This window comes from Suncus etruscus, chromosome 1 (assembly GCF_024139225.1).
Source record: "Suncus etruscus isolate mSunEtr1 chromosome 1, mSunEtr1.pri.cur, whole genome shotgun sequence".
Taxonomy (NCBI): Eukaryota; Metazoa; Chordata; class Mammalia; order Eulipotyphla; family Soricidae; genus Suncus; species Suncus etruscus.
Genome location: NC_064848.1, coordinates 163,256,922 through 163,317,869, shown reverse-complemented (window position 1 = coordinate 163,317,869; position 60,948 = coordinate 163,256,922). Strand labels below are relative to the sequence as shown.

At 44.7% G+C, this 60,948-nt stretch overlaps 1 protein-coding gene across 1 annotated transcript; it reads right to left on the bottom strand.

Annotated features, from left to right (window-relative positions):
* Nucleotides 1-635: 635 nt before the first annotated feature.
* CRLF3 (cytokine receptor like factor 3) lies at nucleotides 636-46,449 on the bottom strand. The gene is made up of 8 exons (XM_049772097.1): nucleotides 46,231-46,449; nucleotides 22,998-23,205; nucleotides 16,081-16,168; nucleotides 12,577-12,754; nucleotides 10,360-10,582; nucleotides 9,413-9,545; nucleotides 3,261-3,373; nucleotides 636-1,360 (listed from the first exon to the last, which is right to left on the bottom strand). Exons 1-8 carry the CDS (start codon nucleotides 46,345-46,347, stop codon nucleotides 1,104-1,106), a joined length of 1,317 nt encoding a protein of 438 aa, XP_049628054.1. The 5' UTR covers nucleotides 46,348-46,449; the 3' UTR covers nucleotides 636-1,103.
* Between the last annotated feature and the right edge of the window lie 14,499 nt (nucleotides 46,450-60,948).

The window sequence follows — 60,948 nt, the reverse complement described above, 5'->3', positions numbered from 1 at the left end:
GGGGAAAGGTCATGATTGTCTGACAGAGACTCTGAGTCTCCAAATAAATTATCTTACAAAAATATCAAACTTGCTTTTACACTTTTCTCAGTAAAAATGAAAAAAATAATTCACATTTAAAAAAAATCTGATGGCTGGAAGAGCAGTTAAAATAATTTTTTAATCTACTAAGCAAGTCTTTTCAATAAATATTTCAAACAAATTTGAACTTTCCACAAATAGGTCAAGTATTCATGCTTTATTTGCTTGGCCCACTAAAGACCATTGGAAAAAACTGACATTAAACTAGACTGCAGAGCTGCCCTATAAGAGTGTCCTGCACTGGGCTACCACTAACACTGAAAACACCAGGCTCTGCAGATAGATGTACCCTGTAGAGCCCCATTGGCTTGTCATGAATCGAACTTCAAGAAAAAATAATTTTGTCCACTTAGACATTTGTTCGGTGATTTTAAACAACTGTTGGCGCTGAGAGATAGTAAGACAGGTAGGGGGGCTTGTCTTACATGCAGCCAACCTGACGATGATTCCCAGCATCCCCAGTTCCACCAGGAGTGATCCCTGAGCACAGCAAGGAGTAAGCCCTGAGTGCCACCGATATGGCCTCCAAACAAAAAACATGAACAATGTCAACATATATTTGAGACTTCGGGATTACTGAACATGTGATAAAATCTAATACTGTTTAAAAATGCCTGGAGACAGCATATTTGAAACTCTGGCTTACTCACATGGCCCTGGCTCCTTAAAGATGGAGAATTTTTTTAAATACTAAGTCAAATGTTTCTATCCTGAACATCTACTTTAAAAAGAAGTGCAAAGAAGAGTACAGGTCTTTCTGCATCTCCTCACACTTTAAATGCTAAGTTAACTTAAAGTTTTCTTGTTAAATTTCAATGACCGCTATGAAAAAACCTGAGTGCATGATGATTCTGTTCACAATATTCAAGCCTCTTATTGACAGAACCAAAATCCACTAAACACTTTCCATTTCCATGTTGAAACAGAGACGAGTCTAACCATTTCAAAATCGGTTACCATAAAATTGGGCTGAGGGCAGATAACAATGAATCCCTGTAAATCAAAGCCATTCGTCCAAAAATCTAGAATACCAGCACCTTCCATCCAGGATAGAAAAACGAGCATCCAAAGTAAAGGGAACCACAAATTTGGTCGAGTAACCAATCAAAAACCACTTCTCTGTTGTTTGAGCTAATAGTTACTCGAAGTTTGAAGTTTCCGCCTTCGGTGTTATTGATGGATCCTAAAGTCACAGCTTCAATGTCAAATGTGACAGTGGATCCAGAAGTAACTGCAGGCAATTGATTGGTCATTTCTTTTCCATTTACAAACACTGCACCTACAATGTTAAGGTAAAGAGTCAATTACACATGCACAATAACTACACTGATCAAAGTAAACTGTTTTAATGTCTTTGGAGTGGGGCGGTGCCAACCTGGAGGTATTCAGGGCTCAGGTTCTGGCTCTGTGCTCTGAAATCACTTCTAGTGGGGCTTGAGGGACCATACGTGGTGCCAGGGGTTGAACTATGATTGCCTGCAAATAAGGCAGGCGCCATACCCATTGTGCTATATTTTAGCTCCCTTTGTGTTTTTGGTTTTGGATTTTGTTTATTTGTTTTGGTTTTGGGTTTTTGGGTCACACCCAGTGGTGCTCAGGAGTTACTCCTGGCTCTGTGCTCAGAAATCGCTCCTGGCAGGCACGGGGGACCATATGGGATGCCACGATTTGAACCACTGTCTGTTCAAATCAGCTTCATGCAAGGCAAATGCCCTACCGCTATGTTCACTATGCTATCTCTCCAGCCACTGGTTGTTTTTATTTTTTATTTGGGGGGGGGGTCATACCCAGCAGCGCTCAGGGATTACTCCTGGTTTTGTGCTCAGAACTCATTCCTGGGATGCCGGGATTCAAACCGGGGTCCATCTGTGTTGGCTGAGTGCAAGGCAAGCGCCTTACAGCTGTGCTATCACTCCAGGCCCTTTTAGCTCCCTTTTAAAATCTTTTTTTTTTTTTTTTTTTTTTTTTTGGTTTTTGGGCCACACCCGGCGTTACTCAGGGGTTACTCCTGGCTGTCTGCTCAGAAATAGCTCCTGGCAGGCACGGGGGACCATATGGGACACCAGGATTCGAACCAACCACCTTTGGTCCTGCTTGCAAGGCAAACGCCGCTGTGCTATCTCTCCGGGCCCCCTTTTAAAATCTTTTACCATTGAGTTACAATCCTGGTCCAAATAATAATCCCATTCTCAGGGCCAGAGAGATAGCACAGCGGTAAGGCGTTTGCTTTGTATGCAGCTGACCCACGATGGACCTGGGTTCAATTCCCGGCATCCCATATCATCCCCTGAATCTGCCAGGAGCTATTTCTGAGCACAGAGCCAAGAGTGACCCCTAAGCTCCACTGGGGGTACTCCCCCAAATCCCATTCTCAAGTGAGTAAAAAATTGGGGGGAGGGGGCAGGTAGTTCACTGACAATGCTAGGAGCTGCTCCTAGTAGTGCTCAGGGAACTCTGGAGTGTCAGGACCTAATCCAAATCTCGCAAAAACAAAGTAATCATTGTGCCACATCCTTGGTCACCAGTATCCTCTTTTCTGAAAACTGACTAGGTGGGTCCGGAGCTATAGCACAGCAGATAGAGTGTTTGACTTGCACATAACCAACCTGTTTCGATCCATGGCATCCCATCTGGTCCCTCGAGCCTACCAGAAGTGACTTCTGAGTGCAGAGCCAAGAATAATCCTTGAGCACAGCCAGCTGTGTCCCCCTCCCCCAAAAAAAGACTAGAGGTGCCAGAGAGATAGTAACAATGGGCAGAGTAGCTGCTTGCCTTGAGTTTGATTTCAAGCACCCATATGGTCCCCTAAGACCAACCAGGAGTAATCCTTTTAGCACAGAGCCAGGCATAAGCTCTGAGCACAGATGGGTGTGTCTCCAAAACAAAACAAAAACCATCTCAGGGGCCAGAGTGATAGATAGTAACAGTAGACAGAGTGCTTACCCTGCACACGACCAACCTGGGTTAAATACCCTGTACCCCATCTGGTTCCATGAGTACTGCCAGGAGTGATTTCTGAGTGCAGAAGCAGGAGTAAGCCCTGAGCACCACCAAGTATGGGTACCCCCACCCCGCAAAATAGCTCAGCTTCATTGCCTAATGTCAATGTGTCTTACTGGGACAGATTCAAGTCTTGCTAAAAAGTCCAGGTGCTTCAGAGACTGATAATGTTTTCTCACCATTTGTACTAATGCACACAGCTTGGTCCCGCTGCAGAGATTCATGCCCATTCTGTTTTTCTGCACAGACTCCTATACTATCTCTTCTGTCTGGCTGCCCCACAGTTTCCACTCTGTAAATCAAGGAGAAATACAAATTCATCTTGCTGTCATTATTAACATGATACCCAACAATCACTAATCTTAGAAAGAATACTCTATGGAGTTTGAAATCTGCCAGCAGTAACCTCTGAACATCTCTCAGTGTGGTCCAAAAAATAAACACAAAACAATGCTAACACAAAAGAACAATCTAATCAAAGTTACCTTTTCTAAACAATGTCAGCTCATAACAATCAAGTACTTTTGGTTTTGAGTCATCTGCAGTGTTTTTCAGCGCTTACTCCTGGCTGTGTTCAGGGATCACTACTGGTGGGCTCAGGGGACCCTATGGGATTCCAGGGATAGAATCCAGATTGCCTGAGTGCAAGGCAAAAAAATCTAATCACTGAACTATCGCTCTGGCCCCTTAAGCATTCTCTTTTCCTTCATTACAGGAACATTTCTCTGGAGGGGAAAAAAAATATATAGACTGCTTCTGGTGCTTCCACTGTTCATAGGACAGCTGGGCTGCTCAGGGACAGAATATGGCTCCCCTGAGGATATTTTAGATGCCTAGTAGTGACAGTGCAAAGGGTCAGTGGGCTCTGTAGGATCAAGAACATGCAGTGCCAGGAGAGGATACAAGAGGGAGCTAGAGAGCAACCTGAAAACCCCAGTCAGGCTTTCAAAATATTTTTTGGGTGGGGAAGGGGGATTTGGGTCACACCAAACCAAACCCATACCAGGGGTTCCTCCTGGCTCTACGCTCAGAAATAGCTCCTGGCAGGCTCGGGGAACCCTATGGGATGCTGGGATTTGAACCACCGTCCTTCTGCATGCAAGGCAAACGCCCTACCCTCTATGCTATCTCTCCAGCCCATGGCTTTCGAAATATTGAAAATTCACATCACACAAACATATGGAAGTCACAACCACTTTCAAAAGGTTCTTGAGGTCCCCAGAATCTAAAGCTGGGCTCATTTGTAAGGGCATTTCCCATATAAAGCCAGGTTCAAAAACTGAAGTGGAGGCTACTTTTTCAAATATGAAGATTCCAGAACAAGAAACAGAACATTCGGGGCTGGAGCAGTGGCGCAAGTGGTAAGGCATCTGCCCTGTGCTAGCCTAGGACGGACCGCGGTTCAATCCCCCGGCATCCCATAAGGTCTCCCAAGCCAGGAGCGATTTCTGAGCGCATAGCCAAGAGTAAACCCTGAGCATCACTGGGTGTGGCCCAAAATCCAAAAAAAAAAAAAAGAAAAGAAAAGAAAATAGAACGTGCCGCCAAACCCCAATAAAACGGATCTCCTGAAGTTATTCTTTTTTTTTTGTCCTGAAGTTATTCTAATGAAATAGTATTATGGGTTACCTTTATTAGTTTTTTAAAAAAAAAAAAAAAACAAAAACAAAAAAAAACTTCATCTATTGATTGATTGATTGGTTTCTGAGTCAGACCCAGCAGCACATAGGGGTTCCTCCTGGCTCTGCACTCACGGGTTGGCCTCATGCAAGGAAAACACCCCACCGCTGTGCTATCTCTCCAGCCCTACATAAACCTTTAAAATAAGGTCATGAGTCAAAATGTAGTTCAATGGACCACTTGCTTTGTAAATGAGACCCTCACACTGTCAGGAATGATCCCAAAGAGGAGTCCACCTCAAGTGCCACTGGTTGTGACCCCGAAACCCAAATAAAATTGTTTTTAAATATAGTGCCTGAGTAAAGCAGGGAAGACAAGCATCTTCCTTGCACTCGGCTGACCAGGGTTCAATTTTTGGCACCATAAATAGATCACCAAACACATCGAGGAGTGACTCCTCAGTGACTCCAGGTGAGGCCCCAAACCCAAAACCAACCAACCAAAATCAAGGAAGAAATAAAACTATAAAGATTGTATGAACTAAAAAATATTTTTGAGTTGTGAAGAAAACTGAATACTAACAGAGACAGAAATACAAATGTACCTAAACAAACCTTTGGAGATGAATACAACAAGTGAACTAAAAAAAAAGTATAAGTACACTTTAGTAGAAGAAAAAACCCCTGAGAACAGGTCATGTGAAATAATCCAATCAGAGACATAAAAGGAAAGAGTAGGGGGGGAATACGAAAAAGTATGAGAAGAGAGAGCATGTCTATTTAAAGAGTAGCAGCTGGCAGGAGGGGAAGGTGCTGCTGGAGTGATAGCAGGTAGGATGACTGCTTTGCACAAGGCCAAAACCTGGTTCAACCATCATCCCATATGGACACACACACACACACACACACACACACACACAAATAGCAAGGGGTGAGCCTTGTCCCCAAAATAAGTAAACTGTGGCCATAGATAACTATACTTATATCAGCAAAAAAAGGACTAAATAATATCCAGCACTTGTTCCTGTCAAAGAAGCTCAGGCATCAAACCCAGGCCTCCTGGATACAGAAATGTGTTTCAGCTCTTTGCACAATTGTCCTTGGCCTGTTTATTTATTTTTTTTATTTATTTTATTTTATTTTTTTGTGGTAGAGTGGAGGCCAAAGCAGGGCAGTGTTCAGGGCTTATTCTGTACAGGGAATAAGATCCCTGTTCTGGGACTACTTCTAGTGGTTCAAGGTGTACGGTAGTAGGGGTCAAAACCTGGTCAGCTGCATGCAAGTCAATCACCCTTCCACTGTACTATACCTCAGGCCCTGCCCAGCCTGTTTTGAATTTGGGGACCATGCCTAGCATTGCTGTGGGTTTACTCCCAGCTGTTGCTCAGGAGTTGCTTCCGGTGGTGCTCAGGGTAACATGTGGTTAACAAGATCATATCTGGGGCTCATCTGAGGTTCAATCATTCAAAGTATGTGCTCCAAGCTTTTGAGCAACCTCCAATTATTTTATTCAGTTTTTGTTTGGACCACAATTTATGATGCTGTAGGGCTGGGGAACCATATGTGGTGCTGGGTCAACCATATACAAGGCAAAAACTTTAATTCCTGTACTACCTGTCTGCCCTACCCCCATATTTTTAATTTTTCTCCCTAAAAATTAAAAGGGCATGCTAAAATTATTTTAAGTAGCAGAATTTTTGCTTTATTTTTTGTGGGGTCACATGTCAGTGCTCAGGGCTCACTCCTGCAGGGGGCTTAAGGACTATATGGACCAAACCCAGGTCAGTGGCATGCAAGGCAAATGCCCTACCCACTGCACTCTCTCTCCATCCCCCCTAAGTAACAGACATTATAGTACTGTACAATGAGGAATCTCTGGTTAGCTTTGTTTGATCCCAGAAATGAACCTTGATGCAGCTGGACTTCCCAAGGTAATCAGGGTATCTTAGTGATTTTCTTGGGCCTCTCAGGGGCCTCAATCTGACAGGTTATGCTAATAAAATGACTCAGGGAAGCTTGTCCCTATAAGGTTTATAATAACAAGGGCCAGATAGATAGCACAGTGGTAGGGCGTTTGCCTTACATGCAGCAACCAACCCAGCCAACCTAATGCAGCCAATCCAGACAGACCCGGGTTCCATTCCTGGCATCCCATGCAGTCTACTGAGTCTGCCAGAAGTGATTTCTGAGCCAAGAGTAATCCTTGAGAGCTGGTGGGTGTGGCCCAAACCTCCCCCCCCCCAAAAAAAAAGGTTTGTAATAATAAGATGATATAGAAAGGTGCTTGAAACCCCAGAAAGAGCAATCATGTCAGTAAAGGGTTGAGGTTTGGAGCCAAGTACTATCATGAGTAGACCCTTTCTGGGGAACAAGTAGGTTAAAGCCCTGAAGACTGGCCTTTAAGATCACTGCTTTTGCAGGATTGGCAATACCCTGAACACTTTAGGTTTTGCAGGTAGAAACCCTGTATCCCTGAGAACAAGGTTCACTTCCTGTCCGGGACCTTTCCCTGCTTTCTCCTCCTCTATCTCTCCTCCGAACATGTTCACATGTGTCCTAGGGTTGAAGAAAACCAAACCATTCAATGTGGCCAGCTTTCCTGGGTTCTGTGAGTTAATCTAACAGATTTCAAAAGCTAAGACTGGTAGAGAACTCCCAGTGGCCAGGTACTGCAAAAAATAGTAGAAGGGACATCCAGGTCTCGGGAGGTAGCATTGGATGCAGAGGCACTCTGAGAGAAGGGGTTCTTCCTCTTGACCTGGAAACTGCCTACCTGGCAATTATAAACTCTCAATTTGCACAATTAACCCAAGTGTGGGAGGAGGAGGGTAGGTCCCAAGCAGTATTCAGAGGGCCCAAAGGTCACTGACCCCTGGCAGGCCTGAAGCTGGCTGGGCGAGGGACTGGAGAGACCAATGTAATACCAGTAATTGAATCTAAAAACTGGTACATGCAAAGTACTGAGTTGCATCCTCAGCACCTGGGGTCCCAAAATAAGCACTATCTCCACCTTGTACACATTAAATAAACTTTCTCTTAAAATGCTGTTTTAATTAATAGAGCATCCTGAGAAGGGCTCAGAAGGGTGAGGAATTTGTCCAGGGCACAGGAGCAAAAGGGCAACACTGAGGCTAACAGTGATCTCGGCAGTCGCTGCCAGGATCTGAACACTAACAAGTCACTTTGTTTCTCTAAGCTTTTGTTTCCACATCTGAAAAGAAAAAGAGTAACTACAGCGGAAACTATAGGTATTAAGAAAGGCTACTGAAAGGAAGCTCTTCAATAGAAAGGAAGTACTACAGAAAAAGACAGAGCTAAAAAAAAAAAAAAAAAAAAAAAAAAACACACAAGGAAAGGAAGAGTCAGGAGCAAAAACAGGGAAAGAAGGAAAGCTTAGACAGGAAATCAGGGAGGGCTAGGGAGATGAGGCTTGCAGGCAGACCTGGGCACTCGAGACAGAAAAGCCAGCCAGGAAAAGTCTTCTTTGGCTCCAGTAGCCCTAAACTGAGACTTCAGCAGGCACAGACAGGGTTAGTGTAAAATCCTCCTACCTGCAGAGCACAGGCCCTTACAACTGAATCTCCCTTCACCCAGATAGACCCATCGCCTGACAGTCCCTGCCATTCGTATCTCCATCTCTGGACCTCACTCTGATTCCTGAAATTCCTCTACACAAGAAGAGAAAACATTTCATTCCACAGTCAATAGAAAGAAACGACAAAAATGCAAACCTTCACTTAGGACGTTTAGTTTAGGGGCAGGGCAATGGGTCAAAGAGATAAAAGCCATGCTTTCTATGAGGGAGCCCAGGGTTCAAAACCCACACCTTATGGTCTATGGCTAGGGTCTCAAACTCGTGGCCTGCGGGCCTTTTGCAGCCCTCCGTACAACATTTTGTGACCCGCGACCGGCCTTCAAATATCGCAGTATTCACGATTATTCGCTTATTGTATAATCGCAATAAAAATTGCATTAAACATTCGCATACCACGAGCAGTTCCGTTCGGGGTATGCAAATGTTTAATGCGATTTTTTGCAATTTTTTTCTTTCTTTTTTTTTTTTTTTGGTTTTTGGGCCACACCCTGTGACGCTCAGGGGTTACTCCTGGCTATGCACTCAGAAGTTGCTCCTGGCTTCTTGGGGGACCATATGGGAGCCGGGGGATCGAACCGCGGTCCGTCCTAGGCTAGCGCAGGCAAGGCAGGCACCTTACCTCTAGCGCCACCGCCCGGCCTCCCCTCCTACTATATTTTTAATTCAGAGCTATACATTTCACTGTAAAACACAAGAGACTTTTTTTTTTTTGGTGTTTTTTTTTGGGTCACACCTGGCAGTGCTCAGGGGGTACTCCTGGCTCCATGCTCAGAAATTGCTCCTGGCAGGCACGGGGGACCATATGGGACGCCGGGATTCGAACCGATGACCTTCTGCATGAAAGGCAAATGCCTTACCTCCATGCTATCTCTCCGGCCCCCGCAAGAGACTTTTTTTTTTTTTTTTTTTTTTTTTTTTGGTTTTTGGGTCACACCCGGCGGTGCTCAGGGGTTACTCCTGGCTGTCTGCTCAGAAATAGCTCCTGGCAGGCACGGGGGACCATATGGGACACCAGGATTCGAACCAACCACCTTTGGTCCTGGATTGGCTGTTTGCAAGGCAAACGCCGCTGTGCTATCTCTCCGGGCCCAGAGAGACTTTTTAATATAAGATTTACCTGAAAGTTAATGTCTGCCCACAGAAGTAAGTTGGAGCATTTGAATAGAGGACGCCAGTTGACTCAGAGTCATTCCGGAGTGCGATGTTTCTTCTACTGCTCAGACTGTAACCCTCAAAACCAACTGTCCACTCTTTAATAAAGCAAACACACAAAGTTATTACAATCTTCAACACAAATTATGTTATATATGAGCTGGGAGTCAGTGGTCAGGGACACATCCCTTGTATGTGCAGGGACCCAAATTTAAATGCAGAGGCACCATGTCCCCTCCCCCACCCAGCCTCACAACAAGCCCTGCTGTACAGGTATAGTTCTGAAGGCCCCCCAAGTGCTCTCTGGACTACACATGTGGCCCTGGAGTCCAGGCTGGAGTAATACTGCATCCCCGCTACCCCAGTAGTAATACTGCTAAGAGTGGTCCTACACGCTCCAACACACTTACTTAAAAAGCTTCCCCAAAAAGACAAAACAATGAAAAGTCAAGTAGAAGAGACAGACTCTGAAGAGTCGTAGTTCAGAATAGGGTGTCATGTGTAATCCTACAAAGAAAATAGATTTGTGTATTTCTGCATAATTTTGTTCTGATTTGGGGCAGAAGCAGGGTCAGTGCTAGCTTCTCTGTACAATTTTGAATGGGTGTCCATGTGCTACCTGCTCTTTGTCAAAAATCACAGTAAAAGCGTAACTAGTATTCCAACCTGTTTAAGAAGTTGGGGGCTGGTGGGAGCCAGAGAGGTAGCATAGCAGTAGGGTGTTTGCCTTGCATGCTGACAACCATCCTGGAACCGATAGTCTGATTCCCAGCATCCCATTTGGTCCCCAGAGACTGCCAGGAGCAATTTTTGAATACAGACAAATGAGGCTATAGGGACATTGTTGGGGACAAAGCGTGCAAGTGCTAGGACACGCTGGGAGACTTCCGGGCTGAGGGGGCATCTGCATACCATGAGGCACCAAAGTGGAGTGACCCGTTTGGGGGACACTCCAAGGACTCCACTCCTGCCGGCCATCTCCCCGGGCACACACCCGGAACTGATAGTCCACGTTGGGGTCTATCTGCAATACTATGAACTCCGTCTCAGAGCCTACATACACGTCCTCGAAGTGATTGGACGTGCATTTACGGAACTGGAGCCTGTAGTCTTGGGCTGTAAAGTCGTCATCCACCTAAGGAGAGAGATTCTTCATTATGCAAAAGTCAAAAGTTAAAAAAAAAAAAAAATTATATATATATATATATATATATAAATAAAATGCTGGGGATTAAACCGGAGTCGGCCACATGAGATAAATGCCCTATCTTCTATACTACCACTCCAGCTCCCAAGGCTTTATTTTTTTTTTTTTTTTTTAGTTTTTAGTTTTTTGTTTTTTTTTACTTTTTTTTCTCATTATTTTTTTTTTTTTTTAACATTTAAGAAAATAGTTCCCAGGGGACAAAAGACAGCTTGAAGGGCTAAAATGCATTCCTTGCATGTAGGAGCCCCAGGTTTGATCTTAAACCCCAATATTGCATGGTCCCCAAGCACTAATAAAGGCACACCTAAGAACTAAGGCAGGGGTAGGCCCCATGCATTAATGAGTGAGGTGAAAAGACAAAGTACAGAAAATTTCTGGAACTATGAAAACAGTCTGAACTGATATATTTGTGAACCATAGCTAATATACTATGATCCAGTTTAAACTGATGTTTTGTGAACCAAAGCCAAGACCTATGATTCATCTAGATTTAGTGTCTACTAAAATATGGCAACTCAGATACCAAACAGAATCTAATATATAAGATTTTTGGCAATGTTTGAAGAAACATTGAAGAAACCATACTTTAGTAGTTTATTTCAAAGTGAGTTATTATTTCAACATGAAACGGAAGGAAAGAAAACACATAATATTCATTACATCTTTTGATTTTTCTAATAAGAAATAAAACTCTTTCATAAAGAGTTAAGTTTGTGGATCTGGAGTGATAGTACAGTGAGTAGGGCAGGCATCCCAAATGGCCCCCAAAGCTCACCAAAAGAGATCCCAGTGTGCAGAGCTGGGAATAAGTCCTGTGAATCACCATATGTGACCCGGAAACAAAATAACCTAAGAGGTAAGTTTAAAAAAATAACATTGTAGGGGTCGAGAGATAGCATGGAGGTAGGGTGTTTGCCTTGCATGCAGAAGGATGATAGTTAGAATCCCGACATCAAGCCTGCCAGGAGTGATTTCTGAGCATAGAGCCAGGGTAACCCCTGAGTGCTGCCGGGTGTGGACCCCCCCCAAAAAAAAAAAAACAGAAACAAAAAAGAAATAACATTGTAATAGACTTTTTTGTTTGTTTGTTTGTTTTGAGATCACACCCGGCGGCACTCAGGGGTAACTCCTGCCTCTATGCTCAGAAATCACTCCTGGTAGGCTTGGGGACCATATAGGATGCCAGGATTTGAACCGATGACCTTTTGCATGCTATCTCTCCAGCCCCTATAATAGAGATTTTTAAAAGGATATTTGAAACTGAGAATATAGATAAGTAGTAGAGCATTTGCTTTGCAATGCAGTGGGTTCGATTCTTGACATTTGTTTTATTGATAAATAATTTTGGAGGGTTGTTTGTTTTGTTTTTTGATTTTGGTTTTTGTTTTGTTTAATTTTGTTTTTTGGACCATACCTGATGATGGTCAGGAATTATTCCCAGCTCTGCTTTTAGGAAACACTTCTAGCAGTGCTCAGGGAACCATATGGGATGCCTGGGATAGGACTTTGCTTGATCAGTTGCATATAAGGCAAGTGTCCTACTGGCTGTACTATCTCTCTATACCCTGATTAAATAATTTAAAAAATAATGAAAAGGAATATTCAAGGGGACTGCAGAAACAGTATAGCATTTGCCTTACACAAGGCTGACCCAGGTTCAATCCACAGTGCCCCAAATGGTTCCCAAAATCCTGCCAGAAGGGATCTCTGAGCACAGAGCCAGGTAAGCTCTGAGCACTGCTGGATGTGGCACGCACACACACACATACACACACAAAAGTAAATCACACACACACACACACATACACACAAAAGTAAATCACACACACATACACACACACACACACACACACATACACAAAAGTAAATCATCCCCAAACCTCAAATCCCAAATTTCAAATCTCAAATTCTGAATCACGTACCTTACACCATCGTACTATGATACCTCCAGGTTTCTCTATCAGTTCTTCTATCTGTACTGGTGGGCGAGACGCTACAGTTCCATGCTTAAAAATGTGGTCTTTTACTATGTTAAGAATCGAGTCGTCCAACTGAGCTGATAAACAAGGCACATCAACCAGTAAAGGCACCTCTGGTAAGCTAAGGAAACAAAGCTTAGATGTTTATGTGGCTTTTAAATGAGTAAAAAATATAAGGTATATTTTATATCACATACTCTAAGAATACTGAAGACTCCAATAAATAGAGCTAAATAAATAGGGCTAGAGTGATAGCACAGTGGCAGGGTATTTACCTTGCATATGGCCAACCTGGGAAAGACCCAGGTTCAATCCCCAGCATCTCCTATGGTCTCTGGAACATGCCAGGAGTGATTTCTGAGCACAGCCAGAAATAAACCTCATGAGTGCTGCCAGATGTGGCCAATAAACAAACAAACAAACAAATAAAGCTAACTGCAGAGAAAGCTTGCAAGATATTGTAAGAATTTTCTGGGCCAGAGAGACAGCACAGCAGTAGGGTGTTTGCCTTGCACACAGTTGATCCAGGACTGACAGTGGTTTGAAACCTGGCATCCCATATGGATCCCCGTGCCTGCCAGGAGCAATTTCTGAGCTTAGAGCCAGGAGTAACCCCTGAGCGTGGCTCAGTGTGACCCCAAACAAAAAACAATAACAACAAAAAAAGAATTTTCTTTTTTTTTTTTTTTTGTGGTTTTTGGGTCATACCCGGCAGTGCTCAGGGATTATTCCTGGCTCCAGGCTCAGAAATTGTTCCTGGCAGGCACGGGGGACCATATGGGACGCCGGGATTCGAACCGATGACCTCCTGCATGAAAGGCAAACGCCTTACCTCCCATGCTATCTCTCCGGCCCCTTCTTTTTTTTTTTTCTTTCTAAGTAACAGGGTCTCCGCTATGTGCCCAGGCTGGAGTGCAAGTGGCTATTAACAGGCTCGATCCCACTACTGATAAGCACAGGAGCTTTGACCTGGGCCGGTTCGCCCCTCCTTAGTCAACCTGATGGTCCCCCACTCCCGGGGGGCGGGGGTCTGGATCACCATACTGATGCCGAACTTAGTACGGACACCCGATCGGCATAGCGCACTGCAGCCCAGAACTCCTGGACTCAAGTGATCATCCGGCCTCAGCCTCCCGAGTAGCTGGGACTACAGGTGCGTGCCACCACACCCGGCAAATTTCCTTTCCCAATAAATAAAAGACAGAAACTGGGGAAGCCCACACTGGGTGTGTGTCTGTGTGTGTGTCTGTGTCTGTGTGTGTGTCTGTGTGTGTGTGTGCATGTCTGTGTCTGTGTGTCTGTGTCTGTGTGTGTGTCTATGTGTGTGTTTTGTGTGTGTGTGCATGTCTGTGTCTGTGTGGTGTGTGTGTGTGTGTGTGCGCATGTCTGTGTCTGTGTCTATCTGTGTGTCTGTGTGTTTTGTGTCCCTGGGTGGGCATGAACACAAATAGTATGTTTTTTATCAAAATACCTGGTTTATGGGCGTATAGCTCAGTGATAGAGCATTTGACTGCAAAATACCTGGTTTACTGAGATAAGACTCAGTTCATGGGCCAGAGAGATAGTACAGTGAATAGAGAGTTTGCCTTGCATGTGACCAACCCAGGCTTGATCCCTAGCATCCCACATGATTCCCCAAGCACCACTAGCAGTGATTCCTGAGTACCAGGGGTCTCAAACTCAATTTACCTGGGGGCCGCAGGAGGCAAAGTCGGGGTGATCCTTGAGTGCAAAGTCAGTAGTAAGCCTTGAACATTGGGAGGTGTGACCCAAACAACTAAAACAAAACAAAACAAAAAAAGATTCCCCTAGGGCAGGGCTGCAAACGGCCCATGGGCCACGAGTTTGAGACCCCTGCTACAGAGTTAGGAATAAGAACCAGAGCAGTGGGCCGGGCGGTGGCGCTGAAGGTAAGGGTGCCTGCCTTGCCTGCGCTAGCCTTGGACGGACCACGGTTCGATACCCCGGTGTCCCATATGGTCCCCCAAGCCAGGAGCAACTTCTGAGCACATAGCCAGGAGTAACCCCTGAGCATTACCAGGTGTGGCCCAAACCCCCCCCCCAAAAAAAAAGGAAAAAAAATAATAAAAAATAAAAAATAAAAAAATAAATAAAAAAGAACCAGAGCAGTGGCGCAGCAATAAGGCGTATCGCTTGCACGCGTCTTGACCTAGGACGGACCACGGTTTGATCCCCCCAGCGTCTCATAGGTCCCCCAAGCCAAGAGTGATTTCTGAGCGCATAGCCAAGAGTAACCCCTGAACGTCACAGGGTGGGGTGTGCCCCCCAAATAAAAACAGAGTTAGGAATGAGCCTTGAGCATTGCCAGGTGTGGCCCCAAAAACAAAAACAAAACATAAATCCAAAAATCTCTGGGTGGGGGCCGGGCGGTGGCGCTAATGGTAAGGTGCCTGCCTTGCCTGCGCTAGCCTTGGACGGACCGCGGTTCGATCCCCCGGTGTTCCATATGGTCCCCCAAGCCAGGAGCAACTTCTGAGCGCATAGCCAGGAGTAACCCCTGAGCATTACCGGGTGTGGCCCAAAAACAAAAAAAAAAACAAAAAACAACAACAACAAAAAAAAAAATCTCTGGGTGAATGTGGGGAAGAGGGATAGAGAAAGAGTAGAGTACTTGTCTTCCATGCAGCCAACTCAGGTTGTATCACAGATACTACAAATGGTCCCCTGAGTCCTGCCAGGAGAGAGAACTGCCACTTATGACCACAAAACAAAAGACTCAGTCTGCATGAAACATTCAACTCATAAATTAGGGGCTGGAGAGATAGCACGGAGGTAGGGCATTTGCCTTGTATGCAGAAGGTCAGTGGTTCAAATCCCAGCATCCCATATGGTCCCCTGAGCCTGCCACAAGCTATTTCTGAGCATAGAGCCAGGAGTAACCCCTGAGCGCTGCTGTATATGACCCAAAATCAACAACAACAACAAAAAATACTGGTAATGGACAATGAAAAGAAAAACCTCTCCCATAATCAGAATCTTTAGTGGGGGGTTTGGAGGGGGTTATCAGAGAAGTCAGTAGCTCAGTTATTAAAGTAAACTCAGGGCTGAAGAGAAACAGAGGTTCAAGCAATTAGTCTGTGTTTAGTCAATTCTAGTTTAATCCCTGACAACTGCAATGGTCCCCCAACCACCATCAGGAGTAACACTTAAGTACAGAGCCAGGAATAAGCTATGAGCACTATCACATATGGCCCCACACCAATAATTAAATAAAACCCATCCAAAGTGGCCAAGGGGATTACACAATGGGCTAAGTGCATGTTTTGTATGCAGTATGCCCAGATTTAATCACTAATACTGCATTGTTCCCAAAGTACTACCAGGATTGCAACCCCAGTGAACCAGGAATAGCTCCCAAACATTCCAGGTGTAGCTCCAAACCCAAAATAAATAAAGTCAGCCAGGTCAAATGCAACACCTTCTTACCTGTCCAACTGAATGTGTGAAGCCTTTTTGGTAAAGCTCCAGAGTTTTTCATTTTGTTCCCCAGCACCATCAAGAAGGGCAATCTCACCTATGAACAGGAAGGAAAGAATAATCACACCATGGTCAATAGTCATATCACCTAAGAGTTAACATAAGCCATGGATAAGTGGGTATGTGAGTCTTCAGTAATGCCACACATTCCCCAAAAGTAGAAACTCTAGTAGAAATTACCCTGACGGCAAGTCCAAGAGGAAAAAGGGTGGATACACGATGGCATCATTTGATCAGAGTTGGAAGTTTCTGTAGTATTCAAGGGAATATGGGTTAGCCACCAAATTTATGCAAAGTAGAGGTTCAGGGACAGGGTCTTGAGAAAACTAAGAGTAAATAATATATCTAATACATCTTTAAAAATGTATCTGATTAGAAAATGAAAACGCAGAACAATAAAAATTATCATCCCTTTGTTCCATCTGAATGTACCTACTCAAGTGTTTTGAGATCACATGACTTTCAGAAAAACAGAGATCCCAAACATCACCTCAAAATTCTCAAATTCCAGGGGCTGGAGAGATAACATGGAAGTAAGGTGTTTGCCTTGCATGCAGAAGGATAGTGGTTCGAATCCCGACATCCCATATGGTCCCCCAAGCTTGCCGGGGGCGATTTCTGAGCGTAGAGCCAGGAGTACCCCCTGATTGCTGCTGGGTGTGACCCAAAAACCCAAAAAATAAAATAAATTCTCAAATTCCAGAAAATACATTTGATCCCTTGAGAGGCGAAGGAAAGAGGCGAAGAAAATATTTAATAATATTTAAAATATAAGTAAAACACAGGGGCCAGAGAGATAGTATAGTGGATGAGGCACTTGCTGTTAATGAAGCAAAACTAGATTTGACCCCAGCATCCCATCTGATCCCCAAATCACTGCCAAGAGTAGTTCCTGAGTGCAGAGCCAGAAGTAACCCCTGAACATCGCTGGGTGTGGCTCAAATACATGTATGTGTATTTGTGTGTGTATACATGCATATTTACTAATGGAACATTAAAAATAAAGTATCAGATGCAGTAGTATATATCTCAATAGCAAAATAAAACAAAAGAAAGGATTGGTTTCTGAGGTCTAATGTGTCTTAATCCTCAGGATGATGGGTGCATCATTCTGCCTCTATTGACCTGCTGCTGTTCTGGCTTTGTTGCCAGATACAAAGAAAGACATTCTATTTTTTTTGTGAAAAATAATGGTTTTTTTTTTTGTTTGTTTGTTTGTTTTTTTGTGGTTTTTGGGTCACACCCGGCAGTGCTCAGGGGTTTTTCCTGGCTCCGTGCTCAGAAATTGCTCCTGGCAGGCACGGGGGACCATATGGGACGCCGGGATTCGAACCGATGACCTTCTGCATGAAAGGTAAACACCTTACCTCCATGCTATCTCTCCGGCCCCGAAAAATAATGTTTTTAGAGGCCTATGCACTATATTCTTGTGGCAATCTCAGTAAACAGTTCTTTTTCAGAGATCATGTCAAGTGGCAAATAAACACTGTGTACTGCTGGTAAGACAAAGGTATTGTCAGTAAAAAGGACATATTGTAATCAGGGACCAAAAACCAGAATGAGCTTCCAGTTGGAATGACAGACTTTAAAGAGATGAGTTATTGCCCCACTTTATTTTTTTGGTATGGTGAATAGGACACACCTGGCGATACACAGGGCCAGAGAACTAGTACAACGGGTAGAGCATTTGCTCTACAGTCAATCAAGGTACAATTTTCAACACCCCACATGATCCCTCAGCCAGAAGTAATTCCTAAATGCAGAGCTAGGAGTAACACCTGAATGTGGGGGTTGGGGGGAACCATCTGGTGATTCTCGTGGCTTATACCTGACTCTATGTTCAGGGATCGCTCCTGATAGTGCTTGGGAATTATATATAGCACCACGAATTGTGTGGAACCAGGGTTAGCCACATGCAAAGTGATACCCATTTGCCTTACCTCATCTTTATAGCCAGTTTATCTGTTTTCCTTCCATCATATAGTCAAGTAATCACTAACAGTCAACACTTAATGATCATCAATTCTGTGGAAATCTTAAAAGCAGCTAGCTAGTACCAGAGAGATAGTACAACAGGTTCAACCCCTGGCACCACACCAAAAGCCAGCTAGGTGTGATCCCTAGAACTTAGAAGTAAGCCCTGAGCCTACCAGATGTGGCTCCCCAAAAAAAGCAGCTTTGCGGGCCGGGAAGGTGGCGCTAGAGGTAAGGTGTCTGCCTTACAAGCGCTAGCCAAGGAACGGACCGCGGTTCGATCCCCCGGTGTCCCATATGGTCCCCCCAAGCCAGGGGCGATTTCTGAGCACATAGCCAGGAGTAACCCCTGAGCGTCAAACGGGTGTGGCCCAAAAACCAAAAAAAAAAGCAGCTTTGCTCCTCACCTGTTCTAGTGACTTAATTTCCTGTCTATATTACTGTTGTAACTTTCTATTTTGAAAGGGAGGTTGACCACACCTAGCAATGCTCAGGAGACCATGTGGTACAAAATATGGTCAAGTCCTTTAAGATGGGGCCAGAGCGGTGGTGCAAGAGGTAGAGCATCTGCCTTGCACACGTTAACCTAGGAAAGACTGCAGCTCGATTCCCCAAAGTCACATATGGTCCCCCAAGCCAGGAGTGATTTCTGAGTGCATAGCCAGGAGTAACCCCTGAGCCAGGTGTGACCCAAAAAAACAAAAAATAAAATAAAATAAAATAAAATAAAATAATCCTTTAAGATATCTCCCTGGACTCTACTATTCCAACTTTTTCTTTCTTCTTTCTTCCATTCTTGGGCCACATCCAACTTTTCTTTCCCTCCTTCCCTCTTTCCCTCCCAAACTCCCAAACATTCAATAGTCATATCACCTAAGAGTTAACATAAGCCATGGATAAGTGGGTATGTGAGTCTTCAGTAATGCCACACATTCCCCATTTGGGTGTGGCCCAAAAACCAAAAAAAAAAAAAAAAGGGCTTGCTCCAGAGTGGGTTCATATGACAACATGAAAACAGCAACAACTTGCTTTCAGGGCAGGTTTCCCTATACAGCCACCTGACGGTAAGATGAAACCAGAAATTCTGTGACACCCTGACTTCGACATAGGATCTGAGCAAAACCAAGATCTCTAATTACAGAAGCCTGACTGCAACAACTGTGATTGAGAAGAACTTTTACTGGGACCATGAAGAAAGATCTTGTAGTTAGACAACTTAGGAAGCCTGGAGCCTGTAGTTGGTCTTATGGCAGGATGCTTCATGAGTAGGGTCTCCATGTTTTGAGGCCAAAGATTTTTCCTTCCTATATTCCCCAACTATTACTGCCCCTATGCAAAAATCTTCCACTCACTTTCTTTTCTTTTTTATCTTTTAGATATGAACTCCTGCTTTTTTCATAGGATCTTGGGACACAAATTACTTTGTTTTACCTCATATTTCTGCATATTTCTATAAAAATAGGAAGAAAAGAAAAAAGAAAGGATGGGGCCCAAGGGTCAAGTGGTTTCAGGTGCATTGTTGAAGAAAATAAAAAGGACAGAACTAAATATCCAACCCAGGGCCGAAGAGATAGCATGGAGACAGGGCAAGGTCATTGCCTTGCATGCAGAAGGACGGTAGTTCAAATCCCGGCATCCCATATAGTCCCCCAAGTCTGCCAGGAGCGATTTCTGAGTGTAGAGCCAGTAAGCCCTGAGCACTGCTGGGTATGACCCCCCCCAAAAAAAAGAAATCCAACCTAAAACCAACAACAACAGAATCAAGAGAGCTAAACTTTAACAATCTAAACTTACATGGACCTGTTATACTGGCCAGGGGGCAAAGAGTGGTGGTTGCACTCTGGGGGGCTGGAGGAATAGCATGGAGGTAGGGTGTTTGCCTTGCATGCAGAAGGACAGTGGTTTGAATCCCAGCATCCCATATGGTACCCCAAGCCTGCCAGGAGCAATTTCTGAGTGTAGAGCCAGGAGTAACCCCAGAGCGCTGGCAGGTGTGACCCCCCCCAAAAAAAGATGCACTCTGGGGTGCCGGAGAGATAGCACAGTGGTCGGGCATTTGTCTTGCATGCAGCCAATTCAGGAGGGGACAGTGATTCAAATCCCGACATCCCATATGGTCCCCGGAGCCCGCAAGGGGTGATTTCTGAGCACAGAACCAGGATCACCACCGGGTATGACCCAAAACAAAACAAAAAAAACAAAAAACCCTCCCCCCCCCCAAAAAAAAAAGAAAGAAAGAAAGAAGAAAGAAAGAAAGAAAGAAAGAAAGAAGAAAGAAAGAAAGAAAGAAAGAAGAAAGAAAGAAAGAAAGAAAAGAAAGAAAGAAGAAAGAAAGAAAGAAAGAAAGAAAGAAAGAAAGAAGAAAGAAAGAAAGAAAGAAAGAAAGAAAGAAAGAAAAAGAAAGAAGAAAGAAGAAAGAAAGAAAGAAAGAAAGAAAAAAAGCACTCTGGAGGAAGGTCAACACTGGTGTTGGGAATGGTCCTAACTCACTGTATAACTGAAATTCAACCATGAAGGACTTTGTAGATCACAATAAAATAAAATTAAAAACAAAAACCTCGGGGCTGGAGAGATAGCATGGAGGTAAGGCGTTTACCTTTCATGCAGAAGGTCATCGGTTCGAATCCCGGCATCCCATATGGTCCCCCGTGCATGCCAGGAGCAATTTCTGAGCCTGGAGCCAGGAAAAACCCCTGAGCACTGCCGGGTGTGACCCAAAAACCACACACACACAAAAAAAAAAAAAAAACACAATTTTATCTAAAGTAGATCATGTTTTATTCTGATTATCTTTAATAACATCTTAATCAGTTTTTGTATTATGTCTATCCATTTACAGAAGTAGTCTTCTGTATAGTACAGTGGAAGAGCATTTCCCTTGCACACAGCAATCTAGGATGGACTGTGGTTTGAATCCTGGCATACCATATGTTCCTCCGAGCTTGCCAGGAGCTATTTCTTAGTGCAGAGCCAGGAGTGGTCCCTGAGCACCACTGTGTATGACCCAAATACCAAAATAAAAAAAAATTTTAAATAAAAAGGGGTATGTGGGGCCGGAGAGATAGCACAGAGGTAGGGCGTTTGCCTTTCATGCAGAAAGTCATTGGTTCGAATCCCAGCATCCCATATGGTCCCCCGAGCTTGCCAGGAGCGATTTCTGAGCATAGAGCCAAGAGTAACCCCTGAGCACCGCCGGATGTGAGCCTCCAAAAAAAAAACAAAAAAAAAAAAGGGGGGGTATAGAAGGAAAAATAAAACATAGTTGTCTGTTTTCATAAATAGAAAATATCATTTATAATTCATGATCTATTAATGTTAACACATTTATTCTTGGAACATATGTATGCTTTAACTCCAGTATAGTCCAGACCAAATAAATAAATAAATATACCTTTCAAATGATAAAGCACTGTTATTTTTTAAATGGAAATATTGTGTAATTCTGCTCCCTAAAATACTTCAATAGGCTCCTAATACACCATTTACTGTACTTAAGATGTTACTTCTGCCTTTAATCACATTGTTCCTTCCTTTCATTTGTCTGCTTGATAAATTTCTTTGAGCCCTATGGAACTCCTTCCACAAAAAGTTCTCCTATATGTTTCCAGACTGAACTAAGCACTATCCCAACCAGTTCTCCAAGGCCTTGGGTCTCTTACCATGTATGTCTTCTCATGGGGCTAAGCAAGAGAAAAACTATTACCTTGCAGGCTGGAGGGACAGTGTGTGACTAACCCAGGTTCAATCCCTGGCATCCCATATGGTCCTCTGAGCACCGTGAATCCTGGCAGAGCTAGGGATAAGTCCTGAGCATCACTGGAGGTGGCCCAGAAAACCACCCAAACTATTACCTTTTTATTTAATATACCCAAGAAGACTGTGAAGAAAGGAAAATGTAACGTAGAAGGAAGGAAGTTAAGAGTGGCAACATTCCCATGGCAATGTTGCATTGGTGAAAGGGGGTGTTCTTTATATGACTGAAATCCAACTACAATCATATGTGTAATCAAGGTGCTTAAATATATTATTTAAAAATAAATAAGTAAAAATTAAAAAAAAATTGGGGCCGGAGAAATAGCACAGCAGTGGGGCGTTTGCCTTGCATGCGAAAGGACAGTGGTTCGAATCCCGGCATCCCATTTGGTCCCCCGAGCCTGCTGAGGGCGATTTCTGAGCGTAGAGCCAGGAGGAACCCCTGAGCGCTGCTGGGTGTAACCCAAAAACAAAAAACAAACAAACAAACAAAAACAATTAGTAGAAAAAACAAGGGAAAAAAAAAAGAGTGGCGGCAAAGCAAGTTATTAACAAAGTTTAACCAAAGAGTGATCCCTGCACACACAGAAATAGGCCCTGAACACTGCTGAGTGTGACCAAATACTGCCCACCTTCACCCCCTGCCAATTAAAAAAAAATAAAATAAAATTACTCTTGCTTTGTAGTTGCTTACAATTGACATTTAACTGCACTTGCCATGGGATATCTCACTGTTTAGTTCTCACCTCCTGTTATTAACTATCATACCAAGATAGTAACTCCCACAAATTATAAGGAGATTATTAATAACCTGAAAAATTGACAAATGTTAATAAGAAAGTTCCACTTTCTTATTTTTCCATTTTTGGAGAATCCATTTCAATGGATCTTGGTATATTGCAATTACTAGTATCAAACTGAAGGCTACCACATGCAAAGCATTCCCTCCAGTCCCTTAGCCATCTCCTAGGTCCCAAAAGTAACCACACTGAAGCTAGAAGGACTGTTCAGTGGGTAAGGTGCTTGCCTTGCATTCGGTCGACCTGGATACACACAGCTGGGTATAGTACCAAAACAAACAACAACAAAAAAAAAACAACACAAAAGTGCCACACTGAATCGACTTCCGGGACTCCCACCTTCATGTACTAAGTCCTCTGCAGTATTAACTCCATGTTCTATAAGCTTCTGGCAGTCATCAAGTGGTTTAATAGTCTCCTGTTCAATAGTGTCCACCTCCTGCAGAAGTCTCACCAATCTCTCATCCAGAAGCTTTCCAAGGGTCCCCTTTAAGTCATTAAAATGCTGTTTGAGGACATCTCTTGTCTGCGATGCACTCTCTTTGATCTGAAAAGAAAGAGCATAGAAACTGAGAATCAGAATCTCCAGGAAAATGCTAATCCACAAGCATCACCCATAAAAGTCTCAAGGTTTGACACGTTCACTGACACATTCAATCAAATGAGTCAGAGGAATTTCCTAAGATTGACTTCAGATGAAACAAAATGGATTCAAATTCCAATTCAATCATTCACAACTCCCATTTGGTCTCTTTACAGCAGTGATTCCCAGAGTGAGGGTGCTACACCCTCTGAGGGACAATGAAACAACCAGTCTCTGTACAACTGAGGGGCACTTTCTGTTTGTTTAAAGAAGGTAAACTTGTGGAGCCAGAATGATAGCACAATGTGTATAGCATTTGCCTGCATGTGGCCAGCATCCCATATGGTCATCCAAGCTTGCCAGGAGTAATTTCTTTTTTTTTTTTGGTTTTTGGGCCACACCCGGTGTTGCTCAGAGGTTACTCCTGGCTATCTGTTCAGAAATAGCTCCTGGCAGGCACGGGGGACCATATGGGACACCGGGATTCGAACCAACCACCTTAGGTCCTGGATCGGCTGCTTGCAAGGCAAATGCCACTGTGCTATCTCTCCAGGCCCGCCAGGAGTAATTTCTAAACTCAGAGACAGGAGTTGTCTGAGTGCCGCCAAGTGTGGCACCCCTGCCACCCCCCAAAAAAAGAAGGCAAACTCCAAGTGGGCAATGATCTATTTTCTGGAAAAGGAGAGTTAGACCTATAATAATAAGTTGTGGAGCCTGGAATTAAAGTGCCAAACACCTCAATTTCCAAAAGGCTTGCCTCATATAGGAGCTATAAGCATTAAATTTTGAGGGGCCGGAGAGATAGCATGAAGGTAGGGCATTTGTCTTGCATGCCGGTGGTTTGAATCCCAGCATCCCATATGGTCCTCCAAGCCTGCCAGGAGCAATTTCTGAGCATAGAGTCAGGAGTAACCACTAAGCGCTGCTGGGTGTGACACCCCCCCAACAACAAAAAAAAAGAATTAAATTTTGGAAAAAATATCTGAGTTGGTCCAAATGATGAGAATTATTGTTAAGCTATTTAATAAAAATAATTTGTGGACAAAAGAGCAGTGGAACAGGCTGAAGCCCTGGCCCAATCCCCAGCCCTGACAGTCCCCTAAAACTGAAAAAATAAAGAAAATAAAAATAAATAACCATGAGGCTGGAGAGATGGGATGAAGGTAGGGCATTTGCCTTGCATGCATAAGTATGGTGGTTCAAGTTCCGTTATCCCATATGGTCCCCCAAGCCTGCCAGGAGCGATTTCTGAGCTTAGAGCCAAGAATATCCCCTGAGCACTGCCGGGTGTGACCCAAAAACCAAAACAAACAAACAAACAAAAAAAATTACCTATGTATTATACTCACTACAATAATTAGCCAGATTTTTCTTTTTTTTTTTTTCTTTATAGTGTTTGCTTGCTTGTTTGGGGACCACACCTAGCAGTGTTCAGGGATCATTCCTAGCACTGAGCTCTAAGATAACTCCTGGAGAAGCTCAGGAACCATATGGAGTGTTGGGGATCAAGCCCAAGACTGCCACATGCAAGGCAAGCACCCTGCCTGCTGTACTCTCAGGTCTCTTTTCTTGTTTTGTGCCAGGAATGAAAACCAGGTTTTGGGCCTGGAGATATAGCACAGTGGTGTTTGCCTTGCAAGCAGCCAATCCAGGACCAAAGGTGGTTGGTTCGAATCCCGGTGTCCCATATGGTCCCCCGTGCCTGCCAGGAGTATTTCTGAGCAGACAGCCAGGAGTAACCCCTGAGCACCACCGGGTGTAGCCCAAAAACCAAAAAAAAAAAAAAAAAAGAAAGAAAACCAGGTTTCTCACACATATATCAGAGGCATATGTTCTACCATAGGCATACCCAACCTCTCACTGTTATTTATGATTATAAAAAAGAGAATATTGTGGGCCCGGAGAGAGCACAGCGGCGTTTGCCTTGCAAGCAGCCAATCCAGGACCAAAGGTGGTTGGTTCGAATCCCGGTGTCCCATATGGTCCCCCGTGCCTGCCAGGAGCTATTTCTGAGCAGACAGCCAGGAGTAACCCCTGAGCACCGCCGGGTGTGGCCCAAAAACAAACAAACAAACAAAAAGAGAATATTGTTATTATCTGCAGAGTAGTTTTTAGAAATTGTATGTTTCAGTAAAAAATGTTAGTGTTTCTAGTTTGTTTTGTTTGCCAAGTAATCAAACTCAGAGCCTCACAGATATAGCAGCACCACTGTATGGGGGTGAGGTGGAAAGGAGACACCAAAACCCCAGAAAAACAAAAATCCAGTACTAGGCTACTGGTACAGTGTTTAGGGTGCTTGAGCTCAAAAGGGAGAAAGAACTGGTGAAAATGCTTTGAACATAGGAGGTCCTGGAATTAATCCTTGATGCTGTATGTTCCCCCAAACAACCCAGTAAAACTTCCAATGATCTGCCAAGTATGGCCTCAAAGCAATGAATTCAGAGAGCGTACGATTCACTTTTTTTTTGTTTTGTTTTGATTTTTGGGTCACACTTGGCAGCACTCAGGGGTTACTCCTGGCTCTACACTCAGAAATCGCTCCTGGCAGGCTTGGGGGACATATGTGATGCTGGGATTCGAACCACCGTCAGTCCTGGATCGGCCCAATTATCTCTCCGGCCCCAATTTTATCTTTTTTTGGAGGGGTGGTTGGGCCACACCCTGTGACGCTCAGGGATACTCCTGGCTCTGCACTCAGAAATCACTCCTGGCTTGGGAGAACCATACAGGACTCCAGGGGATCGAACCATGGTCCATCCTAGGTCAGATGTGTGCAAGACAAACACCTTACCGCCACTGCTCCAGCCCCTGCTAATTTTATCTTTATTGCAGACATGTAAATAATTGCAAGGCATGTGCCTTACATTGCTGCCCTCAATTAATACAAAAATTTAACATTTAGAACATTAAAAATTGTTTTCTAATGGGTCAGAGATATAGCATGGAGGTAAAACATTTGCCTTGCATGCAGAAGGTCGGTGGTTCAAATCCCAGCATCTGAGCGCTGCCAGGTGTGAACCAAAAAACAAAACAAAAATAAAATCTGTTTTCTAATGTTTACAACCATGTAAAAACAAAATTTGCAGGGCCAGAACAATAGTACAGTGGATGAGGAGCTTGCCTTGCATGAGGCCAAACCAGATTCAATCGGTGGCATCTCATTTGGTCCCCAAAGCACAGCCAGGAAGGATTCCTGAGTGCAGAGCCAGAAGTAACCCGAGAGCATCACCAGGTGTGGCCCAAAAAACAATCCAACAAAAATTGCCCTGTCCAAAGATAACGAAGACCCAGGCAAAGAACATCATGATTTTTATGTAGCACATAAAATACTGTTATATATATAGATTCCTAGGGGCTAGAGAGCTAGTACAGTGGGTAGGGAGCTTGCCTTGCACATGACCAACCAGGTTTAGTCCCAGGCATCCTCTATGGTCCCCTGAGCACCTCCAAGAGTAAATTCTTGAGTTCAAGCCATGAACAGCCCCTGTACATCAAAGGGTGTGGCTCAAAAAATCACTATGCATAATGAATTAGAATATGCATATATAACAGGATCCTCAGGTAGATGACAGACCAGAACAAATGGAGGCAGTATGTATGATAAACCAAGAGGAAATTCTGCAGTTGAACACTACATGAGGTCCCCTCTCACTCTTAAACGGATACAGGAAGTACATTGGTTAGGTAAAGACTATTTCCTCTTTAGAAAGAATTCAAAATCCCCTTCAGCTAGCTCTTAAGGAGCCTGATGACCGTTTTTGTTTTTGTTTCAGAACCCCAACAAAAAGGAAGTATGTGAGCATAGAGCAGAGAGGTTCCAGAAAGAAAGAGCCCGTGTCCAAATATACTTTCACTGTGAATTTGGTGTCTTCTGTCCCTAACGATTGCTAAATTTAAAACAGCAACAGCTCAGTTTTCTTTCCCTGAAGGCATGTATCAAGTAACAAACCAAGTTCATCTGCTTGGCTCTATGAAACTAATTTTAAAATGCTGACTTCACGTTGAGTGAATATCTCCATATTAGATGCGGCATTATAGTCAATGTATCAGCTTATTAACACTATAACTCTGAAGTGTAGGTCTCAAAAAGAAAGTGGACTTTTGAAGAAATCAAATAACTTCCCAAGATTTTATAGCATCTGAACCCATCTGACTCCAAGAACTTAGATTTCCTTGTATCATCCATCACTCATTGGTTCAGGACATTAAGAGCTCTTTTTTTTTTTTTTTGGGGGGGGGGGTGGAGGGCTAAACCATAGCTTTAAAAAGCTGCTCCTGGCCCGGAGAGATAGCACAGCGGCGTTTGCCTTGCAAGCAGCCGATCCAGGACCAAAGGTGGTTGGTTCGAATCCCGGTGTCCCATATGGTCCCCCGTGCCTGCCAGGAGCTATTTCTGAGCAGACAGCCAGGAGTAACCCCTGAGCACTGCCGGGTGTGGCCCAAAAAAACAAAAAAAAAGAGAATCATATCGAACTTGACTCTTAACTCCTGTACTATTCCCCTGGCAAGTTTTTATTGTTTCAGTTTTTGGGTCACACCCAGCAAAGAGGTGATGATGTTGAGTGGTTACTCCTGGCTCTGAACTCAGGAATTATTTCTGGTGCTGCTCAAGGGACTGAACTCAGATCAGAAGCATAAAAGGCAAGCACTTTACAAGACATGTACTATATATCTCTAGCCTCTCAGGCAAGTCTTAATCCTTGTACTACTTCTCTCATCCTCCAAGTCTCATTTTATTTTGGGAGGGGCTCTGGGGGGCATACTCAGCTGAGCTCAGAATTTATTCCTCATTCTACACTCAGAAATCACTCCTGGAGGGCTTGAGGGGAATGTATGAGGTGGTGGGGATCAAACGTGGTCAGCCACAAGCAAGGCAAGTGCCTTTTCCACTGTATTCTCTCTCTCTCTCTCTCTCTCTCTCTCTCTCTCTCTCTCTCTCTCTCTCTGTCTCTCTCTGTCTCTCTCTGTCTCTCTCTCTCTCTCTCTCTCTCTCTCTCTCTGGCTTTACAGATCTCTTTTTTTTTTTTGTTTTTGTTTTTCGGCCACACCCATTTGATGCTCAGGGGTTACTCCTGGCTAAGCGCTTATTATTGCCCCTGGCTTGGGGGGACCATATGGGACACCGGGGGATCGAACCGCAGTCCTGATCCTTGGCTAGCGCTTGCAAGGCAGACACCTTACCTCTAGTGCCACCTCCCCGGCCCCTACAGATCTTTTTTTTTTTTTTTTTTTTTTTTGGTTTTTCGGGCCACACCCATTTGATGCTCAGGGGTTACTCCTGGCTAAGCGCTCAGAAATTGCCCCTGGCTTGTGGGGACCATATGGGACGCCAGGGGAATCGAACCTCGGTCGCCATCTTTCCTTGGCTAGTGTTTGCAAGGCAGACACCTTACCTTTAGCGCCACCTCGCCGGCCCCCAGATCTCATTTTATATTGTTCCCAGGTATGGACCATAGAGATAGCTCAATTGGCAGAGCATATACCATACTCTGCATGTGGAACGAGGTCAAGGTTCAACTCTTGTACTATATATAGCCACACCAGCCCAGAGCTGGGAGTGGCTCCTGGGCATTATCAGATATAGTCTCAAAATTAATCACTAAAGAGTTCCCAGGTAAACCAATGAATTAAGTACTAACTAAAGACATTAAAATATTCTCCTTAGGACCAGAGCAATAGTATAGCAGGTATGGCACTTGCCTTGTACATGGCAGTTCAGGATTTGATCTCAGATTCCCATAAGCTCCCTCAAGGCCACTCGAAGAGATCTGAGTATTTTTGGGTGTGGCTCAAAAGCAAAAACTAAATAAATACTCTCCTTGCATTAAGAATTATGTGGGGCCGGCGAGGTGGCGCTAGGGGGGCCGGCAAGGTGGCACTAGAGGTAAGGTGTCTGCCTTGCAAGCGTTAGCCAAGGAAAGGACCACGGTTTGATCCCCCTGCGTCCCATATGGTCCCCCCAAGCCAGGGGCAATTTCTGAGTGCATAGCCAGGAGTAACCCCTGAGCATCTAACGGGTGTGGCCCGAAAAACCAAAAAAAAAAAAAAAAATTATGTAATAAAGGGGCCAGAGAGATAGCATGGAGGTAAGGCGTTCGCCTTTCATGCAGAAGGTCAGTGGTTCGAATCCCGGCATCCCATATGGTTCCCCGAGCCTGCCAGGAGCAATTTCTGAGCATAGAGCCAGGAGTAACCCCTGAGCGCTGCCAGGTGTAACCCAGAAACCAAAAAAAGAAAAAAAAATATGTAATAGTGGCTAGAATGATAGCACAACAGGTAGGGCATTTGCCTTATATGTGGCTGACCCAGGTTTGATTCCCAGCATTCAATATGGTTCCCAGAGATTGCCAGGAGTATTTCGTTTTGTTTCATTTTGTGAAACAAACTTTTAATTGCTGTTGCAAAAACATCTGTTTGAATTAGAAATTGATTACAATAATATTAGTAGAGAATATGTTTTAGAAAGTGGAGGTAACTGGACATAAAAATCCTGGCATCGGGCCCGGAGAGATAGCACAGCGGCTTTTGCCTTGCAAGCAGCCGATTCAGGACCTAAGGTGGTTGGTTCGAATCCCGGTGTCCCATATGGTCCCCCGTGCCTGCCAGGAGCTATTTCTGAGCAGACAGCCAGGAGTAACCCCTGAGCACTGCCGGGTGTGGCCCAAAATCCAAAAAAAAAAAAAAATCCTGGCATCATACTAAAACATTCCCAAATGTTGGGTGAGAACGATGCCTAATGAGGATGAAAGCCTTATCTGTGGGGGGTTTGGGATGATTCCTGGAGAACTATCACACTGCATCAACCAAATTAATTTTTTTTTTTTTTTTGGTTTTTAGGTCACACCTGGTGATGCTCAGGGGTTACTCCTGGCTATCTGCTCAGAAATAGCTCCTGGCAGGCAAGGGGACCATATGGGACGCCAGGATTCGAACCAACCACCTTAGGTCCTGAATCGGCTGCTTGCAAGGCAAACGCCGCTGTGCTAACTCTCTGGTCCCAAATTGAATTTTTTCCTGAGCAAAGAGTCAGCAGTAACCCCTGAGCACCACTGGGTGTGGCAAAAAAAAAAAAAAAAAAAAAAAAGAATTGTGTAAGGAACTGGAGCAATAGTACAGCAAGTAGGGTGCTTGCCTTGTATGAGGTCCTGCGCCTGCCAGAAGTGATCCCTAAGCAAAGAACCATGAGTAATCAATCCCTAAGAACCACTAGGTGTGGTCACAGAACAAAAGAAAAAAAACAAAACCAAAACACAGAATTGTAAGAAAGAAGAAATCAAAATAAAAAAAGAAAGAAAGAAGAAATCATGGGGCCAGAGAGATAGCTTGGAGGTAAGGCGTTTGCCTTGCATGCAGAAGGTCGATGGTTCAAATCCCGGCATCCCATATGGTCCCCTGAGTCTGCCAGGAGGGATTTCTGAGCATAGAGTCAGAAGTAACCCCTGAGCACTGCCAGGTTTTACCCAAAAACCAAAGGAAAAAAAAAAGAAAAAAGAAAAAAGAAAAGGAATCAAAAAAAGAAAGAAAAAAGAAATCAAAAAACTTCCAATGGAGGGGGCTGGAGAGATAGCATGGAAGTAGGGTGTTTGCCTTGCAGCTAGCTGATCTGGATGAATGGTAGGTGGTTCAAGTCCCGGCATCCCATAAGGTCCCCCGATCCTGCTAGAAGGAATTTCTGAGAGCAGAGCCAGGAGTAACCGCTGGGTGTGACCCAAAAACCAAAAACCAAGAAACAAAACAAAACAAAAAAAAAAACAACCCCAAACTTCCAATGGAAACAAATGCTGAGAAGCGATCAAGAGTGGAAACTGAGTAGAGAGGAAGGAAAGGGACTGTGGAATAATGGTCAAGGGATCTTGGTAGCACTGGTAGCAGCTATAGAAGCTCTACACCTGGGGCCAGAGTAATAGTGAATAGTAGAGCATTTGCCTTGCACACAGCAGGCCCATCCCAGGCCTGGGTTTGATTCCCGGCATCCCATATGGTCCCAGGAGTAATTTCTGAGCACAGAGCCAGGAGTAACCCCTGGTGTGGCCCAAACACCAAAAGAAAAGAAAAGAAAGCACTAAGTGTAGGGCTACAGAGAGGGAGATAACTTAATGGTCTAGACTAGACCCTTGAGTGTGCCAGTGTCAAGGGGGCTGGAGAGATAGCATGAAGGTAAGGCGTTTGCCTGGCATGCAGAAAGACATTGGTTCGAATCCCGGCATCCCATATGGTCCCCCGAGCCTGCTAAGAGCGATTTCTGAGCACAGAGCCAGGAGTAACCCCTGTGTGTGACCCAAAAACCAAAAAATAAATAAATAGTAACAACGAGAATGGTAATGTGGCTGGAGTGATACAACAGCAGGTAATGTGTTTGCCTTGCACATAGCAGACCCATATATGCTTCCATATATGGGACCATATATGGTTCCCCAAGTTCACCAGGAATGATCTCTGAGTATAGTCAGGAATAAGCCCTGAGCACTACTGTGTGGCCCAAAAACAAAAAATGGTAATAATCAGGGGCCTGAGCAGTGGTGCTAGAGGTAAGGAGTCTGTCTTGCAAGCGATAGCCTAGGACAGACCTAGGACAGACCGCGGTTCGATCCCCTGGCGTCCCATATGGTCCCCCCCACCCAAGCCAAGAGCAATTTCTGAACTCATAGCCAGGAGTAACCCCTGAGCGTCAACAGGTGTGGCCCCCCAAAAATGGTAATAATCAGAATACTATAACAGCTATTATCTCCTGAATAGCTACTGTGTCCGGCTCTTACATCCATATTCCAGCACAGTCCTATGAAGAAAATATTTGTAGAGGAACCAGGAAGAACTCAAAAGGCAGATAATAACGTGCCTTTCTCCAGCACCACTGGGGTATGGTCCAAGCACTCTGATTGTCAGGAGGAACCACCAAAAGTGGTTCATGGGGGGAGAGGTCCCTGAATTACACTGAGAGTGGTCCTACATTATTTCTATATTTGACAAACCTACAAATCTGGTTTGGGCAAGTAACTCAATAGTAGAACTTCGGCCTTTTATGTGTGAGTTCCTAGGTTCAATCCTCAGTACAGCAAAATAAAAAATAAATGGCATCTGTAGGTAACATGCAAGTGTTAACAGAGATGAACTTTAGCCACATCACAAATATAGTGAAGTGGCTGAGAATCTGAATTCAGTCTGACTCATACAGATTAGTCAGGACTCATCAATGCTATTCTATTTCCTTCTCTCTCAGAGGGTGCTTTTTAAATAGATGTTTATTTGAAACCTTTTATTCATTATTATACGCACTTGTTTGTTTGGAGGTCACACCTGGCAGTGCTTAGGGCCTACGCTTGGCTCTGTGCTCAGGAATTACTCCTGGTGAGACTCAAGAGAACATATAGACTGCCAGGGACTGAATCCCAGTTGGCTGCCTGCAATCAAGTGCCTTACACATTGTACTATCTCTCTGGTCAGATTTGAAATATTTAAAAATATTATTTGTTATATGATTTGGTAGACTGTTACATGAGTATCCCCTATAAATTACCTTTGTCCTTATATCCTTGAGACTGTGATGTGATCTAAGAGGTCTGCTCCACTAGAATATAAGCAAAGAAGCAGAGCCTGTGCTAGAATTCAGTAATATATTCATAGCAACAGAATTCCAGGCCTCTGCCTTGAGAAGACCTAACAACCGCTATTGCAGCTTTGGGGATCTAGCGCCACCACAGAAGTATGTCTGGCTATCTAGATAGAACAAGTGGAAGGGGGATAAAAGTGGAAGGTTCAGCCAAGTCAGCATTCCAAATAAGTCCTGCTAACGCTAAGGCCCCACACAGGTAAGGGCACATTCTATCTTGAACATTCCAGCCACAGCAGCCATGTGACTGCAATTATAATGAATGCCAAAATCAGAATTGCCAACTAAGTTCCAACCAATGCCCAACTAGAACAATTGCTCTTTTAAGCTGTTCTATTCTGTCACAGTTTATTATGCAGCAACAAATAACCAAATCACATAATAAAACAAATGCTTAATTCTCTAATTATCTGCATAAATGAACAGGATGCATGTAATCCAAGACCACATTCTATAAAGAATGTCTGCAAAATTACACCCACATTTTTATAAAGGCATTCATTCAAAGTTTTTGAGGCTTACTGGGTTTGTAAAGATGAGTAAGACATGATCCTAGCCTCAAAGACACTGTCATTTTTGAGGGGGCTAGAGAGATAGTAGAAGCAGGTAGGACACTTGATTTACACAAGCCAACCTGGGTTCAATCCCCAACATCCCCTATGGTCCCCCAAGCAATGCCAAGAGTGATTCCTGAGTGCAAAGCCAGGAGTAATTCCTGAGGACTACCCAATGTGGCCACAAAAAAAAAAGTCATTCTGGAAAAAGATAAAATCACTATGTATATAACTATAATAAAATGAATTAAACTCTAAAATCTGGCATCAAAACTAAAAATAAGTGCTTTTTTCGAGGCAAAATTATAAGTGCCAGGTGGACAAATAGAGGTTGTCACCTTGACTAACAACATTTAGTGGGTATTATTATTATGGCTAATATTTCCTCAGCACTTATGTCATATGTCTCGCAGTGAGCTCTGCTTTTATCTTTGTGATGTCAGAGATCAAATCCAGGGCTACATACATGCAAGCCAAGTACTCAGCTATATCCCTGGCTGTCAAGCTAAGAAGATTCTCTTTTTGCCTCTGTCTGTCTCTGTCTCTCTCGCTTCTCTACTTCCCCTTCCTTCCTCCCTCTCTCCCTCCTTCCCTCCCTCCCATTCCTGTCTTGGTGCTTGCAAGTCACAACTAGTAGTGCTAAAAGACCATGTGTTGCCAGGAATCAAATCTGGGCCTCCTGCACGAGTAGCGCACATTCTAGTCCATTGAGCTATCTCTGGCATACATTTCTCATTTCAATTCCCACAAAGGCAACAGGGAAGTAGTAAATATTCCTATCCCAATTATACAAATAAATACAAGAAAGAATTAAAAAATTTTGTTTTTTAAAGATCTCATAACTAATAGTTCATGGCAAATGCTAACAATGTAAAATAATTGCAAATCAAAAGATCCACTGGTACCTCTCAATAATCAAAGCCTATCCTAGGAACCAGAGCAATAACACAGCAGTAGGGTGTTCGCCTTGAACAAGCAGACCTGGGATGAACCTGAGTTCGATTTCCAGCATCCCATATGGTCCCCAGCCTACCAGGAGCGATTTCTTATTTGTTTGTTTGCTTTGGTCACACTGGCAGGGCTCAGGGATTGCTCCTGGCAGGCTCAAGGGATGTATGGGATGCCAAGAATCGAACCACCCATCATTCATCCAGGATCGGTTGAGTGCAAGGCAAATGCCCTACCACTGTGCTATCTCTCTGGGCCCACCAGAAGCGATTTCTGAGCGAAAAGCCGGGAGTAATCCCTGAGCACCATTGGGTATGGCCCCCAAAAAAAGGGGAAAAAAATTAAGCCTATCCCTACATGTGTTGAATTTTTCTGGTGGGTAGAGTGCTTGTCTTGCACATGACTGACTTGGGTTTGATATCTGGAACTCCATATGGTCCCTGATCCAAGAGTGATTCCTGAGTACAAAGCGAGGAGTAAACCCTGGGGATGCTAAGTGTGGTCCAAAAACAAAACAAAACAAAAAGTAAAAGTAGGAGCTGGAGTGATAGTACAGTGGTAGGTTCTTTGCCTTGCATGTGGCTGACCTGGGACAGACCCAGGTTTGATCCCCAGCATCTCATATAGTTCCCCAAGCCTGACAGGAGTGATTTCTGAGCACAGAGCCAGGAGTATCCGAGTGCTGCCAGGTTTGGCAAAAAAAATGAAAAGTAAATGAAAGAAACTTGTGAAAATATAACTTTTCCCCTTGTTTGTGAATTTTTGAGTATTTTTTGGGTTTTTTTTTTTTTTTTTTTGGTTTTTCGGGCCACACCCGTTAGATGCTCAGGGGTTACTCCTGGCTATGCACTCAGAAATTGCCCCTGGCTTGGGGGGACCATATGGGACGCTGGGGGATCGAACCGCGGTCCTTCCTTGGCTAGCGCTTGCAAGACAGACACCTTACCTCTAGCGCCACCTCGCCGGCCCCTGTTTGTGAATTTTTTACTTGTGTTTCCATTATTTTTTTTTGGGGGGGGGTCACACCTGGCAGCACTCAGGGGTTACTCCTGGCTCTGTGCTCAGAAATCACTTCTGGCAGGCAAAGGGGACAATATGGGATGCCGGGATCCAAACCACCATGCGTCCAGGATTGGCTGCATGCAAGACATATGCCCTACCACTGTGCTAATCTCTTCAGCCCGTTTCCAGTATTTTTTTTTTCTTTTTTTTTTTTTTTTTTTGGTTTTTGGGCCACACCCGGTGACGCTCAGGGGTTACTCCTGGCTATGCGCTCAGAAGTCGCTCCTGGCTTGGGGGACCATATGGGACACCGGGGGATCGAACCTCGGTCCGTCCTAGGCTAGCGCAGGCAAGGCAGGCACCTTACCTTTAGCGCCACCACCCGGCCCCCCCGTTTCCAGTATTTTGACATATCTAAATCTATACATCTCAGCCCACCACCACATGGTATTATGTTCATACCTATGTAATATATTCTTATTAACCTGTCTTAAATTAGGCAGCTCATGAGAACATATTCATAACAAATGATAATGATGTAGCAAAATAATTACAAAAATAAATGTGCTTAGTCTCTCGATGTATGAAAAATAACATGACAGAAAGGATGAACTAAAATGCTAACAGTTGATATTCATAAGTATCCATAAGTTGGTATCTATTTGGGGGGGCACACCTGGTAACACGCAGGGGTTACTCCCGGCTATGCGTTCAGAAATCACTCCTGGCTTGGGGACCATAGGGGACACCGAGGACTGAACTAAGGTTCATCCTGGATAAGCGCATGAAAGGCAAACGCTCTACTGCTGTGCTATTGCTCCAGCCCCATAAGTAGTAAATCTGTGTTTATAAATTATTTTATCTGTTCCAGTTAAATCTAGTTTTAGATTTAACTTTTTTTTAGGCCACTAAAAAGTAGTATTTTAAGTACTACTGCTGTGACAAATTACATACAAACAGATTTCTGTACTGTTTTGAAAATGGGTAACAGAAGGGGAAGTGGGAGATAAAAGCAGCAATAACAGCCTTCTTTGCTTTGCTGCGCTACTAAGACTTCCTGCCCTGGTTTTCTAAAATAACCTAACTTTTTTTTCCTCTGCTGACTTCTGTCCCAGTGTTTAGCTCTATGTTTACAAACTCTGTGGCATAATGATACATCAGGGGATTTTGCATTACACACTAGGAATAGTAAGATTACTAGTTAAGGATTCAAAAAATTCAAAAGCAATCAGTCAAGGGGCCGGAGTGATAGTACAGCTGGTAGGGCGCTTGCCTTGCACGTGGCTAATCCAGGTTCAATCCCTGGCATCCCATATAAAGTTCCTGGAGCCCACCAGGAGTGATTCCTGAGCAAAACACACACACACACACACACACACACACACACGAAAGAAAAAAAGAAAGAAAGAAAGAGAGAGAGAGAGAGAGGGAGGGAGGGAGGGAGGGAGGGAAGGGGAGCGGGCGAGGGAGCGGAGCGAGAGAGAGAGAGAGAGAGAGAGAGAGAGAGAGAAAGACAGAAAGAAAGAAAGAAAGAAAGAAAGAAAGAAAGAGAAAGAAAGAAAGAAAGAAAGAAAGAAAGAAAGAAAGAAAGAAAGAAAGAAAGAAAGAAAGAAAGAAAGAAAGAAAGAAAGAAAGAAAGAAAGAAAGAAAGAAAGAAAGAAAGAAAGAAGAAAGAAAGAAGAAAGAAAGAAAGAAAGAAAGAAAGAAAGAAAGAAAGAAAGAAAGAAAGAAAGAAAGAAAGAAGAAAGAAAGAAAGAAAGAAAGAAGAAAGAAAGAAAGAAAGAAAGAAAGAAAGAAAGAAAGAAAAAGAAAACTCTGAAAGACAGATTCATATTATAGATGTTAAAACATGCTAGAACAAGCACATGCTTTATAATGACCAGTTGTTTACCTGTATATCATTGTTTAGCTACAAATGTTTAATAGGTCAAACAACATTTTAATCTTGTGAAGGAGCCACAGGAATTCATTATAATACGCCCTACAGTTTACAAGAACAGTTCTTCCCTCGGGCCAGAGATGTGGCTCAGTAGTAAACACTAGCTTTATATCTGAGACCCTAGGTTCAATTATTGGCATGGCTGGAGAAAAATAAATACATAAATAAATAACCTGACAAGTTGGGACCAGATAATAAAGGGTAATGTGCTTACTTTGCATATGGTTTACCTGGGTCCTAGCCCTAGCATTTCATTTGGTCCCCCCAAGCACTGCCAGAAATAATGTCTGAATACAGAGCCAGAAATAACCCCTAAACTTCTCCAGGTGTAACCCAAAAACTAAAGCCAAACAAACAAAAAAATCCTGACAAATAATACTAGTCCTTACTAGAGAGCAGCTGGAGCAGTAGTAGAGGGTGTTTGCGTTAAACACAGCTGACCCAAGTTTGATCCCCAGGTATCCCATTTGGTGCCCAAGCCATCAGGAGTGATACCTGAGCACAGAACCAGAAGTTAAATTCTGAACACAAAAATAAATAAATAGGGCCCGGAGAGATAGCACAGCGGTGTTTGCCTTGCAAGCAGCCAATCCAGGACCAAAGGTGGTTGGTTCGAATCCCGGTGTCCCATATGGTCCCCCGTGCCTGCCAGGAGCTATTTCTGAGCAGACAGCCAGGAGTAACCCCTGAGCACCGCCGGGTGTGGCCCAAAAACCAATAAATAAATAAATAAATAAATAAATAAATAAATAAATAAATAAATAAATAAATAAATAAACCATGAACACAACACACAAAAAAATCAAATACTACAAAGCAAAACTAAGCAAAATATGACTTCTTACAAGTACACAGGGCAGACATAAGAAATAGAACAATAGGGCCGGAGAGATAGCATGGAGGTAAGGCATTTGCCTTTCATGCAGGAGGTCATCGGTTCGAATCCCGGCGTCCCATATGGTCCTCCGTGCCTGCCAGGAGCAATTTCTGAGCCTGGAGCCAGGAATAACCCCTGAGCACTGCCGGGTGTGACCCAAAAACCACAAAAAAAAAAAAAAAAAAAAAAAAAAGAAATAGAACAATAGGTGCCAGAGAAATAGCATAGGGGTAGGGCGTTTGCCTTGCAAGCAGCTGACCCAGTACCAATGATGGTTCAAATCCCGGCATCCCATATGGTCCCCCATGCCTGCCAGGAGTGATTTCTGAGCAGAGAGCCAGGAGTAATCCCTGAGCACCACTGAGTGTAGCCCAAAAAACAAAAAACAAAAAACAAAAAACAAACAGAAAAAAAAAGAAATAGAACAATTTCCCACAGTGGCCAATACCAGTCCTGGAGCAAAGATGCTGCCTAGAACCTCCCCGCCCCAACCCAACAATTAAGAGGGTCTGAGTAGCCCAGGGAGCAATTAGAGAAGCTTTCTATTAGTTCAAAGGAGAGAAGGCAGATTTCCTGGAGGCACAGAATGATTTTTTGTTTGTTTCTGGGTCACACCCGGCAGCGCTCAGAAATCACCCCTGGCAGGCTCCGGGGACCATATGGGATGCTGGGATTCGAACCACCTCCTTCTGCATGCAAGGCAAATGTCTTACCTCAATGCTATCTCTCTGGCCCCACAGAATGATTTTGTTGTTGTTGTTGTTGTTTCTCAAAAAGGGGCAGAAGTCCAAGTAAGTTTGAGAAGTTGTGGCTTAGATAAACTATAGAAAGATCCACTCCAACAACTTCTGCTTCTGAAGCACTATAGAGAGGATGAATTAGCAACAATATATGCTAAGGTAATGGGCTTCCACTGCAAATATGTTTTTTAATACTGAGAATTAAACCCAGGGCATCATGTACAACACATACCAATGAGACCATAGCCCTAGTCTCCATGTGCCTCAGTTTTTAAGAGGTACACACAATGTTACACCACACGATTATATTAAAGAACAAACTGGAATTCAGCAGTTCTGAGACCCAACTCCTGTCACAACCCCCTCCAGCTCCTGATAATGTCTCTGATGTGTTCAAGGATTACACCTGCATTAGCAAAGATCAAAAGGGGCATCACTGACCAGAGCTGGGCCAGGTCCTCACCAAACAGCATCGCACCCAGGAATTGACCCTACATTGAGAGAGCAGAAGCATGCTTTGGATGATGCCCCAGAGACAGTGACAACATTCAACTAAAAGGCACACAAAAGCCACATATTCATTTGATTTTACTAGATTAATGGTTCCTATAAAATCAGGTGATTTGGGGACACTCCTGGCAATGCTCAACCTGATGGTGTGGGCTTGCTCATGCTGTCTTTTTTTTTTTTTTTTTTTTTTTTTTTTTTTTTTTTTTGGGCCACACCCGGCGACGCTCAGGGGTTACTTCCTGGCTATGCGCTCAGAAGTCACTCCTGGCTTGGGGGACCATATGGGACGCCGGGGGATCGAACCGCGGTCCGTCCTAGGCTAGCGCAGGCAAGGCAGGCACCTTACCTCTAGCGCCACCGCCCGGCCCCACTCATGCTGTCTTTGAGGGTCACCAGTGTTATGCCCTGCAGTGGTTGTTTGCAAAGGGCAACCAAACTCAGGGCTTCCCACATGCTAGGCATGTGTTCTACCAGCTGAACTCCCTAACCTCCAAACATAGTCATTTCAGAGACTGAGCATACAGACTAGAATAACAGTTTCTCACTGTGGGTACCTTTTGACCCTCAAACTAATTCACCCTTGAATAAGTACAAAGTTGGAGTTTCTGGACTGCGAGGCCAAAGAAAAGGTCCAAAAGAAAAACGGTCCCAGATTAAACAAGCCATCAAGGTTTGTTTGGTTTTTCAGCCATGCTCAATGGTGCTCGGGAGTTACGCTTGGCTCTGCACTCAGGGATCGCTCCTAGCGGTGCACAAGGGACCACATGTGGTACTGGAGATCAAACTGAAATCTGCCGTGTATAAGGTAAACAGCCTAATTCACTGTATTAATTCTCTAGCTCCCTCTCGCCCCCCCCCCCCATCAACTTATCAAGGTAATGCCCACTCTGGGTAATGTCTGACAAGCCAGTTAACATCAAGTTGTGTCTTAGTCAGTTCTACTTTATAGGCAAGCCAACACTGATAGAAAGCATCACAGAAAGGAATTCTAAATCGAACACAAAGCTCTTAAGTTTTTCCAATTTGTTATGTTTTTTGTTTGTTTGTTTTATTTTTTGTGCCACACCCGGCAGTGCTCAGGGGTTATGCCTGTCTCTGGGCTCAGAAATCGCTCCTGGCAGGCTCAGGGGACCATATGGGATGCTGGGAATCAAACCGGGGTCCATACTGTGTTGGCCGAGTACAAGGCAAATGCCCTACCATTGTGCTAATATTCTTGCCCCCAATTTGTTGTTTTTAAGGGTGACCAGACACCCAAAAAATAGAGTAAGCCCCTATTATAGAGTGGCCAGTGTCTCTGACCACTGTATTTCTAGGGCACAGAAGTACCTCTCACCCACAGCAGACAGACAGTAAATGTTTAATGAGTGAATGACAAAATAAGTATTTAAAGAGACTGGAAGTTAATTTCTTTGGTATTTACATCTTAGTACCAAGGATTCCAGAGAGCTATAGAGAACTGTAATTCTTTATAACTTCAACACCAGTTAAGCCAGGCTGGCTATAACTATTATCTGATTTTCTGAAAACAACAAACAGCTCTCTAGCCTTTAAATTATTTAAACAGTAAGAGTTATAGACTACCCTTGCATTCCTACACAGAACTTCCTTTTCTCTGAGGACAGAGGGTAGGGCCTAAAGTTAACCACAAGAGAAGAAACTGCTACAAGCTAGAAGTTGTTTTGAACAAAATGGTTTGAAAGATGTTTGTTCTTCTTCCTTCTAGATTTTCATATACATAATTTATTAACATGAGACAAATTCCCCAGGTGATGTTTAAACAGTTAGACAAAGCATTTGCTTTGCACATGGCCAAACCCAGTTCAATCCCCAGCACTTCCATTGAGTTCTGAGTCCTCCTTGAGTGCAGAGCTAGGAAAAAAAACCTGAGCATCACCCAGAAAACAAAGTAGTTTAAAAGTAGCTAAGGGTTGGAGAGCTAAAAGTAGCCAAGTGAACAACTAAAAGAAATGAGATTTGGGGGTGAGGTGACATTTATAAAACAATGTTTTGAATTTAGATAGTGGTATGTATTGCATAACTTTGTGACTATACTAAAAACTGTTAAATTGCACACTGCTAGGCATGAATTTTAAAGTATTCAAATATCTAAATAAAAAAAATTCATAGGCTGAGCCAGAGCAATAGCACAGTGGTAGGGTGTTTTGCCTTGCATGCGGCTGATCCAGGACCGACCTGAGTTCGAGCTCTGGCATCCCATATGGTCCCCCAAGTCAGGAGTGATTTCTGAGGGCATAGCCAGAAATAACCCCTGAGCATCACTAGGTGTGCCCCCCAAAAACCAAAAACACAAAATAAAAATTCATAGGCTGGGCCCGGAGAGATAGCACAGTGGTGTTTGCCTTGCAAGCAGCCAATCCAGGACCAAAGGTGGTTGGTTCGAATCCTGGTGTCCCATATAGTCCCCCGTGCCTGCCAGGAGCTATTTCTGAGCAGACAGCCAGGAGTAACCCCTGAGCACCGCCGGGTGTGGCCCAAAAACCAAAATAAATAAATAAATAAATAAAACTTCATAGGCCAACAAGAAATAAAATCAGTAAAAAATACTTGAAGGGTGACAGACCTTCCTCCCAGCTCCTCTCATTCTTCCACCCTCAAAAAAATCTTTGGGGTCCAGAGAGATAGCATGGAGGTAAGGTGTTTGCCTTTCATGCAGGAGGTCATTGGTTCGAATCCTAGGGGTCCCATATGGTCCCCCGTGCTTGCCAGGAGCAATTTCTTTTTTTGGGGGGGGGGGCCCACACCCGTTTGATGCTCAGGGGTTACTCCTGGCTAAGCGCTCAGATATTGCCCCTGGCTTGGGGGGATCGAACCGCAGTCCTTCCTTGGCTAGCATTTGCAAGGCAGACACCTTACCTCTAGCGCCACCTCACCGGCCCCAGGAGCAATTTCTGAGCCTGGAGCCAGGAGTATCCCCTGAGCACTGCTGGGTGTGACCCAAAAACCACAAAAAAAAAAATCTCTGACTAGGGGCCAGAGAGATAGCACAGTGGTAGGGCGTTTGCCTTACAAGCGGCTGACACAAAACTTTGACTAAAAAGTCATGTATGAGGCCAGAGAGATAGCATGGAGGTAAGGCGTTTGCCTTTCATGCAGAAGGTCATCGGTTCAAATCCCGGCATCCCAGGAGCCTGCCTGCCAGGAGCAATTTCTGAGCATGGAGTCAGGAGTAACTCCTGAGCACTGCCGGGTGTGACCCAAAAACAAAAACAAAAACAAAAAAGCCATGTATTTTTTGTACAGTTACTCTGAAAATGACTGCAAGCCTAAAAATATCCTAACCACCAAACAAAAGCAGCTGCTTATTTTGATAACATTTTTGTAACACAAACCCTCCTTCCAATGCAAGTCATTTTTTTTTAAAGAAAGTAGACAAAGAACTTACTTTACAAACCCAAATGTGTACCAGACACTAGAACTAGTTTTGAGAAGAGATGCTGTTGGATCTGGAACTGGCACTGGTACAAAGCACATTCTGGTTCATGAAAAACACAACACTTTCATTCCATCCACTGAGAAAATAATGTCATGGGGAACCAAAACAGTGATGGACGGTCTCGCAATGTGTTCCACTCAGGCAGAGATAAAAAGGTCTCCAAAACAGAATCAAACAGAAACGCAAACAAGATGAAATTATAGTAAAATGTGATGGGTATAAATTACTGGATACAAACTGTAAAGAACAGTGATTTTGGAAACTGAGTATGAAATCATCCAGGATGAGATCATACTAAATTTTTTTAATGCATTCAAATCACTCAAGAAATTACATATGAAAAAAAAAAAAAAGAAATTACATATGGGGGCCGGAGAGATAGCACAGCGATTGGGCGTTTGCCTTGCACGCGGCCAACACAGGACTGACCCTGGTTTGTTCCATGCGTCCCATATGGTCCCCAGTGCCTGCCAGGAGCGAATGCTGAGTGCAGAGCCAGGAGTGGTTCCTGAGTGCTGTTGGGTGTGACTCAAAAACAAAACAAAACAAAACAAAAAATTGCATATGGGGGCCAGAGAGATAATACAATGTGAGCCAGAGCATGGCTCTTGCCTTGTATGTGGCCAACGTAGTATGAAGTCTGGAACCCTGAGACCACCAGGAGTGACCCCAGAAAGCAGAGTCAGGGAGCCAGGAATAAACCCTGAGCACTGCTGGGGTGGCCCTAAAAACAGAAACAAAAAAATTAAGTATTATTCCTTTGTGTTACTAGGGTCTCCATTTAGTATCAATACTAGTATTTTTGAAATCATATTTTGGGAAGGGAGCAGTTCCCCAAAGGGGTAGCTAAGGCCTCTAGGGCTACACCCAGTGGTGCCTGGGTAAACAGCAATGCCAAGGAACCAACCTGGAGCCAGGCTAGTCTTCCTTCCAATCCTCTTAGTCTTAGCAATCTCTTCATAGCATACTAATCCTGATGTTTTAAACAGGACTCATAAAATATCTTAAGGGCTGAAATGTTAGTCATACCATGGCAATATCTTCTTTAATATTCTAAACTACTTTAAACGTTCTAGATTTAAAAACTCTATTTCAAAATAGAAGGAACAATGAAGATTTTTTTTTCAAAGGGAATCCAAAATCAAAGAACTGGAAGAAGGGGCCGGGTAGGTGGCGCTGGAGGTAAGGTGTCTGCCTTGCAAGCGCTAGCCAAGGAAGGACCGCGGTTCGATCCCCCGGCGTCCCATATGGTCCCCCCAAGCCAGGGGCGATTTCTGAGCGCTTAGCCAAGAGTAACCCCTGAGCGTCAAACGGGTGTGGCCCAAAAACCAAAAAAAAAAAAAAAAAAAAAAAGAACTGGAAGATGCTGAAATGTGATAACTCAGGACCAGAGAGACAGAACAGGGATTAAGGTTTCGTACTTGGTTAACTTGGATTCAATCACCAGAGCCAAAAAGGAATCCACAGCATAGCCAGGAGTGACCTCTGAGCACAGAGGCAAGTGTAAGCTCTGAGCACTGCTGAGTGTGACCCCAAAACAAAAACATAGGAAAAAGTACTGATGAAATCAGAATAACAAAATCTAGATTTTCAGAGATAGATAGAACTGTGAAATAGGGTGCTTGCCTTGCACGTAGCCAAACCCAGTTCAATCCCCAGCATCCTTTATGGTTCCCCCAAATCACAAGTTCTGATACAGAGTGCAAAGCCAACAGTAAACCCTGAGCATAGCTAGACTTTCAGAAACAAAACAAAAATCTAGATTTTACCCCGATTTGCATTTAAACTGTAAATGATTCCTAGCTTATATCAGCTCTCTAGGGGATTTTTTTTCAAACAAGGATTTTAAAATATGTCGAATCTAGAGCATAAATATCTGTAATAAGGAAAATAGCCAAAGGCAGCCAAAGAAACAGTAAAGGTGTTAAGAAACTTACCTTGCATGCTGCATACACAGTTTGATCAGCACCCCAACAACACATGGTTTCCCCAAGTACCACAGGGAATAAACCAAAAGCACTAAGCCAACAGCAGACCCAAAGTAGAAGTGGCAAACATGAGCACACACACACACCCCAATAAAATAAACTATGCAAAGGCATGGCTGCCATGGGACTATCCTACTTGTAAACTGTCTCTTTTCAGATACCACATAGCATGGGGAATTACAATGCAGGCCATTTCTAAGAGTACAGTAGAGAAATCCCACTCCCTCAAATGACAGCTCAGATGGAATTCTGCTCCCTCAAGAAGCATGAAACAGGGCTGGAGAGAGCACAGTGGTAGAGTGTTTGCCTTGCACGCAGTCAACCCAGGACAGGCGGTGGTTCGAATCCCGGCACCCCATATGGTCCTCAATGCCTGCCAGGAGCAATTTCTGAGCGGGAGCCAAGAGTTACCCCTGAGTGTCACCGGGTGTGGCCCAAAAACCGAAAATAAAAGAGAAGAAGAAGCATGAAACACCGAAGTTCATAGTGACTGGTGGATTATCAGTCCTATCCCGAATTAGAGTGGCTGATATCTTTTTTGGTCCATGCTCTAGGGTGTAAAAGCCACAGGGATGGCCTTCCAGTATCTCTAACAACATTTCCCCAAGAGGCCCAGATAACTGCTGTGGCTGGGAAGTATATTTAGCTTCTCCTTTCAGCACTCTACTCTGAAAATGTCTTTATTTCCTTAAACACCTCAATGCTCCAGCCTCAAGTAATTCATTTACCTTCTTTGGCCTTCCAACTTCATCTCAAATTCGTGACTGGGGTTCCAAGTTTCTGCCCAACGTTCTGCCCATGTTCTACCCAAAGTTGGGGAGAGTTGGACATGCAAATGGCTGATCCCATTCATTGGGTTAGCCCGAGCCCCAAAAGCTCTGTAGTTTTTTCCTTCCAAAATCCATCTTGCCTCCACCCTCAGCTCTCCCCCCAGGCTCTGCTCCCCCATTTTCCACTGCCTCTGAAAACTGCAGGCTTTTTCCCCATGTCCCCAGACCCCTATGATCCGTTCTCTCTAGATTCTAGAATGCCTTTCTTCATTTGGGGCTCTGGCCTTCCACTCTCATCCACTCTCCCCACCCCTCGCTCTGGGGCCTCCCAAACTTGAGGGATGCGCGCACACACACACCCAAGGGCGCCCCCAAATTTGTCTATTTTCCCCAGAAAGGCCCCCCTAGGCCACACCTACCCTCACCCCAAACCACTAGGTCTTCCAGGACTTCTGAGCGTCTCTCCTGCTCCCTCAAAGTCTCCAGATGCCCCCCAAGTCCCCAGAGCCCCCTGAGCCTTCGCCCACCCGGGGACCCCGGACCCCTCCCGCCCGGCCCCGGGCCCCCAGCAAGCACCCCCGGGCGCGGCCCTCCGACCTGCCTCCGCGCCTCCCGCAGCCCCAGCAGCCGGTGGTCGAGCTCGCGCCGGTAACTCAGCGCTGCCTCCACGTTCTCGCGGGCCTCCTGCCGCAGCACTTCGGGCTCCAACTCCATCGCAGCCTCGTCCGGCGGCGCGACCCGCGACTGCGGCGGACCCGGTGCTCTCGCTCGCTCTCTCGAGCTCCAGTCCCGGGCGCCGCCGAGCGGCCTCCGGAGGCCAAGCAAAGGCGGAAGCGCCGCCCCGCCCCGCCCCGCCCTCGCCGCCTTGATTGACAGCCGCGCCCCAGCGCCGCGCGCAGCCCTCGGGTGACTTTCGGCGCCGCCCACTCGGTGGTGGGCGCGTCCTGTGTGGGCGTGGTTGTAGGTGGGCGTGGCCGATCCCTCTCGGACTCGCTGGTCCCGGTGCTTCCTTGGGGACTGACACGCGTGGAGGAAGGAAAAGGGAATGACTGTCTGTCTGCCTCTTGGAAGTGCTACTTGCGTCGACTCCCATTCTAGATTCATTGCCTTTCCTCTTGCTCCTTTTCATTTTTTTTTGTTTCTTGTTTTTTGGTTTTTGGTTTTAGTCACACCCGGCAGCACTCAGGGGTTACTCCTGGCTCTACGCTCAGAAATTGCCCCTGGCAGGCTCGGGGGACTATATGGGATGCCGGGATTCGAACCACCGTTCTTCTGCATGCAAGGCAAATGTCTTACCTTCATGCCCTCTCTCCGATCCCCTTCACTATATATATAATATATATATATATATATATATATATATATATATATATATTCCTTTTCTGTTTTTAATTCCCCTCATGAGATAGATTGACAGAGGGGGTGGCGGTAAGATGGCTCAGCGGTGTTTGCCTTGCAAGCAGCTGGTCCAGGACCTAAGGTGGTTGGTTCGAATCCCAACGTCCCATATGGTCCCCCGTGCCTGCCAGGAGCTATTTCTGAGCAGACAGCCAGGAGTCACCCCTGAGCACCGCCGGGTGTGGCCCAAAAACCAATAAATAAATAAATAAATAAATAAATAAATAAATAAATAAATAAATAAATAAATAAATAAAAGATTGGCAGAGAGGGAGTGGGAAAAAGGGAAAGGAGAATGAGAAAGGGGGAAATGGGAGGGTATGAGGAGGGGAGGGGAGAGAAGGAAGAGAGGAAAAGAGGAAGATAAAAGAAAAAGGAATAAGGGGAAAAATACGGAGGGGAGAGAGAAGGGAAAGGGAAGAGAGAAAATGAGAGAGAGGATGGGACCAGAAGGAAGAAGGGGGAGAGAAGGGAGATGGAAAGAAGGGAAGGAGAGGAGAGGGGAATGAAAAGAGAGGAGAGTCACTATATTTTTTATATAATTGAAGTATTTGATTTTTTCCCCCTTTGGATTTTGGGCTAAATCTGGTGACACTCTGGTTACTCCTGGCTCTGCACTTATAAATTACTCCTGGCAGATTCGGGGACCATATGGAATGCCGGGATTCAAACCACCATCCTTCTGCATGCAAGGCAAACAACCTGCCTCCATGCTATCTCTCCGGCCTTTTCTTCTTGCTCCTCTTCATCTAGCAGGACACAGGGACTGCAAGGCATCTATCTGCTTTTCAAACCTTCTTGATTTTTAACCCAGGGGAATTCCCTCAGACTCTTTAGCTCCAACAAACCAGCATTCCAGCAGCAACTGGATGGTGAACCTCCAATGGGTAGACACGGATGGGTCCTGCTAGACAGAAGCTTTTAGTGTGTTAAGCATGAACACCAAGACCAAGAACTATGTGATCAAACTCCTGGGAGGAGTTCAACTCAGCAAATTTTTTTCTGGAAGGCCTCAGTAGTAAAACTTGGCACTTGACAGACAAGTTGCAACATAGTGAATAGGCGTGGCCGCTTGCAAATTAAATTATGGGCACAGGTTTGATTTAGAAATAATTTTCTCGGGCCCGGGGAGATAGCACAGCAGGCTTGTTTGCCTTGCAAGCAGCCTGATCCAGGGACCAAAGGTGGTTGGTTCGAATCCCGGTGTCCCCATATGGTCCCCCGTGCCCTGCCCAGGAGACTATTTCTGAGCAGACAGCCAGGAGTAACCCCTGAGCACTGCGAGGGTGTGGCCCCAAAAACCAAAAAAAAAAAAAAAAAAGAAATAATTTTCTCGCATCATAAAATATTCCCTGTTGCTTTTCCCAAGTAGTTAAAAATATATATAATCCTGGGTTGGGAGCGATAGTACACAGGGAGAGCGTTTGCTTTGCACCAGCTGACCGATTCCATATCCAAGATCTTATATGATCCCACGAGCCCAAGATCTTATATGATCCCACGAGCAGTTAGGGGTGATTTTGTTTCTTTCTTTTTTTTTGTTGTTGTTCTGGGGTCACACCCGGAAGGCTCAGGGGTTACTCCTGGCTCTGCGCTCAGAAATTGCTCCTGGCAGGCACTGGGGACCATATGGGATGAAAGAATTTGAACCACCATTCATCCTGGATCAGCTGCATGCAAGGCAAATGAACTATACCGCTGTGCTCTCTCTCCAGCCCCTCTTAGGAGTGATTTCTGAGCACAGAGCCAGGAATATTCCCTGAGCGCCACTGGGTATTGCCCCCCCCCAAAAAAAAAAGCCATTCTTTATTCAGTCTCTGCCCTACAAACATAAGTGACTGCTCAGATTAGACTCTGAGCCATCCGTTGCTGACCCCTAGGCAAGGATTTAAGAGGTGAAGGTTGCCTCACCAGAAAACTTCCAGAACATGATTTGCTCAAGGTTTACACAATGAATCTGTACTAGAGCATAGGTCCTAGTTTTCTCTGGGCTCCACTAAGAAAAGTTCTTTCGATCACATGTTTTGTGTTAAGTAAATCGCCCTTAGAGATATTGTAAAAAGGGGAAGTGCAAAAGAAACAGGAAATTAACTTTATTCTGAAAATTAAAAAAAGTAGCTGAGGGCCGGGTGGTGGCGCTAAAGGTAAGGTGCCTGCCTTGCCTGCGCTAGCCTTGGACGGACCGCGGTTTGATCCCCCGGTGTCCCATATGGTCCCCCAAGCCAGGAGCAACTTCTGAGCACATAGCCAGGAGTAACCCCTGAGCGTTACTGGGTGTGGCCCAAAAACCAAAAAAAAAAAAAAGTAGCTGAGTATGTTATTAGTTATTCAATAAGTATTCGTTGGACAACTAAAATAAGGACTCCTTTAAAAGAAGTGGGAAGGGCCAGAGCTAAAGTACAGCGGGTAGGGAATTTTGCACACAGCCAACTCAGGTTGCATCGCCAGCATCCCAGATGGTCTCCCTGCACTGCCAGGAGTGATCCCTGAGTCCAGATCGAGGACAAAATCCTGAACACTGACAAGTGTGGCCCCCAAAACAAATATAAATAAATAAAAATAAAAGGAGTGGGGAAAGATACTCCAGACAGAAATAAGTTAAGTAGGGAAGGGAATGAGGACTTAAGACAGGAATTTAGGTGGATTATTTATCATAGAAGTAGAGCATTTTGAGTGGAGAGGTAGATATAATGGTAGTTGACATTAGAAGTAAGAAAAAATGGGGTCGGAGCTATAGCACAGTGGTAGGGCATTTGCCTTGTACACGGCTGACCCAGGATAGACCTAGGTTTGATCCCAGCATCCCATATGGTCCCCCAAGCCAGGAGGATTTCTAAGCACATAGCCAGGAATAACCCTTGAGCGTCACAGAGTGTGCCCCCCTAAAAAGTGGTAAGTAAAAGCTGGGGTCAGAGCAGGTAAGGTGATTTCCTTGAATATAGCCAACCCAGGATTGATCCCCAGCATCTCATATAGTTCCCCTGAGTCCACCAGGAGTGATTTCTGAGCACTGAGCCATGAGTAACTCTTAAGCACCACCAGGCTTATCCCAAAAACAAGAACAAAACAAAATATAGGGCCCGGAGAGATAGCACAGCGGCGTTTGCCTTGCAAGCAGCCGATCCAGGACCAAAGGTGGTTGGTTCGAATCCCGGTGTCCCATATGGTCCCCCGTGCCTGCCAGGAGCTATTTCTGATCAGACAGCCAGGAGTAACCCCTGAGCACCTCCGGGTATGACCCAAAAACCAAAATCAAAAAAATAAAAATATATAGTAAAGATGGGCTGGGCCAGAGAGTGCACTAGTAAAACACTTACTTTGTACCAGGCCCACTAAAGTTCATTTATATATTGATATATTGCGCCATATACAGTCTCCTGAGACCTGCTAGGAGCCAGGAATAAGCTCTCAACACTGCCAGGTATAGCCCAAAATCCTCCCTCCCCAATAATTAAATAAACCAAAAATTATTCCCCACAGACTTAAAATTTGGTGATTTCTAATTTGGGGAGGTTTTGGGATACTGGGATAGCCCCCAGAGCTCTGTTGGATGTAGCCCTAACTCTTCCTACTCCAAACAGCCATATGCAAAATATGTCCCAATAAATGGGACTCAGAGTCAGAGTGATAGTATGGCAGGTAGGATACTTGCCTTGCAAGTGGCTGACCTAGGTGTGATCCCTGGTACCCCACCTGGTCCTCTAATCCTGTCAAAAGTGATACCTGAGTGCAGAACTAGGAGTAAGCCCTGAGCATTGCCAGGTATGATTAAAAACAAAACAGAACATGGAACTGGAGATGTGGTGCAAGCAGTAGAACATTTTCTTTGCACGTGCTGACTTAATACAGACTGCGGTTCAATCCCCTGACATCCCACATGGTCCCCCAAGCCAGGAGCAGTTTTTGAGCACATAGTCAGGAGTAATCCCTGAGTGTCACTGGGTGTGGCAAAAAAAAAAAAAAAGAACCCCAAAGGATATCATTAGTTAAAATAGTTGAGAAGGTTTTAGGGTTAGTTTTTGGTTTTTGTTTTCCTTCACTGCACTCAGTAATCATTCCTAGCAATGTTCAGGGTACCATATGGGATGCTGGAGATCAGACCCTGATATACTGTGTGCAAGGCAAGCACCCTACTAGTTCTACTATAACTCTGGTTAGTTAGATCAAAAGTCCAGACTTTAGGGGGCTGGAGAGATAGCATGGAGGTAGGGCATTTGCCTTGCATGCAGAAGGATGGTAGTTCAAATTTTGGCATCCCATATGGTCCCCGGAGACTGCTAGGAGTGATTTCTGAGCATTGGAGTAACCCCTGAGAGCTGCCAGGTGTGACCCCAAAACAAAACAAAACAAAACAAAAAGTCCAGACTTGGGCCGGGCGGTGGCGCTGGAGGTAAGGTGCCTGCCTTGCCTGCGCTAGCCTAGGACGGACCGCGGTTCGATCCCCCGGCGTCCCATATGGTCCCCCAAGAAGCCAGGAGCAACTTCTGAGCGCATAGCCAGGAGTAACCCCTGAGCGTCACAGGGTGTGGCCCAAAAAACAAAAAACAAAAAAAAAAGTCCAGACTTTAGGAGTCAGAGCTGTATTAGAGAGATAGAGTGTTTACCTTGTACACAACAGACAAGCCGAAATCTATCTCTGACATCCTATATGATTAATGCTGAGCACTCCAACATTGATTCCTGAGTGCAGAGTCAGGAGTAAATCCTGAGCATTGCCTCCCCCCGCCTCCCAACCTGTCTCAAAAAAAAAAAAAAAAAAAAAAAAAAGGCAAAAACAAAAGTCACTCTTCCTAACTCACTTTTGTTTTTAGGTGGGGAGAGATGTTGAGTCAGTCACACCTGGCAGTGCTCAGGGGTTACTCCTGGCTTGCACTCAGAAATCGCCCGTCAGAAATCGCCCGTCAGAAATCGCAGACTCGAGCCCGGAGAGATAGCACAGCAGCGTTTGCCTTGCAAGCAGCCGATCCAGGACCAAAGGTGGTTGGTTCAAATCCCGGTGTCCCATATGGTCCCCCATGCCTGCCAGGAGCTATTTCTGAGCAGACAGCCAGGAGTAACCCCTGAGCAACACCGGGTGTGGCCCAAAAACCAAAAAGAAAAAAAGAAGTCGCAGAGTCCGGGAACCATATAGGATATCAAACCCAGGTCTGTCCTGGGTCAGCTGTATGCAAGGCAAACGCCTTACTGCTGTGCTATCCGGTCAGGCCAGTCTTCCTATCTCTCTTAACCTGAAGGAGTAGAAGAAATTCTTCCTTTAGTCTATCAAGTAGTACTAACATACTTTTCTCTCAGAAGTACCCACAAATTTTTTGGGGGGGCCACACCCGGTGGTGCTCAGGGGTGACTCCTGGCTGTCTGCTCAGAAATAGCTCCTGGCAAGCACGGGGGACCATATGGGACACCGGGATTCAAATCAACCACCTTAGGTCCTGGATTGGCTGATTGCAAGGCAAATACCATTGCGCTATCTCTCCGGGCCCACCCAGAGATTTTCTTTGTAATCTCCTTGAACCCAAGTAAGTAACTTGCTTGTCTCTGAACTTGTAGTCATGATGTAGGGTTAGCAAATGAGTTTTAGATGAATCCATAGCCTAAGGAATTTACTTTCTCTAACTATAGGGTCCTAGTAGAGAAAATGTGCATACCAGAAAAACAATGATAGTTATTATGAGAAAAGATAGAGTACTGGAGAGAAAATTACATCTTCCACTTTTTCTCTAAGTGCCAACTACAATATATCACTTTAAGAAGGCACTTAAAGGGGCCGGAGAGATAGCATGGAGGTAAGGCGTTTGCCTTTCATGCAGGAGGTCATCAGTTTGAATCCCAGTGTCCCATATGGTCCCCCGTGCCTGCCAGGAGCAATTTCTGAGCCTGGAGAAATTTCTGAGCCTGGAGCCAGGAATAACCCCTGAGCACTGCCGGGTGTGACCCAAAAACCACAAAAAAAAGAAGACACTTAAGGGGGTGGCACTAGTGGTAAGGTGTCTGCCTTGCCAGCACTAGCCTAGGATGGACTGCGGTTCGATCCCCCGGCGTCCCATATGGTCCCCCAAGCCAGGAGCGACTTCTGAGCACATAGCCAGTAGTAACTCCTGAGCATCACTGGGTGTGACCCAAAAACAAAACAAAACAAAACAAAACAAAAAAAGGCACTTAAGAGGCTGAACAGATAGTACAGCAAGTAAGGAGCTTGCCTTGCATGTGACAGATCCAGGTCTGTCCTGTATAGTTTCCCAAGCATTACTAGGAGTGATTCCTTAGAGCAAATTCATAAGTAAGCCTTGAGTACCACTGGGTGTGGCTCATCAAAAGAAAAAAAAAAGGGGGGGCCCGGAGAGATAGCACAGCGGCGTTTGCCTTGCAAGCAGCTGATCCAGGACCAAAGGTGGTTGGTTCGAATCCCAGTGTCCCATATGGTTCCCCGTGCCTGCCAGGAGCTATTTCTGAGTAGACAGCCAGAAGTAACCCCTGAGCATCGCCGGGTGTGGCCCAAAAACCAAAAAAAAGAAAAAAAAAAAAGGAAGGAAGGAAGGAAGGAAGGAAGGAAGGAAGGAAGGAAGGAAGGAAGGAAGGAAGGAAGGAAGGAAGGAAGGAAGGAAGGAGGAAGGAAGGAGGAAGGAAGGAAGGAAGGAAGGAAGGAAGGAAGGGAAGGAAGGAAGGAAGGAAGGAGAGAAGGAAGGAAAAAGGGAGGGAGGAAGGAAGGGAAGGAAGGAAGGAAGGAAGGGAGGAAAGAAAGAGGAAGAAAGGAAGGGAGGAAGGGAGGGAAGGGAAGGAGAAAGAAAGAAGAAGAAAGAAAGGAAGGGAAGGGCAAGAGAAAGAAGAGAAAGAAAGAAAAAGAAAGAAAGGAAGGGAGGAAGAAAAGGAGGGAAGGGAGGAAGGGAAGAAAGGAAGGAACAAAGGAAAGAAGAAAGAAAGGAAGAAAGAAAACATTACTGGACTGAGTTCCTTAGGAGTCTTCAGGGAGAGGAGGCTAATTCTTTTTTTTTGATTTTTGGGCCACACCCGGTAATGCTCAGGGGTTACTCCTGGCTATGTGCTCAGAAGTTGCTCCTGGCTTGGGGGACCATATGGGACACCGGGGGATCAAACCGCGGTCCGTCCGTCCAAGGCTAGTGCAGGCAAGGCAGGCACCTTACCTTTAGCGCCACCGCCCGGCCCCGAGGAGGCTAATTCTTAATGTCTTCCTTTTTTTTTATTTTTTTTTTTTGGTTTTTGGTTTTTGGGTCTCACCCGGCAATGCTCAGGGGTTACTCCTGGCTCCATGCTCAGAAATTGCTCCTGGCAAGCAGTGGGAACCATATGGGACGCTGGGATTCAAACCAATGACCTTCTGCCTAAAAGGCAAACACCTTACCTCCATGCTATCTCTCCAGCCCCTGTTTTTATTGTTTTGAGGGCACATCTGGTGGTATACAGAGGCTAATGCTGGTTTTGTGTTTAGGAGTGACCCCTGGCACTGCTCATAGGACCAAATGTAGTGCCAGAAATTTAAATGAGAGTTTGTTTGATACAAGGAAAGTGCTCTAATCCTATACTATTCTTCTAGCCCCTCACTGAATTTATTAAACTTCTGCCAATTGGCTTGAGTATTTATTACTTCATCTTTTTTCTCTTTCAACATTTTGTGGAATTTTTTAGAATTAGTGTGTGTGTGTGTGTGTGTGTGTTCTCTAATGTTCTATTTATTCTTAATTCTGTTTTTTTTATTTTTATTTTTTTTTTGTTTTTGGGCCACACCCGGTGTTGCTCAGGGGTTACTCCTGGCTGTCTGCTCAGAAATAGCTCCTGGCAGGCACGGGGGACCATATGGGACACCGGGATTCGAACCAACCACCTTTGGTCCTGGATCAGTTGTTTGCAACACAGCTGTGCTATCTCTCCGGGCCCCTTAATTCTGTTTAATTTATTTTACTTTTGGGTCACACCAAGTAGTGCTCAGGACTCCTGACTCTGCTCAGAGATCATTCCTGGAGAAGTACAAGAGACTATATAGGTTGCTTGGTATCAAATCTGGTTAGGTTGCATGCAAGGCAAGCATCTTATCTGCTATGCTCTCTCTCCAGGTTCCCCACCACCACCACCACCTTTTTTAAAGTAAAACCAGGGGCCTGAGAGGTAGCATAGCAGATAAAATGCCTTGCATGTGGCCGGCCAACCCGGGCCAACTTGGATTCGATCCCTGGAATCACTCGGTTCACCGAGTCTGCCGGGAGCGATTTCTGAGCACAGAGCAAGGAGTAACCCCTGAGGGCTGCCATGTATGACCCAAAAACCAAATAAATAAATAAATAAATAAATAAATAAATAAAAAAGTAAAACCAGTTTATGTAGGATATAAAGGGAGGGAAGAACAGAGGTAGACAAAGATCTGTGCTCAAGAGAGAACATTAACTCTCTAAAGTAGAAAAAGAAAGTGCATCTTCCAAGCAGGAATGTGTAGGCTAATTTTCAGAATGTGGAAATGCATCCTAAATAAGAAAGCACTGGGGCCGGAGAGATAGCATGGAGGTAAGACACTTGCCTTGCATGCAGAAGGATGATGGTTCAAATCCTGGCATCCCATATAGTTCCCTGAGCCTGCCGGAGTGATTTCTGAGCGTAGAGCCAGGAGTAACCCCTGAGCACTGCCAGGTGTGATCCAAAAACAAAAACAGAAACAAAAACAAAAACTAAAAAAAAGAAAGCACCCTTGGGGCCAGAGAGATAGCATGAAGGTAGGGCATTTGCCTTGCATGCAGAAGGACGGTGGTTTGAATCCCGGCACCCCATGCCTGTTAAGAGCAATTTCTGAGCACAGAACCAGAGCCAGGAGTAACCCCTGAGCACTGCCGGGTGTGACCCATAAACCAAAAACAACAACAACAACAACACTGCTGGAGCAATGTACTCCAAGTACAAGTAGGGTACTTGGGGCGGCGGGCAGTGGCGCTAGAGGTAAAGTGCCTGCCTTGCCTGTGCTAGCCTTGGATGGACCGCGGTTCGATCCCCCGCTGTCCTATATGGTCCCCCAAGCCAGGAATGACTTCGAGTGCATAGCCAGGAGTAACCCCTGAGCATCACCAGGTGTGGCCCAAATACCAAAAAAAAAAAAAAAAAAAGACAAGTAGGGTACTTGCCTTGTGCTTGGCTGATCCTGATCCTGGTTTGATCCCTGATACCCTAGAGTCCACTAGGATGATTCCTAATTGCTAAACCAAGAATAATTCCTGGGCTGGAGAGATAGCACAGCGGTAAGGCGTTTTCCTTGCATGCAGAAGGTCGGTGGTTCGAATCCCAGCATCCCATATGGTCCCCTGAGCCTGTTGGGGGCTATTTCTAAGTGTAGAGCCAGGAGTAGCCCCGGAACGCTGCCGGGGTGTGACCCCAAACCCAAACCCCCTCCCAAAAAGAAGAATAATCCCTGAACTTGAACATTTCTGGGTAGGACTAAAAAAACTTAAAAAAAAAAAAAGGTATTTATCTCAAGCAGATGCAGGCAAAGCATTGCTAAGAAAGTACACATTCCAGAAGAGGATTGCATGTGCACTTTAGTCCTGTAGTTATTTTAATAGGCTATACTGTAGTAAGAAAAAAGGAAAGAAAAAGGAGTACAAATGTTCAATACTAGAAAAGTTTTAAGTCTTATCTCAGGTTTACTTTTTTTTTTTTTTTTTTTTTGGTTTTTGGGTCACATATGCCGGGATTCGAACCACTGTCCTTCTGCATGCAAGGCAACCACGCTACCTCTATGCTATCTCTCCGGCCCCTCAGGTTTACTTTCTTTAATTTTTACTTTGGGGGTGGGGGTTGGGCACCCGGTGACGCTCAGGGGTTACTCCTGCTATGCGCTCAGAAACCGCTCCTGGCTTGGGGAACCATATGAAATGCTGGGGGACTGAACCTCTGTCTGTCCTAGGCTAGTGTGGGCAAGGCAGACACTTTACCACTTGTGCCATCGTTCCAGCACTCCCCGCCTTCTTTTTTTTTTTTTTTTTTTTTTTTTGGCCACATCTGGTGATGCTCAGAGGTCACTCCTGGCTCTGACTCAGGAATAATTCTTGACAGTTCTCGGGGGACCATATAGGGTGCCAGGAATCAAACCTCTAGATAAGGCCAATGATGTGGATCCAGGGCAAGTAGAGTGTTTACAGTTTCAAATTGTCCATGAGGCACATTGGGGAGGTAACTTGATTTATTTTAGGTGGAAGTGGGTCACTTATAAAGTGCCTCAGCGAATCAGGTTAGGGGAAAGTAAAGTGTAAACTCTGTGTGTTTAGGGAATTAATAGGGTATGTCCTCTGTGTGATTAGGGGAAAGCAGGGTCCTTTGTGTGTTTAGCTACCTCTCCCTGTTTTTTTTTTTTTTTTTTTTTTTTTTTTTTTTTTAATTTTTTTTGTTTTTGGGTCACACCTAGCGCTGCTCTGAGTTACTTCTTGCTCTGTGCTCAGGAGTCATTACTGGCAGTGCTTGGGGGACCATATAGGATGCTGGGGATCCAATCCGGGTTGGCCATGTGCAAGGCAAATGCCCTACCTACTGTACTATAGTTCTACCCACCATCATCTTTCCCTTTTCTGTTTGCTAAACACAAGAAATTGCGATGGGCTTGATAGGCCACGCTCTCCTTATGTCCTACTTTCTCCACAAGAGTCAGGATTGAAGAATCAGTACCAGCGTTACCAACATCATGGGTGAGTAGATCTATTATGCCTAAAGCAGAGCTTATTGGAAAGTGGTGAAAGTGACTGTTATTGATACTTACCTGGCAGGGGAGATACCATAATCACAAAGGTGGTTTCCCCAGGGCGAGGCTAATTTGTGGTAGTGGGGGACTGCGTTTGTGCTCACCCCTGATTTTTTTTCCTTCATAACAATAGACTTGGGCCCAGAGAGATAGCACAGCAAGCCTTGCAAGCAGCCGATCCAGGACCTAACTAAGGTGGTTGGTTCGAATCCCAACATCCCATATGGTCCCCCATGCTTGCCAGGAGCTATTTCTGAGCAGACAGCCAGGAGTAACCCCTGAGCACCGCCGGGTGTGGAAAAAAAAAAAGAAAGTGATTGTTATTTTACATAGACACAGTAAGAGCTGAGATAACTTTTTTTGTTTTTGTTTTTGTTTTTGGGTCACACCTGGCAGTGCTCAGGGGTTTCCCCTGGCTCTACGCTCAGAAATTCCTCCTGGCAGGCTCTGAGGACCATTTGGGATGCTGGGAATCAAACCACCATTCTTCTGCATGCAAGGTAAACACCCTGCCTTCATGCCATCTCTTCGATCCCAAGAGATAATAACTTTTAACCTAGATTTAGATTACAGCAAGATGGCCTTTCCAGAAAGCATTTGGTCATATTTTTCAACTGTAGGCTTCAGCCTTTTAGTTTGATAACCCTAGAGGGTCCTTCTTCTAGGTCTTGGGGAAAGTAAAGGCTCCCTTTCCCCCATTTTCTTTTAGTTAGTGACTGTTATTTTGAGATCACGCTTGAGCTCTTGGGATCTCTCATGTTCCATATTATTGCCAAGGTGGCACAAGGCCTGGCCCAGTTCCATTTGATGCCTTCAATGGAACCCATATTTGAGGTGTTAGGATGAAACGTCAATTTCAGAGTGACTGAGGCTTAAATCAAACCAATATGACAAATATTAAAGGTTTGTAAGACCCATCTGCAACATTTGGATTTTGGAGTTCCTAAGGCTAAAGATGGAACTTCCATACCATCTTTCAGGAAGATATCCCATTTTACTGAGTCTTTGCAAAAAAGGATATTGCCACAAAGTAAGAAATATGTCAAAAGACCCACGGGTGGGGGAACTTTGGACAGTGAATTGGTATAGGCAGTATGCTTATATGGGAAAGAAAGAAGGCCTATGGAGGTATACTATTAGTGAACCTGGTGTTGTACCTATCCCTCAGTTGTTGCTATTTTTTGCGGGGAGATCACACCCGGGGGTACTCAGGGGTTACGCCTAACTCTGCGCTCAGAAATCGCTCCTGGCAGGCTCAGGGAACCATATGAAATGCCTGGAATTCAACCAGGATCTGTCCTGTATTGGCCATGTGCAAGGCAAATGCCCTACCACTGTGCTATTGCTCTGGCCTAGTTGTTGCTATTCTTTTTTTTTTTTTTTTTTTTTTTTTTTTGGTTTTTGGGCCACACCCGTTTGACGCTCAGGGGTTACTCCTGGCTATGTGCTCAGAAATCGCCCCTGGCTTGGGGGGGACCATATGGGACGCCGGGGGATCGAACCGCGGTCCTTCCTTGGCTAGCGCTTGCAAGGCAGACACCTTACCTCCAGCGCCACCTACCCGGCCCCAGTTGTTGCTATTCTTTACTTTCCTGATTCACTGACATAATAGCGACTTTGTGCTCCAGAAATACACACAAACCCAGATAGGCTGCCTGCAAGGCAAGGGTCTTACCCTATGCTATCTTTCCAATCTCTTCTGTTCATTTTTTCCAAGAAACGTTATTTATTTATTTATTTATTTATTTATTTATTTATTTTTGGTTTTGGGGCCACACCCGGCGGTGCTCAGGGGTTACTCCTGGCTGTCTGCTCAGAAATAATTCCTGGCAGGCATGGGGGACCATGTGGGACACCAGGATTCGAACCAACCACCTTTGGTCCTGGATTGGCTGCTTGCAAGGCAAACGCCACTGTGCTATCTCTCCGGGCCCGTTTTTATTTATTTTTTTGGTCACATCTGGCAGCACTCAGGGGTTCCTCCTGGCAGGCTCAGGGGAACATATGGGATGCCGGGATTTAAACTTTTGCATGCAAGGCAAACGCCTTCCCTCCATGCTATCTCTCCGGCCCCAAGAAACTTTATTTTATTTTTTATTTTTAATTTTTTTAATTTTTTTATTTTGAATTATGAGAACAAAAGATGCAAAGAAAGAGGACAAGGTAAAGTTACAGTGGAAGGACAATCACCCATAACATAATTCTCAGAAGAAGTCCCCTTGCTGATATCTTAACTTTGAACTTTCAGCCAAAGAAAGTTAAGATAAGATAAAACAGGGGCCGGGCGGTGGCGCTAGAGGTAAGGTGCCTGCCTTGCCTGCGCTAGCCTAGGACGGACCGCGGTTCGATCCCCCGGCGTCCCATATGGTCCCCCAAGCCAGGAGCAACTTCTGAGCGCATAGCCAGGAGTAACCCCTGAGCGTCACCGGGTGTGGCCCAAAAACCAAAAAAAAAAAAAAAAAAGATAAAATAAAACAGAATCCATGTGCGATTATTTTGTCCCTCGAGTCCCAAGATTGTAGCACATTATAATATTTCTTAACAGCACACAAGGCAATCCAAAGCCATCAAACTTACGTAACTCCTTTAACATTAGAGGCATAGTATTTTTTACATTTCCATGTACATGAATATTAGCTTAAGTTAACCTCAAATTTTAAGTGGGTGCGTTTTAAGGATTAGAGTCAAAGGAGCACAGTAGAAACGTTGTTAGAGTGGCAATTGTTGTTTGCATAGGCCCACCAAAATATGAGAGGCATGGAAAGGAATAACCTTGGCCTAAATACAAAGAGATCCTACCCCTGAAGTTTCCTGGCATAAGACCAGCTCTAGGCTTCAGGCAAGTTATCATCCGATCCAAGACATTGTCCGTAGTGCCAACACACTTTTCACACAGTCTCTGTTGTTGGTATCATGTTTCTGTATTAAAGATTCTGGAATCTGCATGTCCTACATTGAAGTCATGATGTGGAGTGTCTTCTCGTTTCACCTCACCATGAAAGGGAAATGCAGGAAGCCCTTTCCTGTAAGCAGGTTGTTGTTGTTAAGTCTTCTCAGTGTTAAGGGAAGTCTCTTTTGAGCAGGACGATGTCTGAGCAGTGGTAGGGTCTTCCGTGGTAGAGGATTGCTTCCAGGTGATGTTATAGACAAACCTCACAATTAAGGGGCAATACAGCAAGCCCTGTCCAGTA

What these genes read in the sequence shown, in the direction of transcription:
- CRLF3 (XM_049772097.1), bottom strand. Translation starts at nt 46,347, where the DNA reads ATGGAGTTGGAGCCCGAAGTGCTGCGGCAGGAGGCCCGCGAGAACGTG. An exon ending in TGCGGGAGGCGCGGAGGCAG is followed by an intron (nt 23,206 to 46,230) that starts GTCGGAGGGCCG and finishes CTTTCTTTTCAG; the next exon opens with ATCAAAGAGAGTGCATCGCA. An exon ending in TCATAGTACGATGGTGTAAG is followed by an intron (nt 10,583 to 12,576) that starts GTACGTGATTCA and finishes CTCTCTCCTTAG; the next exon opens with GTGGATGACGACTTTACAGC.